The sequence below is a fragment of the Schistocerca americana genome, chromosome 7, assembly GCF_021461395.2.
Source record: "Schistocerca americana isolate TAMUIC-IGC-003095 chromosome 7, iqSchAmer2.1, whole genome shotgun sequence".
Lineage (NCBI taxonomy): Eukaryota > Metazoa > Arthropoda > Insecta > Orthoptera > Acrididae > Schistocerca > Schistocerca americana.
This window is the reverse complement of record NC_060125.1, coordinates 123,380,335-123,452,423: the sequence shown is the minus strand read 5'-3', so window position 1 is coordinate 123,452,423 and position 72,089 is coordinate 123,380,335. Positions and strand designations below refer to the sequence as shown.

The 72,089-nt window shown below is 43.0% G+C and overlaps 1 protein-coding gene across 1 annotated transcript; it reads left to right on the top strand.

Annotated features, from left to right (window-relative positions):
* Window positions 1-18,662: 18,662 nt before the first annotated feature.
* LOC124622774 (myrosinase 1-like) lies at window positions 18,663-65,497 on the top strand. Its single transcript, XM_047148566.1, has 11 exons — window positions 18,663-18,798; window positions 24,202-24,335; window positions 37,924-38,058; window positions 40,112-40,234; window positions 40,315-40,498; window positions 43,662-43,756; window positions 44,590-44,737; window positions 53,471-53,586; window positions 61,161-61,295; window positions 61,388-61,494; window positions 65,359-65,497. The coding sequence occupies exons 1-11, from the start codon at window positions 18,663-18,665 to the stop codon at window positions 65,495-65,497; spliced, it is 1,452 nt and encodes a 483-aa protein (XP_047004522.1).
* The last annotated feature ends 6,592 nt before the right edge of the window (window positions 65,498-72,089 follow it).

The following is a 72,089-nucleotide window of genomic DNA, read 5'->3' as shown; positions in this document are numbered from 1 at the left end:
CTGGCCCAATTATCTAATATGTTAGTAATATTAGGAATTGAATATGCATCTCCTACTGTCTTTTCATATCCTGAATCTGAAGTCGCAACAAATCCGATATTTCTTTGTTCCATCTGGTTACTTCTTACTCACAATCATGATACTCGCCGACCATGGACTATCACTATGTTCTATAATCCCATCCGATAATTGCTGATTCACCATTTCCTCTACCAAAGGCCGTAAATGCTTAGGTAGCTGATACTGTTTTCTAAATACTGGTGGACGATTACCTATTGGTATTCTATGCTTTGTGATTCATGTAGCAAGTAATAGTCCTTGTGGATGGAACAAAGCCTTATAGCGTATTAAGACTGATTCCATCAATGCCCTGTCTTTACCCTGAAAGTGTTAACTTTTAACTTTTTCTTGCAATGCAGGTATGTCGACAGGTTGCTGTGTTCTACCTCGTACCCTAGAATCCTCAATATCTTCCTCTTCGAGAACCTCCAACATGGCTATCAGTAATCCCTTTGGAAGACTCACTTCATCTCCCCCAAAATCACCCACACTTATTGCTAAAATAACCTGACCGTTGATATCCATTGTATGTATTGTAAACCTACGTTCAAAACAATGTTGCTCATCCAACATGGTCGTCCGTGGTGGCCGAGCGGTTCTAGGCGCTCCAGTCCGAAACCACGCGGCTGCTACGGTCGCAAGTTCGAATCCTGCCTCGTGCATGGATGTGTGTGACGTCCTTAGGTTAGTTAGGTTTACTTACTTCTAAGTCTACGGGACCGATGACCTCAGATGTTAAGTCCCATAGCGTTTAGAGCCATTTCAACCCTCATCCAACAAGTCATTACTTGCTAGCGGTTCTACTAAATAAACTGCACTCTGTTTAATGTTACTATCTACAGGTATCCAGATTAGGTTTTCTTATCTGCTGGTACTGTGTTACGCAAAACAGCTTTTAATGCACTTGTTTATTCGAAGCCATCTTTGCAACGGGTACGTCTTGACATATGGAAGCATCTGCAACTGTTCAACCCAATGGGAAGAACTTACCATCGAGTTCAATCGCCTGTTGCGAATGATTGATTCTAGCACAATGCCTAACCACAAAATCAGACCTAAGTATCGCAGCAACAACTTGTCCACAGTCGGCAACACTCCTATTTGCTTACGAAACCTTAGATTTTCTATTTTAAACCCAAGCCTTGCTGTCGCGACTGAATCAAATGCATCGCCGCCTGTTGCGCGCAAGCTGTACCTTGGCTCTTGTAGTCTGCTCTTTTCCACGAGGTCCAGACTGACGACCGATACGTGTACCGCAGTATCTACCAAAAATTCATATTGTTTGTATTTCAAACAAGCCACCAACGAACAATCCGTCTCTGTGTGTGCATTGAATGCACTTCTATTTAATGTGAATGCTTCTCGATGGAATGAAGATTCCTGTTGTCGTTTAACGATTTCTTTTTCCCATTATAGTTACCCCGTTTCTTTGACCTACACTCCTGTGTCTTATGACCAATCGGTTGACAGTTAAAACATTGCGGTTTGTGACACTGTGCTTTAAAATGACTATTCCTTCCGCAGCGATAACATTCTTTGTTGGACACAAACATTTTCTGGTCATTCTGAGACTTAGTAGCACTATATGTCTCTTGCAGATAATTGGCTACCTACAGCGCTGCTGCTACTTGTGGATTTTCCATTCTCACTCTGCGAGAAATTTCTGGAGATATCCCCTTATGAATACATCCAGCGCCCAATCCTCAGCGTCCGGTGTGTTAGTCAAGTCACAAGTTTGACCGTTGACCTTGCGTGTGTATCCAAAAACGCTTCAACAGTTTCATTTAACAATTGTCTCAAATTACTTAACTTTTCTCGAAAGAAACGAGCACTATTTTGTTTTCTGTATCGTTGCTTTAAGCCATCTGTCAAATCTGTAAATGTGGTTATTTTACTCGAATCCTCGTGGTACATGATGTACGTCCTACTCGGCAAGCGTAATTTGGGCTTCTGCAGTGATCTTTCTTCAGACTAATTGCACAAGCTGGCGGCTGATAACATCCTGAATAAAAATAATGATATCACCTGATGTGTTCCCATAGAAAAGGGAAATAAGACCAGTGAGTACAAGATCCACAGAAAGGGAAAGTACTGCCAGTATTGATTAAACTTCACTAGAACCCGATTGTGAAGGATCTCCCATTTGACTGCACAATTGCTGAGTCATTTGCTCGTTCTATTCTCTTAATTTATTTAACCTGTTCTGTCAGAGCTGATATCATGTCTGCTGTAGTAGCTGCTGGCGTTTGAGCCATATTTGTGCAGTTTCCTTTTTTATCACAGTAACCCTTGTATACCACACACAATATACACTGCAATGAATATCAAAACTTACTTATTACTTCGTCTCATTGAAACCTAGTGACACTTAACAAAGCTCTCTTTTGCATGACCATACGCATGTGGGATGTATTACGAGAATAAACCTATCACAAGGCGCACTGTGCCTAGACAAATTACGAATTTTACAATCTATCGAAAAAAATGCGTTTTACTAATATTCCCCTTAAACGCTGATACTTGGCTTTGCAAAAAGTAACTCTGAAGTAACTGTATCTTATTCTGGATATGATCACCACCTAACCATGCTTGTGTGAGAAACAAAGATTTCAGTGAGTCGCATCGCAACTGAAACTACTGGTGTTGCTCTGTACGGAATACTTCGTAGAGCCTTTTGATGTAGATTCTGCAAGGGTTAGAAGCACAACCACTTCCTGACACCAATTTTGCAAGAGGCGACTATTGGGAAGGCGTAAGTGTAGTTGGTTCTGTGTGAGGAGGCACTCTCCCAGATAGCTCCTTGCCGGTTTTCTTCAGTAGGATGGTAGTCACCTATGGTCGCCGGTAAACACAGCGGAAAAAGATTCAGAATTAGTTACTTGTTTCCAACTTGACTCGTGATTGGCACCGTCTGTCAATGCCCGCTGAGGAATCGCGTCGTAAGTGACCTTCAACCCCTTCGAGACAGCTGAACCGCACACTTTCTCCCAGCTGACCGCTGCTCTGGAGGTTCGCCTGTGGCAGCGGTCCTGGACCCGGCTGTGCCGTGACGCCGCGGCACTGAGTGACGGTGGCCCTTGTACTGAACTCACACACGCCGACTTGGGAGGTGCTCTCCCCTCCCGCTCACCACCCGCCTTCGTCGTCCTTTGTAACGTGAAGACGGTTGCCGTGTAGTCGTGAAGTTCGACGATATTGGACTCTAGTCCTGGCAGGCTCCATTCAAGCCTCTGGAACGTCAGGAACGTTGGTGTCCTGATCCTGGTGGGAAAGAAAGACATCCAGGTCCTCCCATCTGCGATGGAAGCAGACTGTGCTGTTGAACCCTGCAACTGATGATTATGGCGAGGTATCCATCTCTCACAGTAGTGGCTGTTGCTGTCCGCAGCGTACACGAAATCTACAACAGACCTGTGCCAGACGTCCCTCTGCTGCAAGCAGGGAATCGAGGTGCTTATGGAGCAAAGTAGTCGCTAACGTTTACCCGATGACATTCATCTTGACCGCATATGGGTTGCTGTTACTAAGGTATCACTGGCTTTTCCTTCTACCGTGATTGTTTAATGAGTTTGTTATGGCACCCTCCTCAGATTTAGTTACATGTTGGTACAGTGGATAGACCTTGAAAAACTGAACACAGATCAATCGAGAAAATGGGATGAAGTTGTGTGGAACTATGAAAAAAATAAGCAAAATATACAAACTGAGTAGTCCATGCGCAAGACAGGCAACATCAAGGAGTCTGTGTGTTCCGGAACGCCGTGGTCCCGTGGTTAGCGTGAGCAGCTGCGGAACGAGAGGTCCTTGGTTCAAGTCTTCCCTCGAGTGAAAAGTTTACTTTCTTTATTTTCGCAAAGTTATGATCTGTCCGTTCGTTCATTAACGTCTCTCTTCACTGTAATAAGTTTAGTGTCTGTGTTTTGCGACCGCACCGCAAAACCGTGCGATTAGTAGACGAAAGGACGTGCCTCTCTAATGGGAACCGAAAACATTTGATCGCAAGGTCATAGGTCAACCTACTCCTCCACACGAAAACATGTCTGATACATTCTATACGACACTGGTGATGGCATGTGCATCACATGACAGGAATATGTTGTCCACCACCTAACTTGTCCAAGCAAATCTGAACATGTCTTGGAATTTTGGAGAGCGAAGTCGATTACGTGTGAGTGCCTGAACTTTGTTAAATGTCTCAAAATAAAAAATTAAACTTTTCACTCGAGGGAAGACTTGAACCAAAGCCCTCTCGTTCCGCAGCTATTGACGCTAACCACGGGACCACAGCGCTCCTGAACTCACACCATCCTTGATGTTGCATATATTGCGAATGGACTACTCAGTTTGTATATTTTGCTTATTTTTTTCATAGTTCCACACAACTTCTTCCTGTTTTCTCGATTGATGTGTGTTCAGTTTTTCAAGGTCTATCCACTGTGCTAACTTGTAACTAAATCTGAGGGGGGTGCAATGGGAAGGTTCCCTTGTCAGTAACCGATCACACGTTACTCCATGGCTTAATGGGCCTGCTCCCACCGACGACATTTCGAATGAGTGATGAAATTGGAAGGTAAATGGAAGAAGACAAATCAACAAGGGCTTGGCGTCTTTCATGATCAACTTCAGTGTAATTGTTTAGTGTACCATATGTTCGCAGACCATGAAATAAACTGTATTTGCTAATGGATTAACAGAGAAATGGTAATATCGCTGAGCGTCTTCTCCAGAAGGGGATGCAAAATTAACGATTTTGCATCTATATTTTTGTTCTGGGAACCACTGTGAAGTTCATGGCAGGAGGTAGATCCCAATGTACCATTTATTAGGTCTTTGACGTGTTCCATTTGTATACGGAGCACTGGATGAATGATTACTTAAACGCCGTGTAATTAGTCTAAATTTGTCTTCGCGGCCTGTATGGAAGCGATGTGTAGTGGGTTGCGGCACATCCCTAGATTCACCACTCAGTTATTAAACAGGATCCTTGAGTGTCTGCCAGTACTCCACTTGTTCGATGTACCATATCAACTGATAAGTGCAAATGTCAAGTCCTTCTTTATCGAACACACTTGTCGGATAAGTATCAAGTTGCTCTTTCCTGTGTCGATTGGAAACACCTGCGCTACAGGAAGTAGATCTTGCCTCTGATACATTGGAAGTGCCCATCACTAATGGCATAGTGGATAATCTCGAAGTATTCCAAGTACTGTGACAAGTGTGAGAAACAGACGTTACATTAAGGAGATTTTAGTGTCTGAAGTTTCCCCTGGTGACTCCACACGCTATAGTTCAGAAACAGCGTGGTCTGTTACATGCGGCGAACACCGTGAAAGGTTTACTCGAAGAACAGCGCTAAGGATGCAATGGATCTGTTTGTTTGTTTTACTTATTTATTTATTTATCTATTAGTTTTCATGCGATCATGTGAGCCAAAGCTGCTTTTTATAGGACGAGGCAGTACATAGTTACGAGACTGCCGATTAGAAAATTTATAAGCAAAGAATTAATGAAACTAAAGAAAAACCAGAATATAGGAATAAATAACAAACGACAAAGAAAAGTTCTCAACTACAGCGAAAAATTCCTGTACAGAATAGAAAAACTGTGCCACAAGAAGGAAAGTTTTGAACTCGGGTTTGAATATTTGGGATTAACCACTCAATTTTTTTTCAATTCTTCTGGAAGCGCCTTGAAAATGAAACCTGCTGAAAAGTGTACATCTTTCTCTACAGTGCTTAGGGAAACGTTATCGAGATGCATATCGTTTCTGCGTGTGGTATTGATGTTACAGTTTCTTTTGAGTGTGTCAACATTGTCAACAATAAATCCCATGTTGGAATATATGTACGAGGACCGCAGAGTTAGCAGTGAGAAATACTTAATAATCGACTGCACATAGTTCGTGAACTGACGCCTCAGATCAGTCAGAGTGCCAGTTTCTTGATCAACAATATTCTTCGTGAGTCCACAGCTCTGCCCTAAATATAACACCATACGAGATAACAGAGTGAAAGTAAGCCAGGTAAACAAGCCTTCGTGTTTGAGTGACAGAGAGAAATCATTTTTATAGTGGAGCCTGTGTGAAGTATTAGTTAAGCATTTAGCATTAAGACGTCAGCTCTGAACCCAGTGGCCTATACACTGAACAGATCGCTACCCATCATATCGTGCGAGAAGTAAAAGCAAAGTCACGCAACGGATAACTAATTAAAAATCTGAATTAAACAGGGGTGACCCAATTAAACGGAAAATATGGGTAAGGCAATTCACACAAATATACCGATAAAAGTTTCCATCTAGCTACTATATGAAAGTAAAGGTTTCATAACAGTCCGATTTATTGCTAGATGCGTTAATGTGATCCTGTCCACTGAATAAACAATACGAATAATTTCAAATGGGCACAAGGGTCTAAAAATATGTCGAAAAACCTTGGCGCTGGAGGGTGAATTTGAAATATAGATGATACAAAAACTATGTGTTCGATAATCGCCAATGATTGCTGAATAGATCACTACAGCCTAAAGAAAAGATCCAGAAAAGTACGTACAAGTACCAGTTCTTTTGAGTAAGCGGATACTTAGGAAAACGAAATCTTGACCTCAAACAAATAACTTTGCTGTCCCTTCGTCACGACGTACGCAAATGAGACCCATGATGATCAATGTGAAGGTGCAGAGGATAGCTGCGGCAGTGGCTGAGAATTCTAAGTTCCACCCCAGGAACTGTGGACACATCTCCGTATGCATTACTAAAGTGTTCTCGGACTGCAGTCCCAAGACAAAGTCTTCTTTCTGTGGAGATCATGGCACACATTATAGTATGGAATTGGGTTGCCAAGCCACAACATTAAATTCACATTCACACTTCACCACAAGCATGCACACGAATTTGTGTATTGTGTGTGTGTTTTGAATCGGGGACCTAGAAACGACGGAGAGGCTTCGTCCTGCCGTAATGCTCAGTGGAACCCCACAGAAGGCCACAGTAGTCCACACACCCCACCGCCGCCCCGCACCGAACCCAGGGCTATTGTGCGGTTCGCGGTCCCCAGTGGACCCCCCCCTCCCCTCTCCCACTGGGAACGTCTCATACCGTAATACTGTAACCCCAAATGTCTGCATCGTAGAGTAAGCGTTGTGTACACGTACGTAGAGACAGTGTTTGCGCTGAAGTCGCCGATATAGTATAACTGAGGTGGAATAAGGGGAACCAGACCGCATTTGCCAAAGCAGATGGAAAACAGCCTTGAAAACCATCCACAGGCTGGCCGGCGCACAAGACCTCGACACTAATCCACCGAGCGGATACGTGCCGGGAACCGGCACGCCTTACAGCGCGTTAGACCGAGCGGCTAGCCGGGCGGGCATCCACATAAGTACTCTTATTTGCTTTCGTGACGGTAAAATTTCATTAAGTTTATCTATACTTAAGGGCGCACCGGCTCACAAAGTTCCACTCAGACCTACTATTTACTTTTAGAACAGTCAAGAGAAAAGGCATTGCGTTAAGAATCTCATACACACATGGATGGCTCAAATTTCTCATACTCAAAATCACTTGAACATTTACTTATTAGACATACACACTTCCTATATTATAATCGCAAATCATTCACACTTTATATATTCTCCCTAGCGTCATTATTCACGATAAATCACTGTGTATAAAACAGATATAAATACAATGGCATAGTATCCTTTCAACATACGAGAGGTGTTCAATAAGTAATGCAGCAAGTTTTTTTTTTCTCGGCTAATTTGGGTTGAAATCAAATAGAATTTGTTGCGGGACATGGTGGAATATTCACGCTTCAGCCCCTATAGTTCCGTGAAATTCCGATAGGTGGCGCCGCTATATGCAGCCTTCAAAATTGCTTCTGTAACGGAGGTGTGTTCCAAGCAGAGAGCTGTTATTGAGTTTATCTTTGCGGGAAACGAGAGCATCACAGATATTCATTGGCTCTTGCAGAATGTATACGAAGGTGTGGCAGTGAACAAAAGCACAATGACTCGTCGGGTGAGGAGTCTGTCTCCATGGCAACGAGGTCACGAAAACCTGTCCGATCTCCCGTGTGCCAGCCGGCCGTACGCTGCTGAGAAATTAAAGAAACGTCGTCAGTGTGATAGTCGACACAAAGATGCAAACGGACTTCTCCTCCTCCATGACAACGTAAGGCCCTACAGGAGTCTACGCACGCGAGAGGAGGTCATAAATCTTCTTTTGACTGTTCTTTGTCGTTCACCCTACAGCCCGGATCTCGTACCTTCTGACTTCCATCAGTTTGGTCCAATGAAGGATGCTCTCTGCGGGAAGCCGCACGTGGATGATGGGTGGGGGTGGGGGGTTACTGATGCAGCAAGTTGTTGGCTCCGACATCGACCAGTAGACTGGTAGCAATGCGGGAATACAAGCCATTCCAGCAAGGTGGCGTAAGGCCGTCGCATTAAAAGGAGACCGGGGAATAGTATGATGTACTGGAATCCGGAATAAAACCAACTTGATTGGTGTGCCATCTTAACTGCAGAAAATGTAACACTGACGTGCTCAACTTAGAGTACAATTATTTTCACATGCAACAAACACACTTAAATGTTACCAGGTAACAGAACCGTGTAACTTGCAACACCGCTGACGATGCTCCTCTGGATTCTTTCATGAAGTAGGCAGTTCACATGAACGTGTTTTCGCATGTCTCAGAATGGGCCTATAGGGTAGCTGCTGCTAATACATTTACCCACTCACTTACACACACACACGCACACACACACACACACACACACACACACACACACATACACAAATTAAATTAAATATGCCCCTAAAAAGAAAAGCGTCAAAGAAAAACACAAAAGTACACTGTACTGTTTGCGAGCAAACACACACTTTTCAACACACGGATGGTCTTGACTGAAAGTTTGCAATCAGAAATGTCACGATTACATATGGGTTAATGTTCGGAGAGCTTTTACAGTACATTTTGTAAAACCGCGTCACCAATTTGCAGCTTGTATTAAGATATCGTTTGGTTGATTTGCCCTCATTTGTATTTTGGTCAAAGGGCTAGATAATACGTATATCAAAAAAAGTTTTGCACCACTCCGGTTCCCAGAACTCCTGAAGATAGATGCTGACTGTGGATGTTGTATCACAGACACAATCCCTTTGTTCAGAGATTCACTAAACCCGCCGAAAGATGTAAACAACCATGCATGAGCAGCGTCTATCAGACGTAGGGGGTCCGATAGCCGATCAGTTCCAGTCATTCTAGCATGCAGGATATACACGGCTCCTGTTGTCTGTAATTTAACCATGCCAAGAAGGTCAATGCGGCGGTTCCATCGCGTCCGCATTGTTACTTTGTGCCAGGAAGGGAAGTGTCCAGGCGTCTCAGAGAGAACGAAACCTATGTTGTTAGGACATGGAGGAGATACATAGAGACAGGAACTGTCGATGACATGCCTCGCTCAGGTCGCCCAAGGGCTACTACTGCAGTGGATGACCGTTACCTACGGATAATGGCCACCATGTCGAATAATGCTTTCCGTACAGACACAGGACGTCGTGTTACGACTCAAACTGTGCACAATTGGCTGCATGATGCGCAACTTCACTCCCGACGTCCATGGCGAGGCCCATTTTTGCAACCACGACACCACGCAGCACGGTACAGATGGGCCCAACAGCATGCAGAATGGACCGCGCAGGATCGGCATCAAGTTCTCTTCACCGATGAGTTGCATATGCCTTCAACCAGACAATCGTCGGAGACGTGTTTGGAGGCAACCAGGTCAGGCTGAACGCCTTATACACACTATCCAGCTAGTGCAGCAAGGAGGAGGTTCCCTGCTGTTTTGAGGTGGCATTATGTCGGGCTGACGTACACCGCTGGTGGTAATGGAAGGCGCCGTAACCGCTGTACGACGCGTGAATGCCGTCCTCCGACCGATAGTGAAACAATATCGGCAGCATATTGGCGAGGCATTCGTCTTCATGGCCGACAAATTCTTGCCCCCATCGTGCACATCTTGTGAATGACTTCCTTCAGGGTAACGTCATCGCTCGACTAGAGTGGCCAGCACGTTCTCCAGACATGAACGCTATCGAACATGCCTGGGATGCACTGAAAAGGGCTGTTTATGGACGACATGACCCACCAACCACTCTGAGGGATCTACACCGAATCGCTGTTGAGGAGTGGGACAATCTGGACCAACAGTGCCTTGATGAACCTGTGGATAGTATGCCACGACGAATACAGACATGCATCAATGCAAGAGGACGTGCTTCTTGGTATTAGAGGTTCCGGTGTGTGCAGTAATCTGGACCACCACCTCTGAAGGTCTCGCTGTATGGTGGTACAACATGATATGTGTGGTTTTCATGAGGAATAGAAAGTGCGGAAATGATGTTTATGTTGATCTCTATTCCAATTTTCTATACAGGTTCCGGAACTCTCGGAACCGAGGTTATGCAAAACTTTTTTTGATGTGTGTATTACCGTTCGTGCCCATAGCCTGCTTGAAATAAAGGACTGGCTTATTCTTATCTACACTTCTCCCAATGTCTGCCTTTCTGTTCTTCATGACCGCAGGACCTGATGGATGATCAGTGATCTAGTTGCATTAGTAAGACAACGTGATGTGTCCTTCTGGTTGGTTTCAGTGAGTTGCCTAGCAATGTTCATACTCACAAGCAGATGGAGTAAAACTGGTTATGTGTACTGTATGGATGCAATCGCACTTGCATCACTCTCAAATTGCACTATGTGTACACCAAGGCAAAAGTTCGAGGTGAGCGTTGCACTTGATATTTATTATTATGATATGTCTTGTGTGGACAGCACAATGAAAAAGTCTGTTATAGATGAGTGCAGTCCACACGCAAGTTATTCCAATCGTCGCAGGGGCTGTCTGGTTTTACAACTGTGATAAGAGTTGACATCCGAAGCATTGCCTCTTGACTTTGCCATCAGACATCAGTTTTGGATGTTCTAAGGAGGATTACTGGACAGTGATCAGTTGTGTCATGTGGATGACTGCTCATCACCATCAGCGGGTACAAATCCCTATTGTACGCAGCCAAATCCTGGTTCTGTGCCACCAACCATAAACATGCGGTGTGGCGCACAGTGCCGAGTGTGGCTGTCCTAGACAGGGGACTCATCGTGGGCCTCCAAGTAGAACTTGGCCCAGTCCCTTCTCATGCTCGCACCGAGGCATGTGGGCCACGATCGCTGCTTTCCTGCTGCTGGCAATGTGGTCAGCTATGCTGTCATTTCATTCGCGCTCCAAAGCCCACCTCAATCTGTCCTCAAACAGAGTTACGTAGTTGCATGTTAGAAGTACAAGAAATGGTCGTTACAAAGTACTCATGCCACTCAACGTGGGTTACTGATCAGGAAAAATGGTTATCCATTATGAATTAAAACTGAGAGGTGTTTCCATCATTTAACTTACTGTACAAAAGTTAGTTCCACTATCATTTAAAAATGAACAATCTCGGTTTGTGTGGCATCCATGAGCAGAGTGGTGCGTACTAATGTCTAACTTCATAGTCTAATATTGGAAGTGATTGATTTACATGGATGTATATGTGTACAAATTGGTAGTCATGCTATTGATGTTTAACACATGCAAACACGGGAACCTTTTCTATTACACAAGTGACGCAAAATTTAAGGTACTTATTGCCACACTGCAAGACTAACTACTCTGCATGCAGCATGTGTGTGTACACACTCTTCTTTAATGACAGAACCTCCGTTTTGTCGTTACATTCATCCGTTTTGTTCCTGGATCATTCAACGTATGATGGTTTCTGTAAATGATGTGTAGTTGCTCTGAAACACACAACACGTACCTGAACAACAAATGGTCGATAAAGGGAAAGAATGGAAAATACCCCACAGCGATCCTCAAACTCAATAACTATATCTATCATAAATCTATCTTTGTATCTGTGAACTGATAGCCGTACCGTAGGTGCAACCACAACGGAGGGGTATCTGTTGAGAGGCCAGACAAACGTGTGGTTCCTGAAGAGGGGCAGCAGCCTTTTCAGTAGTTGCAAGGGCAACAGTCTGGATGATTGACTGATCTGGCCTTGTAACAATAACCAAAACGGCCTTGCTGTACTGGTACTGCGAACGGCTGAAAGCAAGGGGAAACTACAGCCGTAATTTTTCCCGAGGGCATGAAGCTTTACTGTATGATTACATGATGATGGCGTCCTCTTGGGTAAAATATTCCGGAGGTAAAATAGTCCCCCATTCGGATCTCCGGGCGGGGACTACTCAAGAGGATGTCGTTATCAGCAGAAAGAAAACTGGCGTTCTACGGATCGGAGCGTGGAATGTCAGATCCCTTAATCGGGCAGGTAGGTTAGAAAATTTAAAAAGGGAAATGGATAGGTTAAAGTTAGATATAGTGGGAATTAGTGAAGTTCGGTGGCAGGAGGAACAAGACTTCTGGTCAGGTGACTACAGGGTTATAAACACAAAATCAAATAGGGGTAATGCAGGAGTAGGTTTAATAATGAATAGGAAAATAGGAATGCGGGTAAGCTACTACAAACAGCATAGTGAACGCATTATTGTGGCCAAGATAGATACGAAGCCCACACCTACTACAGTAGTACAAATTTACATGCCAACTAGCTCTGCAGATGACGAAGAAATTGAAGAAATGTATGATGAAATAAAAGAAATTATTCAGATTGTGAAGGGAGACGAAAATTTAATAGTCATGGGTGACTGGAATTCGAGTGTAGGAAAAGGGAGAGAAGGAAACATAGTAGGTGAATATGGATTGCGGGACAGAAATGAAAGAGGAAGCCGCCTGGTAGAATTTTGCACAGAGCACAACATAATCATAGCTAACACTTGGTTTAAGAATCATGAAAGAAGGTTGTATACATGGAAGAACCCTGGAGATACTAAAAGGTATCAGATAGATTATATAATGGTAAGACAGAGATTTAGGAACCAGGTTTTAAATTGTAAGACATTTCCAGGGGCAGATGTGGACTCTGACCACAATCTATTGGTTATGACCTGTAGATTAAAACTGAAGAAACTGCAAAAAGGTGGGAATTTAAGGAGATGGGACCTGGATAAACTAAAAGAACCAGAGGTTGTACAGAGATTCAGGGTGAGCATAAGGGAGCAATTGACAGGAATGGGGGAAATAAATACAGTAGAAGAAGAATGGGTAGCTTTGAGGGATGAAGTAATGAAGGCAGCAGAGGATCAAGTAGGTAAAAAGACGAGGGCTAGTAGAAATCCTTGGGTAACAGAAGAAATATTGAATTTAATTGATGAAAGGAGAAAATATAAAAATGCAGTAAGTGAAACAGGCAAAAAGGAATACAAACGTCTCAAAAATGAGATCGACAGGAAGTGCAAAATGGCTAAGCAGGGATGGCTAGAGGACAAATGTAAGGATGTAGAGGCCTATCTCACTAGGGGTAAGATAGATACCGCCTACAGGAAAATTAAAGAGACCTTTGGAGATAAGAGAACGACTTGTATGAATATCAAGAGCTCAGATGGAAACCCAGTTCTAAGCAAAGAAGGGAAAGCAGAAAGGTGGAAGGAGTATATAGAGGGTCTATACAAGGGCGATGTACTTGAGGACAATATTATGGAAATGGAAGAGGATGTAGATGAAGATGAAATGGGAGATATGATACTGCGTGAAGAGTTTGACAGAGCACTGAAAGACCTGAGTCGAAACAAGGCCCCCGGAGTAGACAATATTCCATTGGAACTACTGACGGCCGTGGGAGAGCCAGTCCTGACAAAACTCTACCATCTGGTGAGCAAGATGTATGAAACAGGCGAAATACCCTCAGACTTCAAGAAGAATATAATAATTCCAATCCCAAAGAAAGCAGGTGTTGACAGATGTGAAAATTACCGAACTATCAGCTTAATAAGTCACAGCTGCAAAATACTAACACGAATTCTTTATAGACGAATGGAAAAACTAGTAGAAGCCAACCTCGGGGAAGATCAGTTTGGATTCCGTAGAAACACTGGAACACGTGAGGCAATACTGACCTTACGACTTATCTTAGAAGAAAGATTAAGAAAAGGCAAACCTACGTTTCTAGCATTTGTAGACTTAGAGAAAACTTTTGACAATGTTTACTGGAATACTCTCTTTCAAATTCTAAAGGTGGCAGGGGTAAAATACAGGGAGCGAAAGGCTATTTACAATTTGTACAGAAACCAGATGGCAGTTATAAGAGTTGAGGGACATGAAAGGGAAGCAGTGGTTGGGAAGGGAGTAAGACAGGGTTGTAGCCTCTCCCCGATGTTGTTCAATCTGTATATTGAGCAAGCAGTAAAGGAAACAAAAGAAAAATTCGGAGTAGGTATTAAAATTCATGGAGAAGAAATAAAAACTTTGAGGTTCGCCGATGACATTGTAATTCTGTCAGAGACAGCAAAGGACTTGGAAGAGCAGTTGAATGGAATGGACAGTGTCTTGAAAGGAGGATATAAGATGAACATCAACAAAAGCAAAACAAGGATAATGGAATGTAGTCGAATTAAGTCGGGTGATGCTGAGGGAATTAGATTAGGAAATGAGGCACTTAAAAGGAGTTTTGCTATTTGGGGAGCAAAATAACTGATGATGGTCGAAGTAGAGAGGATATAAAATGTAGGCTGGCAATGGCAAGGAAAGCGTTTCTGAAGAAGAGAAATTTGTTAACATCCAGTATTGATTTAAGTGTCAGGAAGTCATTTCTGAAAGTATTTGTATGGAGTGTAGCCATGTATGGAAGTGAAACATGGACGATAAAGAGTTTGGACAAGAAGAGAATAGAAGCTTTCGAAATGTGGTGCTACAGAAGAATGCTGAAGATTAGATGGGTAGATCACATAACTAATGAGGAAGTATTGAATAGGATTGGGGAGAAGAGAAGTTTGTGGCACAACTTGACCAGAAGAAGGGATCGGTTGGTAGGACATGTTCTGAGGCATCAAGGGATCACCAATTTAGTATTGGAGGGCAGCGTGGAGGGTAAAAATCGTAGAGGGAGACCAAGAGATGAATACACTAAGCAGATTCAGAAGGATGTAGGTTGCAGTAGGTACTGGGAGATGAAAAAGCTTGCACAGGATAGAGTAGCATGGAGAGCTGCATCAAACCAGTCTCAGGACTGAAGACCACAACAACAACAACATCTGTGAACTCGCAACTTTACCTTTCTATCTCTTAAAATTACATTATTCTTTACTTATTCGTTTCTTCTGTGGACCGTAGATGTCTTTCCCATCACATTTATAATCACAAATATGGATTTCCTCCAGATGATAGTTGTACTTTCTGTGAACATTATAATAAGGACTCGAAAAATTCTGCACCTTCACTTCATGTGACTCATGTATCTGTTAGTGAAGTGGCGCGTCGGTGCTCTAACTCTCCCCCTTAATGGTCCAGTGTATCCCACAACTGTCTCCCTTCCCTACTGGCACAGTACTCCATCATGACCTGCAAATCAAGGCTCGCTGTGTCCATGCTATCGGCAAACATGGCACAATGGATCTCATTGCTGGCTCCTAAAGAAAATTCCACTAGGCAGACAATCCTGATTGGGAACATTCATCCAGTATCTCGTTCGATGCTTTTATCCTTGTCATCTTCCATTCTGCTACTATGATCCAACTCTCACTGGAGGTCATCCACACGTTAATTTACCAGTGTCTGAGCGACTACAATAAAAGGACTAATGTGGCAAATTGGGCGCTCTCAGTTTTATCAGCATTTAAATATCTCAACATATTTTAATTTGTTTGAGTGTACCTTTCGCTAAGTGTGATGTACCAAAATTCCTCTCCTGTTCAAACACGAGTCAGATTACTCTTCCTTCTCTTCAGGTGTACCTCTGCCCATGGATGTGAGACTTACTGTAAGATCTCAGACTACCTTTGTTCTATAACCATTTGAAGTGGGAAATGTGTTGCCATCCCTTCAGTTTGCAGCTCCTGATGGGTTCGATCACTACAACATTGTCATGAATAATTCTCCTAACTCGGCACAGTCCAAAGTAGGCACAGAAAAATATGTGACTCATGATCTTACTTTTTCGTGATATTTCCTTCATCTTTAACAGAACCTTTCCACCTTCACCAAGCTTAAGCTGTCTTCTCACGCCTTTCTGATTAACTATAAATACACTTTTAACTGGCGCAGACATCCACGTTGATATTACTGCCACGAACTAATTTGTAGCATATGTTCCCCTATTTCCAGCATTTACCGCCCATTAAGGCCTCATAACTCGAATAGCATTCTCACCATCACTGTTCAGTGCTCTTTCTTCTTTCCTCTCCGTCTCAACCACCAGAACAGCTGCATTCGCTGTATCTGTAGCACATATGTTTTCCTGGTGTTTTATCATACATTCTTCGTTCACACTTTGCTACTCAGCTCGAATAAACATCACCTTAAGGTATATCTAGCACCGGTTGATCCATCCTTTTGAATGAAGAAGTGTGTAAAACGTGCTAGCGGCCTTTTCTTAAATAATAAACCATACGTACTCTATCTCATCATCTTCGGAGTCGCTAGCCCAAACACCTTCCCATTTGTCGTCATCATCTTCACAACATCCTTCAGTACCTGATCCTCTTCTTCTACCGCTAATTCTGTCCTCGCCTCTGTCGTCAGAACATCTGATGAATCTGCTTCATTACCCTCGTTTTCCTCTTACAAGGAACCTCTTGACTGCCAGGTCGCAAAAGGCCAGTGATGCGTATGCCACATAATGTCTTCCATGCAAGCAAAATATTGGCTGCTAATAGCAACAGGGGTGGGACTGGAGATATACAATGACAAGACCGGCATGAGCCGATGGAGAGTAGTTGAATTGTGTAGACAACGAGTAACTCACAACAGTGCTACAGTGTTAATACAAAGCAGAACAATGGCAACGATAAGCAAACAAAAATTGCATTACATCAACAACAACAGTTGCCGAACTTGACATTTCTTCAGAACGGAAAGGAATTTCGCAGGGTGAGAAAGAAGTGGCAGATGGAATATTAGCATTTCTACGAGACGAGTTAGTAGAATATATGGTTTGTATACGCTCGATTCTGTGGCAATATCCATTAGGAACACAATAATGGTGATATGTGCTTAAGGAGTGAAAGTGATAGTGAAACATGTCGAGCCGTGTAGTTTATCATCCTTGTCGGATAGGGAGCCACAAATCTGGTGCGATACTATCTGACAACTTCCTTCGTAATTCATAGCAGTCGATAAATAAAACTCCGAGGAGTTGTATACCTCCTAACGGCAAGGTCACAGCCTATCCCATTAGACAAATGCGCTGGGTATTCCCGCCTCCACCATCGTTGCATTGATCAATTGACGGGACAGGACTACGTACTTCCACGATTTCTGCACCTTCTCTGCGCTGATCTCTTCTTCCTCCTTGGCTGCCTCAGTCATCTAGTTGATATGGAGACACCCAAGATCATTGAGGAGTCTTTCTACGCCACCTATCACCGTTCTTGCAGGGTGGATGCCTCGCACACCAGTTTCAGTTGTGGACAGTATACTGCTTCACCTCGAAGTGGATTTGCACAGACATGCTAAGAAAAAAATTAAAAATTAAATTTTTAGGTGCAGTCTTCAGGTCTTTAGAGGGCAAAATCTGTTTAAGACAAAGAGACGGATTATGCCAAAGGCTGTTCAGTTGTATGTTAGGAAAGGTAATCATGGAATGGAGGAAAAGAACAGAAGAAGGAATTAAAAACACCGCAATCTGGACGAAAGGATGTAATCTGAGAACTGATTGTTTGGGTTTTGTAAAAGATTTTGCCATCTTAGCTGAACTTGGAGATGGTGAGCAATGCAGATAAATATCGTACAAGAGAGAGCTTTAAAAGCAGACACATATATATTTTGAAAAAACAGTATATGGCAGCTGGGAAGACGGCATCTAAACACACGGAAACTAGTACAGAAGAATGAAGAAAGGTTCAAAAATGGTTCAAATGGCTCTGAGCACTATGGGACTCAACATCTGAGGTCATCAGTCCCCTAGAACTTATAACTACTTAAACCTAACTAACCTAAGGACATCACACACATCCATGCCCGACATAGGATTCGAACCTGCGACCGTTGTAGTCACGCGGTTCCGGACTGAAGTGCCTTGAATCGCACGGCCACCGCGGCCGGCTAATGAAGAAAGGCTGCAAAATTTAAATATCTAGGAAAAATAATGGAGCTGAATGCGCTGGATGAACTTTAAGCTGCATCGTGACATTCATATTACTGATAAAATCTTTGCCAGTGGCGAGTATATCTGATACGAATATCTGTTGTCGAAGTTTTCAGCAATCAGTACTGTTGATACGTCAACGTACTTTCCCATCTCCGTAAATGATAACTCAAACTTAAGATGCTACTTTTTTATGCCTACCGGAAATGGCTATTACACAAGTGATTCGGTTTGGTCGAGTTATAATCAGTGAATCACTTAATCTGTTCAGTGCTGAGTAATGTTACGAAGTAGTTTACAACCTGTACGTATATATATCAGCTGGGTTGTCTGCCTGACATTACTGACTATACGAGATGCTGAAGCTGACCCTGTTGGCTGGCGTGATCGCTGTTGCCGGGGCCCAGACGGCAGTCAACCGGTTCCCGGATGGTTTCCTTTTCGGGGCGGCCACTGCTGCCTTCCAGATCGAAGGAGCGTGGAATGAGGATGGTGAGTATAAACTAACATCTGTGTAAGAGTCTTCTTAATCGTCATGTGGTTTAAATATGAAAGATGGTGGCAAATTAAAACTGTGTGCTGGACCGAGACTCGAAGTCGGGACCCTTGAATTCTGCGGGCAGGTGCTCTATCGAATATTTTTTCTTTTTGTCTGCCGATTTCTTTTTCCGTAGACCCACTTCAGGTGTTGGCCCCTAACGCCCTTACTACCCATAAAATCTATCTAACACACAAACAAAAACAATACCTAGTGCCACTGCCGCTTTCACCCTAAAAACTAAGTAGGGGAGATGTATGCCACCCCATCAGGCTCCGTCTGCAAACTAAAAAGAGATACGCCTCCGATAGTTTTGTAAAAAAGAAAGAGGAATGAAAGAAATGGTACCACGATTTATTTTATTTTATTATGTTAACTATTTTAAAATCTTCTTTCACGGCTGTCCAGATCGTCTTCTCGTTCATCGAGGGTGAAACACCCTACAATTACCGTTGATCTCTCACATCAGCCCATCCTGTGCTATATCTTTAATCTCACACGCTGTAGCCGGTATCGGTGGCCGAGCGGTTCTACGCGCTTCAGTCCGGAACCGCGCGACTGCTACGGTCGCAGGTTCGAATCCTACCTCGGGCATGGATGTGTGTGATGTCCTTAAGTTTAAGTAGTCCTAAGTTCTAGGGGACTGATGACCTCAGATGTTAAGTCCCATAGTGCTCAGGGCCATTTGAACCAGATGAACACCCTGTGCATCCCAATGCTTTGAGGGGCGCATAAACAACGGACCCAAGTAATTAGCAGAGAGCGAACCATTCGACCCTTTGCGCCATAAAACCATGTAGTTGCTCTTTAAATAGAACCATAAATCTAATACAACCATTAAAATTGCTACACCACGAAGATGACGTGCTGCAGACGGGAAATTTAGATGACAGGAAGAAGATGCTGTGATATGCAAATGATTAGCTTTTCAGAGCATTCACACAAGGTTGGCGCCGGTGGCGACATCTACAATGTACTGACATGAGGTAAGTTTCCAACCGATTTCTCATACACAAACAGCAGTTGACCGGCGTTGCCTGGTGAAACGTTGTTGTGATGCCTCGTGTAAGGAGGAGAAATGCGTACCATCACGTTTCCGACTTTGATAAAGGGCGGATTGCGATTGCGGTTTATCGTATCGCGACGTTGCTGCTCGCGTTGGTCGAGATCCAATGACTGTTAACAGAATATGGAATCGGTGGGTTCAGAAGGGTAATACGGAACGTCGTGCTGGATTACCCTTCACGCTGCATCACAGACAGGAGCGCGCGCAATGGTGTACTCAATGACGAACCAGGGTGCACGAACGGCAAAACTTCATTTTTTCGGATGAATGCAGGTTCTGTTTACTGCATCATGATGGTCGCATCCGTGTTTGGCGACAGCACGGTGAACGCACATTGGAAGCGCGTATTCGTCATCGCCATATTGGCGTATCACCCGGCGTGATGATATGGGGTGCCATTGGTTACACGTCTCGGTCACCTCTCGTGCGCTTTGACGGCAGTTCGAACAGTGGACGTTACATTTCAGATGTGTTACGACCCGTGGCTCTACGCTTCATTCGATCACTGCGAAAACCTACATTTCAGCAGGATAATGCACGACCGCATGTTGCAGGTCCTGTGAGCCTTTATGGATGCAGAAAATGTTCGACTGCTGCCCTGGCCAGTACATTCTCCAGATCTCTCACCAATTGAAAACGTCTGGTCAATGGTGGCCGAGCAACTGGCTCGTCACAATACGCCAGTCACTACTTTTGATGAACTGTGGTACCGTGTTGAAGCTGCATGGGCAGCTGTACCTGTACACGCCATCCAAGCTCTGTTTGACTCCATGCCCAGGCGTATCAAGGCCGTTATTACGGCCAGAAGTGGTTGTTCTGGATACTGATTTATCTATGTACCCAAATGGCGTGAAAATGTAATCACATGTCAGTTCTAGTATAATATATTTGACCAATGAATACCCGTTTAGCATCTGCATTTCTTCTCGGTGTAGCAGTTTTAATGGCCAGTAGTGTAATTTTGCAACGGCCTCACTAGAAATGTATGACAGCGCCATACCTTTAACGCACACCGTGGCGTCATGTGGAGCAGCAGGGTGGTATGTGACGTCAGCATGGATCAGTTCTGTGGACTGCACGGACTGAGTCGTCCGTCGGAGCAACAATGGCAGCATGCGACGTCTGAGGAGCCTACAGTCCGCAGCCGTATCACGAACGAAGCGGTGCATGTCAAGTGTCGACAGCTGAGCGTCGGGGCAGAGAGGGTCCTCGGAAGATGCGTAGTGTGGGGAAGTTTCCAGTCGTTATCACATACCACAGCCCCCACCGTGGTTGGAAGGAAAGGCGCGTGTATGTTACTCCACACTCGCTTCCAGCCAACCGCCAGATGTCGGCGTTTAGTCAGCAAACAGTGCTCGCCGCCGATGAGCTACCCAAGACGACTCACGACTCTCCTCACAGCTTTACTTCCGCCAGTACTTCGTCTCCTACTTTCCAAACTTCTCAGATTTCCTGTGAAACTTGCAACACCTTCACTCATGGAAGAAAGGATTTTGCGGAGACATGGCTTAGCGATAGTCTGAAGGATGTTTCCGGAATGAAATTTTCACTCTGCAGCGGAGAGTGCGTGAACTTCCTGCCACGCTCCACCAACATACTGACACGCATATGAGTTTATCACTTCAGACAGCTGCCAATATGTCTCACGCCGTTTACGCTCTCGCACATTGGTGTAGTGGACTGTATGTAAGGTATGGAAGATGACAGAAAGGCCCACGCTGGACAAGTCACGTATGTATAACATAATGAGAGAACATGATTTTTTTTCACTTTTAATGTTCCAGTCTGAGCAAGATTTATGTGATGTACGTACACTGATGAGCAAAAACTTTATGACCACCTTCTTAATTGCTTGTTTGTCCGTCTTTGGACCGAACTACATGACTGATTATGCGTATCACGGATCCGACGGTTCGTTGGTAGGTTTGTGCAGGTGTGTGGCATTATATGTCTAAGTAAAAGTCATGTAATTGGCGTAAATAACGGGGCCGCTAATTTGCTTATGCGTGACGGGGTACGATAGCGACCAGTTGGGTTTACACCAGAGGAATTTGGTCGCCGGGACATCAACGTGACTTCACTATAATGCTCCCCAAACCATTGTAGCATGGTTCTGGCTCCGAGATATGGACAATTATACTGCTAAATGATGACACTGCCTTAGGGGAAACATCAAGCATGAAGGGATGAGGGCGCTTTGCAGCTGCTAGCGTTACTTCGATTACTGCCACAGGCTGCATGCAAGTACAGGAGAATGTCTCCCTTAGCATAATACTGCTGCTACCAACCTGCGTCCGTGGTGCGCTGCACTTTTCGAGCCGTCGTTCACCTCGATGACGGCGTTTGTGGAGACGATCTTCGACCTAGTGTAGCAAAAATGTGATTCACCCAAAGAACCGACACGTTTCCACTGATCGACGGTCGAATTCTGATCGTCCCGTGCTCACTGTAATCGTAATTGACGATGTCGTGTTGACATGTGAATACGCAGGGGTGGTCCGCTGCGGAACTCCATGTTCAACGATGTACGATGAACGATATGCTCCAGAACACTTGTACGTGCACCAGCATTGCGCTCTTTCTGCAGAGCTACCACGGATCACCATCTACTGTACTTTAGAAAGAACACAAGTCCCCTAACTCCGCGTTCTGTGGAGGGTCGTCCAACCACTAGTGTTGTTCACTGTCCTTCTACCTCTTTCCACGACTAAAGCACGTCAACATTAGACCAGCTTCGCCGTTTTCGAGATGCTCGTTCACAGGCTCTGTGTCACAATAATCTGATCTCTCAAATGTTTTTATTCCAGTCTCTGACCACAATATCAATTCTTTTGACGATGGCCGGTTTCAGTCAGTAATGACCGTCCTCAGATCTTTTCTACACCATGTCTGAGGATGGTCATTACTGACTGAAACAGGTCATCGTCAAAAGAAATGATATTGTGATCAAAGACTGGAATAAAAAAAAAACATTTGACAGTATTGGATCACTGTTCAATTATGCGACTATGCCGCAGGTGGTGGAACATGATCTCTGTCAAACTCGCTTATCTAAATGGATTACCCCATTTTCATTCCCACAACTTCGCTAGGGTTCCCTCCCGTCCGTGTCTGCTCCGCTTACAGAATTTTGCTATCGCGCCACATGCTCACAACGCCACCAGGCGGTAACCAGCATCGCTGGACTGTGGTCATGTTTTGGCCTACCAGTGTATGTGATTGCGCACTGCAGTATTGTAACTGTAACAGGGTGATTTTGTATGATTTCTGTACTGGAAATGCAATTCCTAACAGTGGGAGGTACTACGAAAGCCCGCACAGGCTTTGAATTCTGCAGCCAACAGGAACTGTCAACTGAAAATGATAGCGTTAAAGGCTTACACGAAGACTGTGCTGATGTGTTCAGCATCGTTACGCATCTCTAGAAGTAGAGTTGTGTTCTGCATAAAATCCAGTGTTTTATTCCTGATACCTAAAGCATGAGAGTGGCGGCTGACATCGGAGGTGGGAAATTAAGCGCCGTGGACAGTTGCAAATTACTGTTAGTTGTGCTAAAATATAATATGCTGTATATAAGAAGACTAATAGACCGTCTTCCTCGACTGCGAGCTCGTTTGCCACCTCGTTCCCCCTCTGAGACACACACTGGCTGCAATATTCGATTTCCATTCGACTGGGTACGAGCCGGTAATTCTCCTTTCAGAAATTTGTTTCCTCCTTTTCTTATCACTCAGTTCTTGCTCTCTTTCTTACTGCTGTCTTCTGCAGAAGACGTCTGGACTCCCTACGCTCTCAAGCAACTGTTCCTCATTTTCTTCTGCTCTGTGTCCATCTACTTTCTCACAGTCAGGTGACAGGCGATGTAGCGAAATGGCGGTGCCAAAACAGTTTCCTCTGCGTGAGGCGACATTTGAGCCACGTGCTAATATCCTAATGTTGCCTAGGCATCGTTCGTGGGGCGTCCGTTGGCCTGTGAAGGTCTTTGGTGACGGGTTCATACTCTGAGGTATCTTGGTGGCCGTCTGATGATAAATTCCTGTACTAATGAATCGTGTGAGAGGCGTGGGATATCAATGGTTGTCTGCTCGCAGATCATTGCAGTATGGACTCAGGTTCCTACAGCGGAGTGGAAGAGAACAGTAGCATCATTACCAAGAGCCTCCATTAGAAACTCTCTTTGTAAAACTGCTTTCCACTTAACTGTACCTTAGAAATGACATATATTATAGCAATTGTTCTTTCGCTCACAAGTCTGCTACAGTTCGTGGAATTATAGTTCGTTTGTACGCAGGCAAGGGTGAGAGCATCTGGGACCGCATGCTCCACGAACACCCGGAGTACGGCACGAATGGCGACAACGGCGACGTGGCCTGCGATTCGTACCACAAGTACCAGGAGGACGTGCAGATGCTGAAGGCGATCAACGTGAGTACTCGCTGTTACGTAAATGTGGTATTCAGTGAATCTACATTTCAGTGTCGCGGTAAGCCGTGGCACAATTTGTTGATCTTCTCCCCACATACCAGAACGTACTTCCCTCATACAGTATTTAAGCGATTTAGACTTAGCAACAACGTGTCTATCCTACTTGGTGAATGATTCCTGCTGCCATGGTAGAATACATACAAGATAATGAGTTTAAACCGATGTATCTCCTTTAGGCGTAATTATGCCCTTTGTTTATTTACCTAGAGTAAAAGTAACTTACTGATACCGCGTAAAGATTGCGTGTAGTACTTTAAATGCAATCTGCTCAACAAGTATCACAAAAATGCAGATATTGCGACGGTAAACTAATCTTATCTACCATTTACGATAAATACTTAAACAGGTGATATTGTGATATTAACTCTTCCTGAAAGTTTAAAGTTCACGAAATCTGATCATTTATTCTATCTTTTGTTACTCACGAATTAAGATAACAAAGATACCTAATCGTTTAACGGGGATACTGTGAACAAGACAACGGTTCAAAAATGGTTTAAATGGCTGTGAGCACTATGGGACTTAACTTCTGAGGTCATCAGTCCCCTAGAACTCAGAACTACTTAAACCTAACTAACCTAAGGACATCACACACTTCCATGCCTGAGGCAGGATTCGAACCTGCGACTGTAGCGGTCGCGCGGTTACAGACTGTAGTGCCTAGAACCGCTCGGCTACTAGGGCGGGCAAGACAACGGTCAACTTCAGAGTATCGTTGATAGCTTTCAGAATTCCTGTTTGCATTTTCTATTTATTTTATATATTTTTTTCTTCCATTAAATTATTTTCTATCTTGTTAATAACTTTTACCTACAGTCTGTGTATTAAAACCTATATAAAAAAAGAAACAAATTTTGAATCTTTCGTATGTAAGTACGTGAAGTGTCTTATCTTTCCCTTTGCTTACTTTGTTTGATCTCTGATCCTGGAGAAATAAAAAAGAAAGTTATTTTCTTTTGAAATTAAAGCTTTATCATTCATTAAAGTATGTTCATCGTGTTCACTAATATCAACTGGCTCCTGAATCTTTAAGACAGAATTTTATTCTTTAAGGGCTGTCTGGCAGTTTCACGTTATTGTCACTTAAGATCAATTACATGTGTTGAAATCAAGTAGTGATGTCCTAATTTAGCTTTGCCTACAAAAAAGTTAGTTAGTGCCACCACCACTTGATCTCTAAAAATTTAACAATCAAGAAAATCTCTACCATTCAGACGCTGAAGAATTTGTTACATACTCGATTCTGCTGATCTTGTTGGGCGAAGAGCAAATTAACTCGCTTGAAAAATGAATTTCCCAGTTATGCGGATGTAGTCGCCGCTGCATCAACAAAATTTCCTCTTGAGCATGTACATGCACTTGAGGTAATATATAAACAGATCCTTCACCGTCCGCGAGATCACAAACACTCTCGCTTGAAATGGTTCTGTATAGGACACCCACCCGTATTTCGCACCGGAGCTAATTGGTGCTTACCCCATTCTAATACTATACATGTTATCGATAAATGTTGTGTTTACGACCTTTTGGGGCCTTATCGATCTAACATCCTTTATTATGCAGTATCCTTAAATTGACAAATGAATCGAATTCATTTACCGAATGATAAAGGAACAATATATGCATATTACTCTTTAGAACGGCATGAACTGACTATAGACAGAAAGTTTTAAATTTACTTGACAACCTTTCCGTAGCAACCTAAAGACAACTTCTCCAGTGACTTACCCATTCTCGGTCTGGCAACTTAACTACGGCAGGATCAATATATTACTGTCATCAGAGCCATATTACAGCTCAGGAACGATGAAAATTAGACAAACGCTACTAGTACTCTTAAACAATGTTGTCGCTGCATTCGTTGGCCATGAGTGAAGTGTGCAGCGGCTGACCACACGCTTGCAGTACACCCTTCGCGACCACGGAGCTGCAACATAGGTAGCTACTCTTGGCCCCAACAGTTTGCGTCATCTTTCTCCTTCTTTTTATCTACAATGTATTTGACACAAAATTTGTACATCAAGAAATTTTCAATTTTATACATCAGTTTTATATTCATGGAGCTCATTTCCCACGGTTTATAAACTAAGAATGGCCGTTAAATGTAGTTATTCCATTAGTTTTAAGCTATGTAAATGACTTTTCTCTTGCTAGATATGCAATTTCGAGACCACCACATTAGCAATACTGTAACCATACTTTTAAGCAGATCCAAATGAGGATGGAGCTTTATAACTAGACTTTTTGTGCCGCCTCTAATATAGTAAATGTTGTTGGACTAATCACTTTCTATACGTGCTCTAACATATGGGCATTTGACATTGGTATTTACAATAAAACCTGATATCCTGTATCTATCTCAGTTATGTCCAGAATTTGCCACACATCACACATTGCATTTAAAGAAATCTGTAGCCCTGTCTGCACTTCTTCAATAATTTTTTTTTCCACTAGCAGATCACATTCTTCTCGTGTAGCAACTATTTTCAGCGAATACTCGGATTTGTATTTTGGACTTCCATTTCCGCTTTCTTTTGCGTACAAGTAAGATATTAGCTAGACAGAAAGGCGTCATTTCTACAATAGGAAATTGTTTAAGTCCTTTTAGTATATTTCTCCTTTTCCTTGAGACCTGTGGAATAAGATGGTACCCAATCCTAGTTTGGCAATAAATATGTTTGACAGTATAGTGTGTAACAACGTTCTAGAATGAGAATAATACATCTTTGACTATAATAGGAAAGCTTATATTGTTGTTGTTGGAGCTTGTGTTAACAATTTTCACACAGTTCACAGGTAAATAATTAAAACTGTAGGCAATCAGAACAAAGTTAATTTTTCTCGGTCTTGATTGGAAGATTTACTTGTACACTAGTCAACGCTTATGTATTCTTCTTACCTCAGCAGGAAAATTGCAGAACACTGTTAATCACAGCAACTATTCTGTAAGCTGTCCAACTGTTTGCACCACACAGAAACGATAGTCACAGAATGCAGGGGAGCATAATGGAAATACTCTTTCTTGGCATTTAATACAAACAGACAGTCTTCCACAGAAGCAAGCACACCATCCATTCTATAATTACAAATCGTGGCCTGCAATCTGGTAACAGCATATTCTTTAGCTTAGGAAAATGTAAAAGTTTCTCATGCACACATATAAAGGACACTTCATAAAATAAATAGATGGTTTCTGATATAATTGTTCAGTTCTTGGCTATTGATTTGACGTATTAATATGATATTTATCTTTATTCTATAACTGGAACTCACCCACATTAAACTGTCTATTCAAAATGTCTAATTGTTGCTCACAATCTCACTGCTGTTTCCTTGGTAGTCGTCTTGCACACAGAGGTCATGGTTTGATGTAAGGTAATTACACATCTCCATTTTGTTAAAAATCCCAGAAAAATCTTGCGTTATATCCAGACCCACAAGGAAATAGTCATCTTACCATAATTGCTTCAGAACTGACCACTTAGATATCTCTTAAACGTACCACATATCTCGCTCTTTAACGTTATAGACCGTCCGTTCCCTAATGGTTCTTGGCAGTCCACTTGTACACAGCTGCAGGCCTCTGACAGCAACATGATACATGTGAAGCCCACATCTCCTGTAAAAGGAGACACAAGACATGTGCAAGTTTGAACACAATAACAAGTATCCACTTGCCTGAGAACTACACATCTGACCACCATCCCCTGACGTCACATACAAGAGACTGGGAGGAAGAAGTCTCTTTTGGACTTAACTTGGAGTTATCTGAAATGAGTGTACGCTTGTACGAAAGTGAAATGTGGACGATGAGCCTTTCAGACAAGAAGAAAATGGAAGGTTTTGAAATGTGGTGCTGTAGAAGAGTGTTGGAAATAAGATGGGCAGACCGAATAACTAATGGGTGAATCCAAAAGAGGAAGAATACTTTGCGGCACAACTTGACTATAAGAGCGGACAGGCTGATGAGACACATTCTGCGGGGTCAGAGAATCACCAAGTTGGTAGTGGAAAGAAGTGTGGGAAGTACAAATTACAGAGGAGACGAAAGCTGAATACAGTAGACAGATTCAGAAGAATATACGTCGCAGTAGCTGTCCAGAGATGACCGGGCTCACTCAGAACGAAAAGGAGAAATGGTTCAAATGGCTTTGAGCACTCTGGTACTTAACATCTGAGGTCATCAGTCCCCTAGAACTTAGAACTACTTAAATCTAACTAACCTAAGGCCATCACACACATCCATGCCCGAAGCAGGATTCGAACCTGCGACCGTAGTGGTCGCGTGGTTCCAGACTGAAGCGCCTAGAACCGCTCGGCCACAAAGCGAATAGGAGAGCTGCATGAAAGCTTCCTACGTTTTACTTCTCCGGAGTTACAAGAAATTTTTCTGTATGTCACGTCAATTTTTGCTGCAGTTATATCTTATTCAATAAGGTTTCTATACTGTTTCCTCATCCATCCTGATACATTCTACTTTTACTTGCCATTAACTTCGTTCCCTGGCCAGCTATAGTGTTACTTTCTTACCTCATTCATAAGATTCTTGTAATGTTTTTGTTATGTTGTTAAGATTGGGTATTTCTGCGTGATACATAACTCTTTGGAGTTTTGTGTACAAACGATGTTCTGTCGTGCCTTAATTATTTTGCTTTACTACATTTTAATTCTTGTAACTACTTTCATGTCGTTATATAGATCATTGGTCGTTACCTCATATAAATTGCACTACATTTCACACTGTCCTAATTTTGCAGCTTTCTGTTTCGTCGTATACCACCTCTCCTTTATCTTATAGAGATTCAACCTACTGCTTATCGAAGCTGCACTACGTTTTGAGTCTACTTCAGCCCCTTGGCGTGCTCTGCAGTGCAGAAACTCTCTTTTTCTAACGAAGACATACTCAACTTGATATCTTCAGTTCCCTCCTACATATCCAATGTTCTAGTCGATCTATGTTTGCTTTCCAACCACATTGGACTATACTAGTTTTTCATCCCTCTTCACAGTTTCAACAATTTCTCTGCTCGTACAGAATATTTTATTAAAGTGTTCGTCATTCTTACAGCGGATAGTTCTGGTAAAAAATAAAAAAATCTTATTAACATATGACCAGAAGAAACATTTTTGAGCTGTGGAACATTTTATCGACTGACAGGCATATGTCTGTTGGCACTAGAGGAGGTGTTCCATGGATTCACTACTTATCGTTACCAGTCCGGCACCCTTGGTTCTCAAAGAATGACAGATTTGTACGAATATCTGGTTGCCTTCGGATTCGGTTACAAGCGTGCCACAGACTTTCCAGTAAGGTGTGCAAGTTGTCAGTGGATCTAGAACATGACGGTGACTTTAATCGTCCTCAGCGTTATAGCTGTAAGGGATTAAGATTAGGTGAAAGGGGAGGGGACCTAATCGAGCTATAGACATATCACTACACTTTTGCGTCAGGCACTGTCACACGAGGCGCAGACAGAGCAGTGGTGCACCGTAGTACAGTAAGAGGCTTTATTGCGTGTGTTACGTCTGACAACAGTATTAGTGCTAGAAGCAGAAGTACAGAGGCACACACAAAGAAGTAGAAATGTGTAATGAACGTCAACAAGGAGGCACCCTACACCACTGTGCTTGGGCCGTTCTACGCACAAGTTAAATGGCCCAATATTTGGGCCCAACCATTTGGCCAATATTAACACGCTGAGAATGTGAGGCACTCTTTTCAAATTCCTTGTATATTACTTCTATTTTCTCATCCTCGGCTTGTTTCATGCACATAAAGGCCTGTGCAGTCGTGGCTGGTGCGCTTAGTGTCAGAGCACAAAAGAATCTTTCAGTAATAACGTATCACTTTTGAATTTAAGTGTTTTAAGGCGTCCTTTGCCATGGTGGTTATATTAGAAAGGCCACACAGATATTAATATCTTTTCTGAACCAAAGAAAGCACACGAGATACAGAAAACAGTATATACCAGTACCTAGGATCATGCCGTATTGCTCAGGGAAACGGTTTTGTTAAAAAGATCCGAAGTACCCTTTACCAAAACTGTTTCACTGGGGAAGATCGTGTTGTGGTTCCTCCCTTAAACAGTCGCATGAACTTGAAAATGACAGATATCGGGAATAGTGACCAGGGGATAGAAAGGTAACCGACACCGCTCAACAGAGACAAGGACACTGGACCTAGTGAGACAACCGTACGACATAAGGGTACGCAAAATAAGTCGCTCCTCTTCTAGCGTCTGTAGGTCGCTGGAGGAGCTAAGCGTTCCTAGTAATCGGAAGAAGAGCAGCTCATTCCAGTTTCGAAGAAGGATCGTCGAGTAGACGCACAAAACCACAGGCCTATATCTCTGACGTCGGTCTGTTGCAGAGTTTTGAAACGTGTTTTATGCTCGCGTTTTATGTAATTTCTCGTGACCAAAAGTCTGCCCCGCAGGAATCAACATGAGTACCGGAAACAACGGTCGCGTAAAAACCACCCCCTCTGTTGAACCAGGCGCGCGAGATAGTAAACAACAGGAAATATCGGTGCATCTCGGCAGCGCGGCATAATGAATGAAATACGAGCGTGCGGAATGTCAGACCAGCCATGTGACTGAAGAGTTTCCAGCAAACAGAACACTGTAGGTCATTCTCAACGAAGAGGAATAATCAGACGTAAGAGTAACTTCGGACGTACAGCAACGGACTGTTATAGGACCATTTCTTTTCACAATGTATATGAATGAATTAGTGTACAATGTCGAATGTTCCGTGAGGCTTTTCGCGAACGATGCTGTTGTATACAGGGAAGTCACAATGCTTAGAAAACCCTTGTTCCACCAACACACGAATGTTTCTCATCCGTGTGCGATGTGTACCAGATAGGGTCGATAGAGGAAACTGAGAACATCCGAAGAAGAACGGCGCGTTTCGTTACAGGTTGATTTAGTAAGCGCGGAAGAGTCACTGAGATTCTTAGCTTGTTCTATAGGCGGATGGTGCAGCAGAGGCTTTCTGCATCACAGTATGGTTTACTTTTAGCGTTCCGACAGTGCACGTTCCTGGAAGAGTCAGCCAAGATATTGGTTCCTCCTACGTACGTCTCTCGAAGTCATCGTGAAGGTAAAATTATAAAGACTCCAAATTACACGGAGGCATGCCAGCAATAGTTCTTCCCGCGAACCAATCGTGACTGGAACAGGAAAGGGGGAACTGACTGTAGTGCATAAAGTACCCTACGCCACTCACCGTAAGGTGGCGTGCAAGGTGTAGTTTTTCAATGTAATGTTCTATCACCCATATTTACTCCGACATTCATTCTTTAGGTGGCGTCATTTGACTTTTATGCCTCACAAAATGTTACGATTCTGATCCCCTGCATTGCTTATCCCAGTATTCACGCCTATCCTAACATTTCTTTCAGAAAATTGGACCTCTTTCTGTTTATGAGCTCGTACTGTATACTCATTCAAAATCAGCGTCCCATTAATCTGTCTCACAGACTGGAAGATTTGCAAATCATTAACTGCAAACTGTTAACTTTAATGGCGCGATCTGCATGCAATCCACATAAAATGCATGGTTACTCTGCTATAGCACACAGGGGCGTGGACCCAAAAATAAAGCTTGCAGTTCTGCAGCATTTACTGTAGCTCAACCATCATCACCTGTCGCATGTTCCTACTCAGAGTGACGTCTGCATGTAAATGTGATACATAAATTGCACATTCATTTGAAGATGACAATGAATAAGTTCTGCACTCTATAAGACACATTACTTAAAATACATTACTCGCCATTCAAATTGCTACACCACGAAGATGACGTGCTACAGACGCGAAATTTAACCGACAGGAAGTAGATGCTGTGATATGCAAATGATCAGCTATTCAGAGCATTCACACAGGGTTAGCGCCGGTGGCGATACCTACAACGTGCTGATATGAGGAAAGTTTCCAACCTATTTCTCAAACACAAACAGCAGTTGACCGGCGTTGCCCGGTGAAACGTTGTTGTGATGGCTCCTGCAAGGAGGAGAAAGGCGTACCATCACGTTTCCAACTTTGATAAAGGTCGGATTGTAGCCTATCGCGATTGCGGTTTATCGTATCGCGACATTGCTGCTAGCGTTGGTCGAGATCCAATGACTGCTAGCAGACTAGGTTCAGGAGGGTAATACGGAACGCCGTGCTGGATCCCAACGGCCTCGTATCACTATCAGTCGAGGTGACAGGCAACTTATCCGCATGGCTGTAATGGATCGTGCAGCCACGTCTCGACCCCAGAGTCAACAGATGGGGACGTTTGGAAGACAACAACCATCTGCACGAACAGTTCGACGACGTTTGCAGCAGCATGGACTGTCAGTTCAGTGACTATGGCTGCGGTTACCCTTGACGCTGCATTACAGATAGGTCCGCCTGCAATGATGTACTCAACGACGAACCTGGGTGCACGAATGGCAAAACGTCAATTTTTTCGGATGAATCCAGGTTCTGTTTACAGCGTCGTGATGGTCGTATCCGTGTTTGGGGACATCGCGGTGAACGCACATTGGAAGCGTGTATTCGTCATCGCCATACTAGCATATCACCCGGCATGATGGTATGGGGTGCCAATGGTTACAGGTATCGGTCACCTCTTGTTCGCATTGATGGCACTTTGAACAGTGGACGTTACATTTCAGAAGTGTTACGACCAGTGGCTGTACCCTTCATTCGATCACTGCGAAACCTGACATTTCGGCAGGATAATGCACGACCGCATGTTGCAGGTGCTGTACGGGCCATTCTGGATGCAGAAAATGTTCGACTGGTGCCCTGGCCAGCACATTCTCCAGATATCTCACCAATTGAAAACGTCTGGTCAATGATGGCCGAGCAACTGGCTCGTCACAACACGCCAGTCACTACTCTTGATGAAGTGTGGTGTTGTGTTGAAGCTGCATCGGCAGCTGTACCTGTACACGCCATCCAAGCTCTATTTGACTCAATGCCCAGGCGTATCAAGGCCTTTACTACGGCCAGAGGTGGTTGTTCTGGGTACTGATTTCTCAGGATCAATGCACCCAAATTGCGTGAAAATGTAATCACATGTCAGTTCTAGTATAATATATTTGTCCAATGGATACCCGTTTGTCAGCTGCATTTCTTCTTGGTTTAGCAGTTTTAATGGCCAGTAGTGCATCATACGAAACACCAGTTGCAATCCTGTTGCCTTAAACCCTTTATTGCCATGTCATGTAATATACATTGTAAAGCTATAACGTGAACTACGTTCTCAGCTATCGACCTAGATGCTACCTCGTCGCTACGTATGAAAAATATACGCTACCAGGAAGAAGTCATGTCGCTGCTACCAAAATAGCTCTCCTCTCTCTTTAGAGTACAAACTTGAGATTCGTTTACAGTAGTATGCCATTCCTCTTTTGTCTCTTCCCTCCTCCTCACTTCCGAGTATGTTGTGCAACCCCACACCATTCATAACGTGGTGCATGTGTGACATCCTTGGGCGTCCTCGACTGTTCTTCCCCTCTATAGCTCCTGCTACATAGTTCCACTGATATTATTGTGTTTCAAAATGTGCCCTACCAGGTTGTCTCTTCTTCTTTTGAGGTGTCTCCAGAGAGATCTGGTTTCTTGTACTCTTGTCAGCACCTCTCCACGGGTAACTCGGTCTTTCCAGCTGATCTTTATCAGCCTTCTACAGCACCAGATCTCCAGAGCTTCTGGCTTTCTTCTCTCCTTTGTACATCAATAATATTTTATGAGTCGCCATTGAATGTACCTAACCACATGAACCATGGACCTTGACGTTGGTGGGAAGACTTGCGTGCCTCAGCGATACAGATGGCCGTACCGCAGGTGCAACCACAACGGAGGGGTATCTGTTGAGAGGCCAGGCAAACGTGTGGTTCCTGAAGAGGGGCAACAGCCTTTTCAGTAGTTGAAGGGGCAACAGTCTGGATGATTGACTGATCTGGCCTTGTAACACTAACCAAAACGGCCTTGCTGTGCTGGTACTGCGAACGGCTGAAAGCAAGGGGAAACTACAGCCGTAATTTTACCCGAGGGCATGCAGCTTTACTGTATGGTTAAATGATGATGGCGTCTTCTTGGGTAAAATATTCCGGAGGTAAAATAGTCCCCCATTCGGATCTCCGGTCGGGGACTACTCAAGAGCACGTCATTATCAGGAGAAAGAAAACTGGCGTTCTACGGATCGGAGCGTGGAATGTCAGATCCCTTAATCGGGCAGGTAGGTTAGAAAATTTAAAAAGGGAAATGGATAGGTTAACGTTAGATATAGTGGGAATTAGTGAAGTTCGGTGGCAGGAGGAACGAGACTTGTGGTCATGTGAATACAGGATTATAAATACAAAATCAAATAGGGGTAATGCAGGAGTAGGTTTAATAATGATTAAAGCAATGGGAATGCGGGTAAGCTACTACAAACAGCACAGCGAACGCATTATTGCGGCCAAGATAGACACGAAGCCCATCCTACTACGGTAGTTCTAGTTTATATGCCAACTGGCTCTGCAGATGATGAAGAAATTGATGAAACGTATGATGAGATAAAAGAAATTATTCAGGTAGTGAAGGGACACGAAAATTTAATAGTCATGGGTGACTGGAATTCGAGAGTAGGAAAAGGGAGAGAAGGAAACATAGTGGGTGAATATGGATTGGGGGAGAGATATGAAAGAGGAAACCGTCTGGTAGAATTTTGCACAGAGCATAACTTAATCATAGCTAATACTTGCTCCAAGAATCATAAAAGAAGGTTGTGTACATGGAAGAATCCTGGAGATACTAGAAGGTATCAGATAGATTATATAATGGTACGACAGAGATTTAGGGACCAGGTTTTAAATTGTAAGACATTTCCAGGGGCAGATGTGGACTCTGACCACAATCTATTGGTTATGAACTGTAGATTAAAACTGAAGAAACTGCAAAAAGTTGGGAATTTAAGGAGATGGGACGTGGATAAACTGAAAGAACCAGAGGTTGTACAGAGTTTCAGGGAGAGCATAAGGGAACAATTGACAGGAATGGGGGAAAGAAATACAGTAGAAGAAGAATGGGTAGCTCTGAGGGATGAAGTAATGAAGGCAGCAGAGGATCAAGTAGGTAAAAAGGGATGGGCTAGTAGAAATCGTTGGTTAACAGAAGAAATATTGAATTTAATTGATGAAAGGAGAAAATATAAAAATGCAGTAAATGAAGCAGGCAAAAAGGAATACAAACGTCTCATAAATGAGATCGATAGGAAGTGCAAAATGGCTAAGCAGGGATGGATAAATGTAAGGATGTGGAGGCTTATCTCACTAGGGGTAAGATAGATACTGCCTACAGGAAAATTAAAGAGAGCTTTGGAGAAAAGAGAACCACTTGTATGAATATCAAGAGCTTTGATGGAAACCCAGTTCTAAGCAAAGAAGGAAAAGGAGAAAGGTGGAAGGAGTATTTAGAGGGTCTATACAAGGGCGATGTACTTGAGGACAATATTATGGGAATGGAAGCGGGTGTAGATGAAGGTGAAATGGGAGATACGATACAGCGTGAAGAGTTTGACAGAGCACTGAAAGACCTGAGTCGAAACAAGGCCCCGGGAGTAGACAACATTCCACTAGAACTACTGACGGTCTTGGGAGAGCCAGTCCTGACAAAACTCTACCATCTGGTGAGCAATATGTATGAGACAGGCGAAATACCCTCAGACTTCAAGAAGAATACAATAATTCCAATCCCAAAGAAACCAGTTGTTGACAGATGTGAAAATTACCGAACTATCAGTTTAACAAGTCACAGCTGCAAAATACTAACGCGAATTCTTTACAGACGAATGGAAAAACTGGTAGAAACCGACCTTGGGTAACATCAGTTTGGATTCCGCAGAAATGTTGGAACATGTGAGGCAATACTGACCCTACGACTTATCTTAGAAAATAGATTAAGGAAAGGCAAACCTACGTTTCTAGCATTTGTAGACTTAGAGAAAGCTTTCGACAATGTTGACTGGAATACTCTCTTTCATATTCTAAAGATGGCAGGGGTAAAATACAGGGAGCGAAAGGCTATTTACAATTTGTACAGAAACCAGATGGCAGTTATAAGAGTCGAGGGGCATGATAGGGAAGCAGCGGTTGGGAAGGGCGTGAGACAGGGTTATAGCCTGTCCCCGATGTTATTCAATCTGTATATTGAGCAAGCAGTAAAGGAAACAAAAGAAATATTCGGAGTAGGTATTAAAATTCATGGAGAAGAAATAAAAACTTTGAGGTTCGCCGATGACATTGTAATTCTGTCAGAGACAGCAAAGGACTTGGAAGAGCAGTTGAACGGAATGGACAGTGTCTTGAAAGGGATTAGGAAATGAGACACTTAAAGTGGTAAAGGAGTTTTGCTATTTGGGGAGCAAAATAACTGATGATGGTCGAAGTAGAGAGGGTATAAAATGTAGACCGACAATGGCAAGGAAAGCGTTTCTGAAGAAGAGAAATTTGTTAACATCGAGATAGATTTAAGTGTCAGGAAGTCGTTTCTGAAAGTATTTGTATGGAGTGTAGCCATGTATGGAAGTGAAACATGGATGATAAATAGTTTGGACAAGAAGAGAATAGAAGCTTGTGAAATGTGGTGCTACAGAAGAATGCTGAAGATTAGACGGGTAGATCACATAACTAATGAGGAGGTATTGAACAGAATTGGGGAGAAGAGGAGTTTGTGGTACAACTTGAGAAGAAGAAAGGACCGGTTGGTAGGACATGTTCTGAGGCATCAAGGGATCACAAATTTAGCATTGGAGGGCAGCGTGGAGGGTAAAAATCGTAGAGGGAGACCAAGAGATGAATACACTAAGCAGATTCAGAAGGGTGTAGGTTGCAGTAAGTACTGGGAGATGAAGAAGCTTGCACAGGATAGAGTAGCATGGAGAGCTGCATCAAACCAGTCTCAGGACTGAAGACAACAACAACAACATTGAATGTATGCATAACGTAATCCACGGTAAGCCGTTTAAATTCGCGTACTCTCAGGTAGACGTGCTAGCTGTTCTCTGACAGAGGGTTTATAGCACCCTTTACAGCAAGACGTTTGCTGGAAATAGGGTCGTCGAACGTTTTCGGTTTGTTGATGTAATAATTTTCTCTGACAGAATGTCCGAATAAAAAAAAATGTAAAAATGCTATTTCTTTCGGGACACTGTTCCTGTTTCGTTATAACATACCTAACCGTGATTTTTGTTATCATTGTCACATGCCTGCTCCATTCTCCATTCTCGTGAAGTGTTTCGTCCCTTTGCTCAAAGATCAAAATGTATTCTCAACTGTACTCGACTCTCACACGTAGTGTACTACACGCTCTTGTTTATTTATCTATGTCATTTGAAATTTATAGCATAACTTTTGAAAGAGACCTAGAGTATGATTAATATATTCGTACATTCTTCCCGTACTCTTAGAATGAATTGGTCAACAAGGACAGCGGAGCTGTTTTCATAAACTTACTTACGTATTTTATTCTGTTTTGTTTACGGACAGGCGGACGTGTACCGTTTCTCCATTGCCTGGACACGCATCCTGCCCACTGGAGACCTCGACGTCATCAACCAACCGGGCATCGACTACTACAACAATCTCATCAACGAGCTGCTCGCGAACGGAATCCAGCCTCTGGTAAGAGAGAAGCATACATGCAGGTGTGACCAAAGAGTCGTTATGCAATTATAGGTTTCCATATGTAGTCGAACGTTGTTATAAAGTGGTTTCTTTGTCTGTCTACACTGGTTCATTTGTCTTGTGCTAGTAATGCAATGGTACATTAGCGCAAATAATACTGGATCTAGTTTACTGGCCATAAGTATGTAAAAATTAGGGGAGAGGTGGAACTTTCGGGCACATTGTTGTCTTAGATTCAAGTGGTTCAAATGGCTCTAATAACTACGGGACTTAACATCTGAGGTCATCAGTCCCCTAGACTTAGAACCAAGTAAACCTAACTAACCTAAGACATCACACACATCCATGTCCGAGGCAGGATTCGAACCTGCGACCGTAGCAGCCGTGTGGTTCCGGACTGAAGCGCCTAGAACCGTTCGGCCACCGCGGCCGGTTTGTTAAGTCATAAGCTCAAAACTTGTCTATATAGGACACAACGTGTTCTTTCGCAATCTCGGTTACGTGCTATGCCCCATTCATGGTTCGAGTAGTGTGAATCACGTGCCCAGATTTTATTAGACGCCAGTAGAAGATGACCGCTAGGCAACATGAAATTAGGTACTCAGTGTTGTTTAGACCACGACCATGCTTGGGGTTACTCTAAAACAGTGTAACGTTCCAAGTGTACGTTACATGCGGGAATTGCTGGTATAAGAACTGATCCACAAGTAATGTAAGACTTTGGTTTCGTCACTTCAAATCACCTTTCGAAGAGTGAATTGAGGACGAGTTGTCAGTGCCATGATTTGAAGGCAGGAGTGACAGCTTCACGATTACAAGTAGTCTGCGTAAACCAGTTACGTTGGCCAGTGATGCGTTGTGTCTACGGATGGTGTTAAGCCCTTCAGCATCACTAAGGAATGAAGATAGTGCATTGTACCGCCGAAACTGCTAGCCAACAATAAATGACGTCATAAAGACGGCTGTATGTTTTGAAGAAATCAGGTTCAGCATCAAGTTGCAGTCGTTGTAAGTATCGATCGTAGCAGGATTACCACGTGCAGAGACTATAATCAAGAGAAGTCTATAAAATCATATCATATTCTGCAGAAATATGCTCAAGTCAACAAGTAAGGTTAAGATAATGAGGTGAGCCAGCATTTAGACCCATTTCTGATTGTCTGGTCTAGTCCAGATGACTATTTTCTCTGTGAGCGTCCTGACTCAAGCTGCAATCTACACACTGGTAGGCCATACCACCTTTGCTGCGAAATCGTAATTGCTAGTACACAAAGAGAGAAAAATAGCTATAACGTGAACAACAACCTGTCTCGAAACGACCGGCCGGTGTGGCCGCGCTTCAGTCTGGAACCGCGAGACCGCTACGGTCGCAGGTTCCAATCCTGCCTCGGGCATGGAAGTTAGGTTCAAGTAGTTCGAAGTTCTAGGGGACTGATGACCACAGATGTTAAGTCCCATAGTGCTCAGAGCCAATTAAACCATTTTTTTTGTCTCGAAACATCGCAATTTCGTTGAGTTCCATGGAATGCATTTTGTCCTCCTATAATAGACATATACAAGGTGATTTTGACAAAAAAAGATAAATTGGAAGAAATGATCCTTGATACGATATAGAGCAAAATAGAATATGAACACTTCTGACGGGAAATTCGCACGAAGAGAAGTACACCCAATTGAAGCTAGAGATAAAAATATTTGACTGTGTAGGTTACAAAGACTGAAAACGTACACGACAATACATCACGGAAGTGGAAATGTTCTGTTTGTACTAGTGTTTTGGATCCACTCTCAAATACGCATTATTTCCAACTTCATGAGAGTGTCTCTCCCTTGAAACGCACTTTTGGCCATGTGTCCATATGACTTCTTGTCCTCTCAGCCATAGTTTCCTGCAGTTTGTCTCCAATTAGCAAAGCCACCCGGAACACTGAGGTAAACCTGATTTTGGAATGGACAGGTAACCACTAGATTTAAGACTGAAAAATGTAATCGATGGACAGCAAGTTATGGGATCTGGAATTTAAGTTCACGAAGCAAACTCGTTGTGCAGGTGACAATGTACCACTGGGACCTGCCGCAAGCGCTGCAGTACATCGGTGGATGGCCAAACCCAATTCTCGCTGACTACTTCGTGGAGTATGCCAGAGTGCTGTTTGAAAACTTTGGAGACAGAGTGAGTATCGATGGCTCCAGTGTTTCTCATATCGGTTCCTGCTCACTGTGATTACGCCTCTGACGGCTGTCGTCTCGCAGGTGAAGATGTGGACCACGTTCAACGAGCCGGAAGTGTTCACCATCGGCTACGCTTCCGCGGAATTTCAGGCTCCGTCACAGAACGCTCCGGGCATCGGCGACTACCTGGCTGCACACACCGTCATCAGAGCACATGGACTCGTCTACCGCCTCTATCAAGAACAGTTCAAGGCCAAGCAGAATGGTATGTTTCTCACTGTTGTTAGATCCTGCACGTATCACGCTTTCTCGAATTAATTCAGTCCGTCAACCTGATGATTACTTTTCGTGGATCATTCACGACTGTTTCCGCATCCTACCAATAGCTCATCTTCAGTGACTGTTTTCATATCGCTGGATTCGAGGAAGGCGGCCTACACCATCACCGAATGGTTCAATAGATTTGACTCCCGTAGTTTCTCTCTGGAAAATTATAAAACTGTTTATAAGGACAAATCTACTATAGTAGATGATGTAAAGGGCCGTATTCCTACTGACTGCGCAGGAACTTCCGCTGAAGTGCTACCGTGCTTACTTCAGGCTTCCAATGACAGACTGGAGCCTTGTAATGAGGCTGGTGGTGGCGTACTGAACACCACACTCGAAGGGCAAACTTCTTTCTTCTTCAGAATCCAAAGTATTTGTTTATTCAGTTTTTTTCGTAAGTTAGTGCTGACACATGGAACAGTATTTACAATTTTCAAACTACAGTTGCTCGTGGACTGCTACCAGAGGAATCCATAACACGAGCACTGACATTCTGTTAATGTCGATGAGCAAGTTCCATTTGAAAATATATACCGTACTGGGTGAACAAGAACTCCACCAAAAAATTTTGGAAGTTGTTAGGAAATATTTTCCAAATATTTTGGTACAAGTTATCTGTGTTCTCCTTACAGGCTAACAACATTTCATTTGCTATCTTAACCGTTGTATCGGTATTATGGTGAAAATTTGCAAGGCAATGCAAATGTCGACGGTATTTCACTCACGGTACTTGCTGTTCACAACAGTAAGGTCTACTTTAATCCTGGTCCTCAGGCTTGCATTCAGTACTCCTCTGTCCAATCTGGGATTTGTTTCTCTGGTAGTGGTAGTTGTACATTAACAGCGGTACATAGCGGCCTGGGCGGGTTTACTGAGGAAGAATAGGCCAATGTGCTTATCTTCTATGGGTTCACTGAATGCAGTGGAAAAGCAGCTATGTCCAGCTGTCCCCACAGTGACAGCAAGCATATCAGAGTAGTTTTGCGTAAATTTTCGCATCCTTTCATGCTACTATGTTTTGCTGATTGTGTATTGTAGGATTTTTCAGTGTTGTGAAAGTATTTTCACGGAAACAAACATAATACTGCTCAGAAAGCTGAATAAATCATAATTATAATATTCTGAACAAGCCATCAGAAACCACAGGTGCGATTTATGTGTGGATGTATGTCCAGCAGAGGGGGTGCATTAGATGGACAGAGGGCGGGGAGGGGGAGTAGGAGATGGAAAGAGAGACAGGGGAGGAAATGTGTTGTATGGATAGTATCGGTTATCGGTATGCTTTGCACGGGCTACACATGCAGATGAGCAAGGCAGAGCAGAGACAGCGGGATTGGGGGAGGGGGGGGGTGGAGGAGAAGAGAAGGAGGAGGAGAAGGAGGAGCTAGAAAGTGAGAGAGGGGGAGAATGAGTAGGACAGAGGAGGTGGATAGAGGAGATGAATAGTAAAACAGGGAGGGGGAGAAGATGAACAGAGAGAGAGTGGATGAGAAGATGGACAGGCAGTGAATGAGAGGATAAGATGAACAGAGAAGGCAAGAGGAGATGTGTGTGAGGAGACTGTAAAGAGGGGACAAACAGACAGGGTGAAGGGGAGGAGAGGGAGATGCAGGAGGCAGGTGGAAGGTGTAGTGGGGTAGTGAACAGGGGATAAGAAAGACAGAGAGAAGGATGTAATAGAGTGAGGGGAGAGGGGGAGTTGGACACAATGAGGAAGGAGGAAGATAGGCTTGGAGTGAGGAGCTGAGGAGATGGAGGGGGAGGACATGGAAAGATAGAGAAAATGAAGAGGAGGATATGGACAGATAGAGCTGGGGAAATGAGGTGGACAGAGATGGGGAGAAAGAGGTGGACACAGTAAGAGGGGAGGAGGAGACATGTGAAATTATGTATCAGATGTGTATGTGGCGAGGGCAGAAGGTATACAGGATGTCTCTACCAAGGGTCGTCTTGCAAATTTTCTCAATTTCGTTTTTGCATTGTGTAGTTGGAGTCAGTCCAAACAATTGCTGCTCGTCTCGTCTTTAATACGATGCCCTTTGTCGACGGAAAGCGTCAGTTTGTTTCCCATTACAAAAAAAATTATTTTTAAACCGCAATTTTACGTGCCCGCTAGATCGGGCGCTCCCAAATTAGTCTAGTCGGATACTCGTTTTATCGACATGTATTAAGAAGGCCAGTAAAACTCTAACTGAAAACAGCAATCCAGGAGCGACTCAGTAGAGCTACGTGGTTGGCGGTGGCTGTAAGCGGGTGCCAGGGTTGTGCTGTCGCTGATGGAGAACTGGCTACAACAGCCAGTTGGAGACATGTCTGTCAAATGCCGTTCCTTCAGTTTGGCCAAAGAGGAAAATATCAGTGTCATACTTAAGAAAAATTAGCACTCCGCAATAAGCTTACTCCTTACGTTTAACTGTATTTGTATATAAACTACGAAAGGCTGCAAATTTTGCAATATTAATTTTTTTCATTCAGCAACCATCAAATAACTAGAGAATGTAATATTTTGATACTTTAACCGTTTTTTTGGAGAACCATATACGAAACCATTTTACTGTAAGTACGCTCAAATTCAATGTATAGTGAATTTTGGACTAATGAAAACAATGAAGAAAATCCCTTCACATTGCAGTCATAGTATTGCTATATTAACTTGACCTTCTAAAATACTCAGAATATCAAACTTATTACTTTCATTTGTCATTATCACTTTCTTGTTTGACGAAAGCTGGTTGCTGCGGCTGCAAACCTCTCTTGTATCATCTCCATAGAGTTCCACGTTGAACAGTTGTTCCACTTAGAAGTAATTTGTGTTGCTGTCTTACAGTGCATGCGTTTGACAGGTTATTGATAGCTTGTAGTAGCTGCTATTTAGTAAACCTACAACTGCCACTAGTTTATTTTGGCAACTTAATCCACATTTTTTGTAATTAATGGTACGATACTTGCAAACTTTCTTCACTACACTACGATGAGCTTCATCAATATGATAATGGAATAATGCACTTTACATTCGTGCACTTCTAAATAATGTATAACTTCCTTCATGCTAAGTACAAGTACTGTATTTCATTATTTTACTAAGTGGAAATCTGTTTCAGGCACCGTAGGAATTACGTTAAGTATAACGGGAAGAAAACCAGTCTCAAACTCCAGTGAAGACTTGGAAGCAGCTGAGAGGAAGTATCAGTTTGATGTAAGTATGGTAGTGTGATCGCTCCTGGGAAAAAAAACTTGAACCCTCATATCTAAATATAAATGCATGATTTCTGAAAAACTGAAACTTTTTGTGAGGGCTGCATTTCTCGTGAATAACATCTTTTCCAATCCGAACCAAGAAGAGTGGAAACGGAGCAGAGTAATCCCAGATGAATAATACTTTAAAGAAAATTTATAGCGACTACAAGCTATTGTTCAGCAACAATAAGTGAACCTTTACAATGACGTTCATGTGGGCGCCTCAGATTCTGCAGACTATTTCATATGTCGGGTACTGGGCTACTTCAATAGCTTACAAATATATCAAAAATAGTACAATTCCGAGAGGTGCCGGTATCCTTTTGCGCAGTAATGGAGTAATTTTGTAGAAGGATTTTGAACAGGCTAGTCATCATATTTCTTAATATTAAATTTTAAGTTAATTTATGATTCTTTTTAAAAAAAAAACTCCAGTCGACAGTGGTAGGATCCAACCCAACGTGACAAAAACACACAAACTCAGAATAAAGTCTGTACTGGACTCTTGAGAACATTGAAGATGTCAGCCAAGGAGAGGAGTAACACGTATACAGCTCCTAGCATTAGTATATCTTTTCATTTTTCATATAGAACTTTTTGCTATGACTGAAATAGTATCTATGACGTGTAATAAGTTTATAAAACTTCTATATACATTTAAAAACTGTATAGCTACTGTGAGATTATAAGTTCATCAGTCATGTAGTCTATCTACGTTTTATTATGTGCATCAATGATACGTTTGAGGAAAGTGCGCTGGTAGTGACAACCGTTTGTCTTGATATTGACCAGGTTGGTCACTACGCACACCCTATCTTCAGCCAGGAGGGGGATAACCCGTCGGTGGTGCGTCAGAGGGTAGACGCTAACAGCGCAGCAGAGGGGCGTCCCCGCTCACGGTTGCCAACTTTCACTCAGGAAGAGATTGAGTACCTCAGAGGTAAATATGCACCCATTAGCAGCGTCATTTCCTTTAAAGCGGAATGTAGAACAACTCATGCTGTGATTTCTTCCACAGAACATAAAATTTAATGAGATTACTTTTTGCGTGTAGTTGCTCTAAGTTTGCACCTTCTTCTATATCTACATATATACTCCGCTAGCCACCAAGCGGTGTGTGGTGGAGGGTACTATTCACGCCAAAGTCATATTTCCTCCCCTCTGTTCCACTCACGGATCGCTCGAGGGAAAAACAACTGTCCGAACTCCTGAGTACGAGCGCTATTTTCCCTTATCTTTGAATGGTGATCATTGCGCGGTTTGAAAGTTAGAGGTAATAATATATGCTCTACATCCTTGGCGAAGATCGGGGTTTTGGAATTTAGTGAGCAGCCTCTTCCGTTTAACGCGTCGTCTATCTGCAAGTGTGTCCCACTTCAAACTTCCTGTTGTGTTGGCAGAAGAGCCAACACCGTGTTGCTAGAGGAGGCCGAAATGCACGCGTTTTAGCTCACGCCAGCTGGCGTGAGGAGGGAAGGACTATACTGACGTGAGGTCTGGAACAAGACAAGGAATTAGAATTCAGAAAGCGGACGTAATTACTTTGATACTTAACTTTAATCCATTAATGATGAACGTCGCGCTTGACGGCACATGATTCACAATATTATCTGTTAAGAATAGTAACTGAATATGGCGCCTTGCTGGGTCGTAGCAAATGACGTAGCTGATGGCTATGCTAAACTGTCGTCTCGGCAAATGAGAGCATATGTAGACAGTGAACCATCGCTAGCAAAGTTGGCTGTACAACTGGGGCGAGTGCTAGGGAGTCTCTAGACTAGACCTGCCGTGTGGCGGCGCTCGGTCTGCAATCACTGATAGTGACGACACTCAGGTCCGACGTATACTAACGGACCGCGGCCGATTTAAAGGCTACCACCATGGAAGTGTGGTGTCTGGCGGTGACACCACACTTTCTGTGAGATTTGCAGCGCTCTCGCGATGTCTAAATGTACCAGTCACGAATCTTGCCGCTCTTCTTTGGACCTTCTCAATCTCTTAAATCAGACCCAACTGGTAAGGTTCCCATACAGGCGAACAATAAGACTGGACGAACCAACGTATTGTATGCAATTTCCTTCGTTGAAGGACTGCATCGCTTCAGGATTCTACCAATAAACCGCAATCTAGAGTTTGCCTTACCCGTTACTTGTGTAATCTGATCGTTCCATTTGAGATCATTTCGAACAGTCACACCCAGATTCTTGACGGACGTTACCGCTTCCAAAGACTGGGCATTTATTTTGTACTCGTACATTAATGGGGATTTTCGCTTTGTTATACGCATTAGGTCACACTTAATAATATTGAGAGATAACTGCTAGTCATTACACTACGCATTTATTTTCTGCAGATCCTCATTGATTTGTTTATTCTTCTTCTTCAACCTCTTCTTCTTTTTCTTCTTCTTCTTTTTCTTCTTCTCCATCTGTCTCTTTGGAATCAATAGCTATGCTTTCTCAGTATGAGTTGTTCTCAACGACAGTGTTCCACATTAATTGACTGTAGTATGACCTAAAGTATCAAAAAATAAAAGCACGTCACTGGACTGAATGTAAAACATACACTGATGAACTCGTCTAACAGCGTTTGGACCGCCTTTGCAACGTACCTCACAGCAGCAGTCCTGTGCGGTTCAAATGGCTCTGAGCACTATGGGACTTAACTTCTTAGGTAATCAGTCCCCTAGACTTAGAACTACTTAAACTTAACTAACCTAAGGACATCACACACATCCATGCCCGAGGCAGGATTCGAACCTGCGACCGTAGCAGTCTCGCGGTTGCGGACTGCAGCGCCTAGAACCGCAAGGCCACCGCGGCCGGCGTCCTGTGCGGCATGGATTGTAAAAGTTCTCCAAAGTTTTCTGGAGGTATGTGGAAGCAGAGGTGGCATGATACCTGCTGGCTCGTAGGTACAGAGCTGGCGCCCAATAGCGCCCCAGAAGTGTTCCACGAGGTTCAGACTAGGTGAATTTGTTGGTCAAGACTACCAGTTCACTATCATGCTCCTCAAAACCAGATGAGCATGATTCTGGCTGCTTGTCTGTAACATTTATCCTGCTGCAAGAGGCTGGCGCCCCCTGTGGAGACATCAGGCACGAAGCGATGAAGGTGATCCACAATAATGATCATGTAGTTCACATCTGTCATGGTCCCTTCGATTACTGCTACGAGTACCACGGAAGATCAGGTGAATATCCCCTGTAGCACTAAAGGCTATTTCCCCATATTAAAAATATGGTTCGGATTGTTGTTATTTTGTAATTAAAGGCCAAAAGTCATTAAATTCCAAGATTTGGTCACATGATCGAAAACGCACTGTTATTGCTGAAGCTCTGGTGACGTCACACGCCAGGAGTAACACGAAGCTCTATTTGTGTTACGAGAGTGTTAGCCGTAGTTACTGGTACACATGTACATGAAATGTCTTCGCAGCTGCGAATATGAACAACCGTCGGCTGCATAATGGGATGACTTCAATGAAAATTTGAGCCGATATTTCCCACTTATCGCCAAGCGGTCGACCAACCCTCGGGCTACCTGAGCACGACTCACGGTGAGACCCAAACTTCGGTATGTCGTCAACCACACATCTACAACCTGTACTCGTACGTCCATTATGTGTACTCCTGTACAGGGGCGACATTTTACTGGAAAGTCACTTGCTCAGTGTCGGCAGGTAATTACGATACTTGACTGTTTCCCGGAAATCGTCTTAACTGGTTAATTATGTCATCGTATGTTCAGAACACGTTTATGTGATGCCGCTGACGTCACTGTCTAGTACTTCCGCTGCTTATTCACCTGTGTTACTCCGAATTATGATGCAATGTCCCTTGGAACATGCATCGTATGGAAGTTTCTAGTGTTTTTTTTTTCGTACGTTTTTGCAAACGGTGTAGTTATTTAGTGATGGAAAATGCGTTTCCAACTTCTAAGTAAAAGTGGAAAGGAATTTTGTGAAGACTGACTGCGGAATCCTTTGGAAAGTTGATGCGTTTATGCCCTCTTCGTTCTTCTAAACAACCCAGATAATCAAGTTCCGGAAATAAGAAACATGAAAACTGCATTGCATGGTGACTGGTAAGGAAGTACTGTGACACAGCAATAAGTTGCAGAATTATGTTAAAAGTGAGGGAATCTGGAACTGTGTTATTTGTTCCGACCACGCTAAAGGTTTTCCAAGGCTGCTTGTGAAAGCCTGCTCAATAAGACACGTTGGAAACATTTTCATTCAGAGGATAGTTCTGGCAGTTAAAATTTGTAGTTGTTGCCAGAACGACTACTGTTTTCCAGGTACCTCTTTTCTCAGTTTTCAAATTTTCAGAAAGCGTCCTAACACTCGTGGGGATCCGCAGAGCACCGTCGGCTTACATACTGCCATGTTCTGTTCCTCCGTGTCATTAATTTAAATCACCGGAAAATTAGCTCTACGAAATATGCAGTTTACGCAGTAGAACCTTGAAGTATCCATTATTTTACTGCATATGTAATTGATGCTGAAACACTGCGATCTAAAGCTGCTTAAGCAGGACCGACTTTCACTTTTTTATTACATTTCCTCGTCGGTTCCAAGCAGTGTTCAATTTTTCTCTTTGACAGAATCACACAACTTTACAACAGGTTCAATGAAACCTGTTGTAAGTGACAAATTACTGTCTTCAACGACTTGTTTGGGAAGTATAACGCGGTCGGAAGATGTTAAATGGTGTTCCAGAGTCATCTGAACGAGAGATACCTCACGCACGAAATACGGTTTCTTAACTCCAACTTTGTGATGTATCTCAAACTGACCAGGTGTAAAATGTAGTAAATGGCAATTTTACTGAAATGTCATATAGAATTTAAAGCTCCTACATAACTGTATTACGAATAAAGTAAACTTAAAAAGACGTCAGTGAAGAGAAGAGGAGGGGAAAAGAAAAACAAACTTTCTCCGAAGGAGAATCGGTCTTGAAAATATTGCATTAGACTTTCAGCATGCTATTTATTAAGCTACAGGCTATAATGTGTTCATACAGATGATGATGATGTTGATGATTTTTGCTTTGTGGGGCGCCCAACTGCGCGGTCATCAGCGCCCGTGTTCATACAGAGTGTCTACTTACATCAAAATGATGCTTACAGAAATAAACTCACGTATTGAGCATTTGATCTTTATGAGCGAGTTGCTACCAAATTTTACTTATCTTCTCATTTTTTCAGGAGCTTTATACTGTAGATGTATTTGTTCAATGGGGTACTACCAACTCACAATTCCAAAACAAGGCATCACTGCGAATAAGCAGCGGAAATACTAGAGAGTGACGTCACAGGCATCGCATAAGCGTGTTCTGAACGTACGATGACATAAATAACTAACCAGTTAAGACGATTTCCGGGAAACTGTCAAACACCCTATTGTGCCCACAGCGGCCAGTGTCCGTGGTATTTAACACTTTCGCTGCTAGTTTCGATGCTATTCTCAATCATTCCTTTGTAAATGCAAGTAGAGATTCAGGACTTGAGAATGCGCTTCCGACCCTGAAATTAGTCGGAAAACTTTTTGTATATGTATTTCGTTATTATCGAACAATATGAGGCCACGTACTTCGTCCTTTGACATGCCTTCATTAGGAACGTTATTTGTAGTAGAAGAAAATGGATTCACAACGACATTCAAAGTACCGCGTCAGATTTGCCACAGGGCTGAATCTCCTCTCCCCCTAAGAAATGGAAAAATGAAACTGTTAAAATATACGTCATGGGAGAGCAAAAACTGGAGGCAGATCGAAGGTATGATTCTGAAGCGTGAGTAAAGTAAGGTGTAGTACTGAACCTTCAAAGAATGATTCAAGAACACAATGAGCTCATCCGTTTTGGTACATTCTTCGTGAATTGAAGGTTGCTTTCAAAACTCCTCGACTTTTCATTTAAATCCACACTCTTGAGATAATCAAAATTTAAAAATAGAAGTAATGTCAGTGAACGTCAAAAAAAGAAATGAAATACTTACAGCATCCTATTTCGAGTTTAAAAAGTGGTGTTTATTCTATTTTCACATCCAAAAAGTTGAACTATTGCCCACGATTTTTGATTAAACAATATTCAGCCTACACTGCAGTTTTCCACTGCATTCGAATGAACTTTCAGGGGAAAACCAATAAAGATGAAGATGATATATGAGCATAAATATATATGTGAAATATGTATGTCTATATGCTGCGAAGCTACAGGCAGAAAGCTGGTTTATTCACGCTCCTTTATTTGCCACTGGTGCCCAGTGACCATGACAGGTTCCACCTTGACTGCTTGTCTGATGTAGAAGAATGATTTGAGAATGGGTCTAAGACCTGGAAACTAGTAGTAAAGAGAGAAATATAAATATAGAAAATAAATACAACAAACTCTAGGAATGGAACTGTTACTTCCAGAAACATGAAACTGCATTTGTCTCCACGAATTCTGTAACTGAGAGTGTTGTGTCTTGGAACACCTTCCACACTTCGTCTCTAGCTAATCTTGTAGTAGAAGCCAAATATCCTTTCCCACTCCATTTTGAAATAATAGCATACAATTTATGTAAGCTATAGCTTTTTTCTGAAATTGCAAAACTTACCTCCTGGAGTAAAGTTTCGTCTAAATGTGAATAACGGATTCAATGTACAACTTGATCGTATGCCTAAGTACAAACATTCTATTTAAATTTAAAAGCGTTGCAACCGAGAAAATCTTCCCAGTACTGTCTTGCATTATTAATCTGTTACGCACCAATAATCACTTGGAGAAATCAAATTGAGGAAAATTATTATCAGCATTTTGAAACGGAAGCTATTGGCAGCCAGCACAGACTTCCACTTTCAAGGCAGGAAAAATTGTTAAGACATTAGAAAGACTCATTTCATTTGCAGAAATGTTCCATGATAGTGCACCTTCTGATTCGAGGTACAAGATGGTGCACGGTCGACGACATGCAGTGTAACAGCCGACGCGTTATCCAACTACTTTCAGAAATGTACAGAATTTTAATCGCCATGAAACTCTGTAAACAAAGAATTAACAGTATCTTCCGAACAGCACTAATACATCATACAACACTTAAACTACCTATGCAAAGGTTGCACGAAACACAACCTCATGTCTCACAACAGCAGAAACAGTAGAGAGTGTCGGAAGCTTCTTCTGGCTGTTTCAAATGCGCATTTCTTTAACTGGTTTAAAATCAATCAGTGGATTGAAACATGGACGAGAAAACATCACGAGTTGCTTGGTACACTATCCTCCACGTACAACTGTTTCCCCCAACTTCATTTTCAGTGCTGCCTATCTTTGCAATGCGATGTTAACGTAATTATTGTATTTTACAACATTAATAACTGACAATAAAACTGCAGGCTTCATGACAGTGTGAACCATTTCATATTTTTATATGTGGAACAGTTCAAAATCAGGATGTCCAAATCACTGCAAGTGTTATTAAATTACGGCATGCCCCTCGTTCGTTTTCTTCAGCGTTTACTCAGCCCGTTTACTCAGCCTATGGGAAGATGCACTAATGACGGATGTTTGGAATTTCCTGCAACTGGAAACTGTTTTCGGATTACATCTTTCGCCAGACGCCCTTCGTGGCGCCACAAACGTCAGTCACCCTAAGACAGGGACGATGTGTGTACCACTACTTTGGAAAATGTACTGATATTGTGAAGTGTGCTTTCATATTACAGCTCTTCCGGTGTCGTGTTTTGGAGGTGCAGTTAATCTTCAGAAAAGTGTGGAAAGCCGCCTGAAATCGACCGTTAGGTTTTTGGGTGTACTGGAGCAACAGCCTTTCATCAAGCGCGTGGAATACCCCTGTCCCACAAGTCAACCTCCTGCGCATTAAGTTCGACAAGGCTCTCGAATTACTCAGCTCCATTTCACAGAGTGCTGTGTGTAGCTGTATTGAGTTTTAATTACACTGCGTTCATCAATGGAGCATAGGAGGAAAATATATACATGGCTCTGTACGAGCAGTTGTTAATATCATTTTATCTTTACTGTCATTAGGGAAGTTAAACGTTGGGTGTAGAAGATTCTGTTGTTAAATTCTACCCATATTCAAACTGCCCAGTAACTATTCACGAGACACTTTCATACATATGAATACGTTCAGCGCGACGTGTAGGTCCAAACTGGCGTGGGTCCATGACGGCGGCACACCTTCATAGCATAACACCGGCCTCCTAACGCGGACTCTGACCGCATGGAGCTGCTAGCGTGTAGCCCGGAGCGCGCGGTCAAAGTGATGTTTCAGCTTATTACCTGGCGGAATTTTGGCGTGAGAGGTATTTCCAAACGATAATTCGGAAGAGGGTAGAGTTGTGCACCTTCGCAGCAGCTGAATGGTTGCTGGTTCTCAGGATTCAAGGTATTTAGAGGATACTTCTAGCAAGCGTCGAACGGAATTACTTTTCAAAATGGTGGATTACGTTAGAGGATTTAGTGTAGGGTCTCTGTAAGCAGCACTTGAAATTCATTTTAAGACTTTGAGAAGTGATTTGTCTCATGTTGTTTTACACAGAATCAAGTCCAAAATGTGACTGCCATCCACAGTTTTACTTATAATTTAAGACTGTTAACAATTTATTTCGCCTACCAATTGAATTACGTGAGAGCTCAGCCACAAAAACAACCGCGAAACGAGGTGAAAAGTTTTGCGGTAATTTTATGAGGTAACAGCTGTATTCCTTGTAGATTTGGTAAACTTTCAGCATAGTTTCAGGACATCTTCAAACAATTATCTTACCTCGTTTTAAGAGGGCTGAAAGTGCCGTTTCAAAAGTGCTTGCATGATTTGCAGAATTAAGTTAGTGTTGTGTACATACTTCCACATAGTCAGCGCGTACACAATTTTCCCACTAGAGCGCGCCCCGCTAAGCACAACAGCGCAGGCGCAGTGCTCATCCGTCTCTGCACTACGAGATGGCGCTGCCGTAGAGACGGACCAAATTCTGCTTCCGCCGATCCGCGTATTAATGTGTAACGCAGCCAATGAGATTGCCGCTAACGTAGAACCTTTTCTCCTCATGGATCACACTCGCGCAGTGATACATGAACGTGCGAGGTATTATAACGGGTGTACAGACCTCCGATTAGTCAGTCGGCATTAGTCTGTACCAGTCTGCATTAGTCTGTACCAGTCTGTAGTCAAGTTTCAGTCTGCGCCTAATAAGATTACCAAATTCCTGTACATAGCCATGAAGATAAATGTGTAGACACTTTTGTCAAGTATCAGAGATATATGTGAGAATAAGATTAACGTACCAATACCAAAGGAACTTCAGATTGTCAATTGTAAATAGGGTCCAGAACCAAGTTAAGAAATTTTTATGGTTGTTATTATTTTAATAAATGTGTGGGAAAATTAATCAAGTTCTGTTTAAAGTTGGTCACCGTCAGTCTGCTACTGTAAGCGTGCAAGTGGCATTTCTATCGTCTGACCTAACGGCAGAAGATAAACACGCCACGATAAGACCACGAGACATATTGCTGACACTCGCCTACTTCGTTAGAGCGACAAGTCAAATAATCTGATGGTCTGTGTACCGAAGGTCTTACAGTACGCAGACCACAGTTAGTGATTTTATTATTTGTAGATATGTTTAAAAGTCCGGAAAATGTGTTCATATATCAGAAATGAAACTCTGTTGCAGGTGCATCTGACTTTTTTGGAGTGAATCATTATTTAACGAGCTATGTGAAACCAAGCGACTTTTGGAGTTCTCCATCCAAATGGCACGACGCTGGTGTCGTCAGTGTCAATATTGGGGTAAGTAAGCTGTAGAAATCCGGCACAGCGTTTCCAGCCGTGGTTTGGGCGATTTGTAATTTTAAGTGGTGTTCGGTGCTGGCTCAGTTGAAATATGTTACGTACTGAAATTTCGTCTTAACACCTGTCGTCGATATGTTACGACGTCACATCTACGGAACAGTACAGACGCTGAACAGACAACACATTATGACCACGTTCTCAATAGTGCGTGGGACCACCTTCGGAACACAAAACAACAGTGGTTCTGGGTCGCCTGCTTTCAACTGGTCCTTGGACGTCTACGTACAAATCACGGAAATATCGTGAACTACGGTTTGTGGGCGCAAAGCTGGCGTCAGAAAACGTCGCAGGCGTCCTCCATTTCGATCAGGCGAATTAGACGGCCAAGTTATCGACGTGTGTTGACTGTCTTGCTCCTCGAAGCACTGAAACACTGTTCTGGCCTCATGATATGAACAGTTATCTTACTGGAAGATGCCGTCGCCGTTGGGGGAAGACATCAAACGTGAAGGGATGCAGATTGTCCGCAGTAATGTTCAGGTAGTTTGCAGCAGTGACAATGGAGGAGGAGGAGGAGACTAGTGTTTAACGTCCCGTCGACAACGAGGTCATTAGAGACGGAGCGCAAGCTCGGGTGAGGGAAGGATGGGGAATGAAATCGGCCCTGCCCTTTCAAAGGAACCATCCCGGCATTTGCCTGAAGCGATTTAGGGAAAACACGGAAAACCTAAATCAGGTTGGCCGGAGACGGGATTGAACCGTCGTCCTCCCGAATGCGAGTCCAGTGTGCTAACCACTGCGCCGCCTCGCTCGGTCAGTGACAATGCTTTCGCTTACTACGACATATCGATTTGAAGCCCTGGCTGGTGCTCTCCATATCATAATACACACATCAAGAAAAATTATACATCACCCTGGTTCCCAGAACTCCTGGAGATAGACGTTGACTGTGGATGTTGTATCACAGACACAGTCCCTTTGACTGTTCAGAATTGTCACTAAACCCGCCCAAAGATGGAAACATCCTTGAATGAGCAGCGCCTATTAGACGGAGGGGGTCCGATAGTCGGTCGGTTCTAGTCATTCCACCAGGAAGGAGGTACGCGGCTCGTGTTGTCTGTAGTTCAACCATGCCTAGACGGTCAATACATGGAGGAGATACAGAGAGACAGGAACTGTTGTTGACATGCCTCGTGGAAGGCACCGTAACGGCTGTACGATACGTGAATGCCATCCTCCGACCGATAGTGCAACCATATCAGCAGCATATTAGCGAGGCATTCGTGTTCATGGACGACAATTCGCGCCCCCATCGTGCACATCTTGTGAATGACTTCCTTCAGGATAACAACATCGCTCGACTAGAGTGGCCAGCACGTTCTCCAGACATGAACCCTATCAAAAATGCCTGGGATGCATTGAAAAGGCCTGTTTATGGACGACTTGACCCACCAACCACTCTGAGGGATCTACGTCGGATCGACGTTGAGGAGTGGGTCAATCTGGACCAACAGTGCCTTGATGAACTTGTGGATAGTATGCCACGACGAATACAGACATGCATCAATGCAAGAGGACGTGCTACTGGGTATTAGAGGTGCCGGTGTGTACAGCAATCTGGACCACCACCTCTGAAGATCTCGCTGTATGGTGGTACAATATGCAATGTGTGGTTTTCATGAGCAAAAAATATGGCGGAAATGATGGTTATGTTGATTTCTATTCCAATTTTCTGTACAGGTTTCGGAACTCTCGGAACCGAGGTGATGCAAAACTTTTTTTTGATGTGTGTACTACCGAAATCGGCCTAAGTTAGTAGGGCGCTGTGTCTTTAGAATAGCCGTTCTCCTGCATGACAGTCAATCCAAATACGAGCGTCAATCTGTAGCCTATGAGTCATCATTTCCATCGATCCACGCTTCACTCCCGACGATACGGTGAACAAAATTTCAGAAAAATGGCTGTTCAAAAAGAAGTAATTAAAGCGCTCCAACCAAATAACATTACGCCAGAGGAAAACGATGAAAACCAGTGCATGAAGCTCACAGTTTTTATCTATTTTATTGAAAGAAAATAACCTATCAGACCGGTAAGATTTTACAGAAATGTAACATCAGATGTCAGGTCAAGCCATCAGATTGGGAAAGGATAAACGTTCTTCCTTGTCGGTATGTGGGGCATGCAAAATTACTTGTAAGTGTGATGGGTCAGCATTGGAATTAAAAAGAGAAGTGTAAATATGCCTTTGAAGTAAAACAAAAGTTTTTGTCTACTAGGGAAAGGAGAAAGATCAGCTGTAGCAGAACACGCTCTTCAGGCTGGAAACCATGATGGTAAATTTTCCGAGACAAAATTTTATCTACATTGACGAACTATAATCGACAGTTATACAAGGTGTTCATAAACTCCCGTTACAAACTTCTAGGACTTGTAGAAGAAACTGAGTACGTAATAAGAGGGTCACTCCAAAAGAAATGCACACTACTTTTTTTTAAATCCATTATTCTACATGTTTGAAAGTTTTGCAGTGTGTAGATACATCCTTTAGGAACAATATTTTCATTTTTCCACATAATTTCCATCCCTCTCAACTGCCTTACGCCATCTTGGAACCAGCGCCTGTATATCCACACGGTAAAATTCTGGACCAATTTGTTGGAGCGACTGTTTGGCAGCGTGCACAAGGAAGTCATCATCTTCAAACCTTGTTGCATGAAGAGAGTCTTTCTGTTTCCCAAAGAGATGATAGTCACATGGAGCCAGGTCAGGACTATAAGGCGGGTGTTTCAGTGTTGTCCATCCCAGTTTTGTGATCGCTTCCATGGTTTTTTGACTGATATGTGGCCGTGCATTGTTGTGCAACAGCAAAACATCCTACTTTTGCCGATTTGGTCGAAAATGACTCAGTCGAGCTTGAAGTTTCTACAGTGTCATCACATATGCATCAGAATTTATGGTGGTTCCACTTGGCATGATGTCCACAAGCAAGAGTCCTTCGGAATCGAAAAACATCACAAGCAGGAATGATGTATCTACACACTGTAAAACTTTCACACATGCGGAATGAAAACAGTATTTTTACAAAAGTAGTGTGCATTTCTTTTGGAGTGACCCTCGTATTTAGAATAGGAACCCATGTCGGACACGTTATCCAACTACGCTACGGAGCGTCAAATTTATAAGCACCGGCGCCTGTAAACGTATGTATATAAAGGGTGATTCCGTGATGATGTTAAGACTTATAAGGATGATGTAGACGGATGAACGTATCAATTTGAGTTATGGGTCCCTGTACCGAAAACGAATGAGTCGACAACTATAAGCGAAAATCGTACTGATATCTCTGACAGTGGAATATATGTACCGGTGTTGTTGTTACTAAGACTGTAGGGTAGGGAACTTCCAGAGGTGGTAGTATGGTCCAAAACAAGAGAGAATGTCCGTTAAACAAGGGCTCTAAGATGCACAGCTGAGAAGCCATGAGCACTTGTTCATCTTCGCTAGAGCGTAACACATCTCCTCTATAGAACAAATGCTCACAGCTCTCAACGAATGCATTTCAGAGCCCATGTTTACTGCACATTTTTTCTTGTTTTGATCCATACTGCCCCCTCTGGAAGTTGCCTATCCTACAGTCTTGGCAACAACAACACCGGTACATATATTCCACTGTCAGAGGTATCAGTACGGTTTCCGCTTATAGTTGTCGACTCATTCGTTTTCGCTGTAGGGACTCATAACTCAAAGTGATACATATATACTTCTCCCTGATACTGCAAAGCTTGTAACATCATCACGGAAATACCCCTTGTACACTTACATACGTTTCAAGCGCCGCGCCTGACGCTCTGTAGCGTCGCTGGATGACGTTTCCGGTCAATGGTTCCTATGAGAAATACTATGTACGCACTTCCCTTCAAAAGTCCTAGAAGTCTGTAAGGGGAATTTCCGCACACCACGTGTACAGAAGCCCTCTAAAAACAGGGCGCAACGGATATAAGTGCAGATATTTTTATATGCTTTAATATGTACTCACATTATTTTGCTGGTTATTTTTTCTCTGCACCGGACAGTCTTCCCACAAACACGTCACAAACTCTACGACCCGATCTTTTCTGCACCGTCGAAATCGCATCACTAAATGGACTACAGCCGTCAGTACATACTAAAGACTAACAACTGTGCATCCACGCGTCCAACATCTCTTCTGCTGCCCAGGGGAAAATATGCGTTAATGGTCTTCTTGCCACATATACTTGGAGGTACTAACCAGCCTAAAACATAGCTATACTTATTAGTCTGCAAATAAAATAAATACCGATGTAATGTTTTTCAATACCGAGTGCTCAGTGAGCAATAAAAAGTCTGCACTTACATCCATTACACCCTGTATAGAAACACGGCGACAACTCAGATTTCACAGAAAAGAAGAAGCCACGAAACTTAGTGATGTATGGACAGCGGATCTCCAGTATCTATTGATAAGTTTTATCTTTGTCAGTCCAAAGTTCCATAATTAAGTTTTATGTTCGACTAGGATTATCTTTGCCTATCATGTGTAAATCCTTACCACAGCTCCTTCGCGTGATATTCGTATAGCTCTCCATTGGCCGACTGGCCAGTCGTCAAGACTCAGGAGAACCAGGAGTACCTCTGATGATGTTCAACGTAGCTCTGTACAAATAGTGTGGAGCGAAAAAGTTTCATGGACGACGATCATACAACCCATAAGACTGCACCAACAACAAAGACAACCGCTCATGAAAGCCTCCATTGTACGGTGTTGATAAATCCAACAAGTTTCACACCGAGCAGTTCACTAGTAGAGGCTGATGCACGTGGTGAAATAGAGCGGCTGTTATTAATATATGAAAAGGTCTAGAGTGTGAGTCAAGTGGCCGGGGATGGTGATGAAGATGGGGGTGCTTGTAGTGAGGCTATGAGCATTACGTACACGAGCACCTGTCTGATATCACACCTGTGGAAAAATTTGAAGCATCCAGTGGCCTTTCCGATAAAGCCAGACGCAGAATGTGAAGGCCGTGTAAAGTTGTAGATCTGGAGGGGGACAGATATCACCCTCATTGGATAACGGAGAAGCAACGAGACACTCCTTCATATAAATTCCGAATGGTTCCCTGATGAACATTCCAGCATTCTTATTAGAATCACGTACCAAAATCATCAAGTAGGTGTATGCACACTGAAGCCCCAAAGAAACTGGTATAGGCTTGCTTATTCAAATACAGAGATATCTACACAGGCAGAATACGGCGCTGCGTTCGGCAGCGCCTATATAAGACGATAAGTCTCTGGCGCAATTGTTAGATCGGTTACTGCTGCTGCAATGGTAGAATATCAACATTTAAGTGAGTTTGAGCGTGGTGTTATAAACGGCGCTCGAGGTAGCGATGAAGTGGGGATTTTCCCATACGATCATTTCGCGAGTGTACCGTGAATATCAGGAATCCGGGAAAACGTCAAATCTCCGACATCGCTGCGACCGGAAAAAGATCCAGCAAGAATGGGACCAACGACGACTGAAGAGAATCGTTCAACGTGACAGGAGTACAACCCTTCCTCAAACTGCTGCAGATTTCAATGCTGAGCCATCAACCATTCAACGAAACATAATTCATATTGGCTTTCGCAGCCTCTTGCTCCCTTGATGACTGCACGACACAAAGCTTTTCGCCTCGTCTGGGCCCATCAACACAGACATTGCATTGTTAATTACTGGAATCATGTCGCCTGGTCTGACGAGTCTCGTTACAAATTTGACCGAGCGGATGAACGTGTGCGGGTATAGAGGCAACCTCATTAATCCTTGGGCCTTGAATGTCAGAAGGGGACTGTTCAAGCTGGTGGAGGCTATGTAACGGTGTGGGGCGTGTGCAGTTGGAGTGATATGGGACCTCTGATACGTCTAGATACGACTTTGACAGGTGAAACGTACGTAACCATCCTGTCTGATGACCTCCATCCATTCATGTCCATTGTGAATTCCGAGGGACTTGGGCAATTTAAGCAGGGCAATGCAACACCCAAACGTTCAGAATTGCTACAGAGTGGCTCCAGCAACACTCTTCTGAGTTTAAACATTGTTGTGTCCCTAGACATGGACATTACTGAGCATATCTGGAATGCCTCACAATGTGCTGTTCAGAAGAGATCTCCACCCCCTCATACTCTTACGGATTTATGGACATCCGTGCAATTTCCTCCAGCACTACTTCAGACATTGGTCGAGTTCATCCCACGTCGTGTCACGGCACTTCTACGCGTTCCCGGTGGCCCTACACGATATTAGGCAGGTGTACCAGTTTCATTGGCTCCTCAGTGTATAATGCGCTAGTCGCTCGACAACTCATTAGAATATTCGTCAGCAAAGTCCATGTTCGACCAATGGCTATGGCTATCTTTACAATGGCTTTCGTATGCTATACGTTAATGGCATGTCCAGGTTCATCGCTACAGCCACGATCGCATTCGGTTCAAATCCCCGACCTGTCATCCAGATTTAGGATCTCCTTGATTTCCCTAAATTGTTTCAGTCAAATATTGGTAGGGTTCCTTTGAAAAGGGCATGGCAGATTTGCTTCCCCATCGTTTCGTGATGTTCTCCATCTTTTATGACCGCACTGTCGACAGGACGTTAAAATCTAATCTTTCTTTCTTCTTTCCTATCTTGTGCTAGTATTTCTTTCAACAATAGTTTCCAAAACTAGAGGAAAGCCTGCCAGTGGTTAGTAGAATTTCTATAATTACAGAGTGCACATGTAGCTTGTTCTGCCCTCAAGTTTCATCGTTAACCCTCGTCACCGTATTGTCACACCGAATTACTCTGCATCTGCAAATAGGCAACCCAGTTACCAGATTCGCAAAGCGGGCCTTTGTGCCTTCCCGGACGCATCGTCTTAACGACTTGCACACACGGTTTGACGCTTGCCATATCACAAACGAAACGAATATTGAGCACCTTTAGCGTGAGCTGCAATCCTGGAGAAATGGTCTGTCCTCTAATGTGTGTCTCTTCTCGGAATGTAGTTTTTGTATAGTCTTCGTCTGAAATCCTGGAGGTATTTATGAACACTGGTGTACATCCTACCCTCTCCCCTCCCCCAACCCCGCCCTCAAACCCCTTGGAAAACGAAACGGTGGGAAATACTCGTTTCATATTGTTGCTTCTGACTAAGGCATTAATTAAAATAACGATACATTAATGTTTTGGAAAAAAAAATTGTAATCATAGAGATAAGACGATGATGGATGCCTGATAGTTGTGACATTATAAAATGAAGTGGAAAAACAGTGATGGGGATGTCTTTCATTTAGCCGTGCTTGGGCAGATTATCTGGTTGATTACTTTTAACGTTCCCCTGTGGATACCTGTTTCATTAAAAGGACGTATGATGTCACGGGAATGAGGAAGAGAAATTTCACACTGCGCATTCTGTGATGTTTTCTACATTCGAGTAACTGGTTTGCAAACATGGTTTCTTGTGATGTCCAATTGTTGAAAAACATTTTTCATATAATGTTAAATGTGCCTTCATTTTCTCGTGTTCCAGTACTATCCTTCGGGATTCCGCGACTTACTGAACTGGCTCGTTAAAGAATACCCTGGTTATCCAATCTTTGTGACAGAAAACGGCTGGTCAAATACTGGTGGTCTTAATGACACCGACAGAATCGAGTACTTTACGGTGAGTTACGATTTTTACCTTCGGAAACAGTAAACATTAGTAGTTTACTTCCTTAAAATGAACTCCTTAATGGTTTTAAATATTCATTACAGTCGTACCTGACGGCTCTTCTACAAGCTATCCACGTTGACGGTGTTCCTGTGATTGGCTACACCTGCTGGAGTCTCATGGACGACCTCGAGTGGACGGACGGATTTACGTAAGTCCTTGTGCACGTTCAAGTTTCTTTTCGTTTCCTCTTGATCAAGGCTGAAAAATCGATAAAGCCATTAACTGATCATGGAAATGTGTTCTGAAGTTTTAAGTATTGATGACACAAACATACAAGTTATTAAAACCGTCGCCGAATTTATTATGCCATTTATTAAAGAGAACTTCAGTTTAGTTTTCGTTAGCCATAACACTTCGTTTTGACTGGAAGCAAAACCTGATTCAACGTAAGCAGACTAATAATAACCGGAAATTATTATCCTAATTATTAAAAGTTTTATATCATATTACTCATGAACGCCTACTGGAATATCTGAAGATTTATCACATCTATGATAAATGTCAATCAGGCTTCTAGAAAGCTATTAGGATAGCAGATAAATTGATCAAAGTGGCTCATGAGTTCAAACATCCCACAGATTGACGGGAGAGAGTAATTTCTCTCCTTGATTTGAGTGAGGTATCTGGCACCGATGATTTTATTATCCTAATTTTGAAAACGACAGAAACGAGTTTCTCAAACACTGACTTCGGAGGTACAACCAGAAGCACAGAAAGAAACATCAAAAAATCGATTGTGGATTGTCAATGTACGAATGTGCTCTGAGGGGTCTCTTTGGGTGCATTCCTTGCCTCGTTTATTTTCCCTCTTCATACAAGTGCTACATAGTCTTTGTTATTACCACTTGCCTCCTGTCCTCGTTGGACAATCCGCTCTCAGGAGTACCCTTGTGAATCAATGATCTTACCTGTTTTAATATGACTCTCCTCCTGCCGATATCCAGTATTATCGAACTGCCAATAATAAATCACCTAATAAGTCACGTTCGACTTATCACGCATGAATGGTATACTGTGTTCACCATCAATACTCCTACAACACATGGTTCTTAAATTAAACCATCTCCGTGTAACAGTGAATCCTTACCACAAATATGTAACTTCCAGTCACTGTAGTCCACCTTATGAATAATTAGCGTGGATACTATTGGAAAAGTCACAAGCATTTTTTTCTTCATTCAAACTTCTTAGTCACTGGACTCTCCCTCACTTGTTGTCGCGTATCAAATACCTACCAACATTCCGTATTTCCAGCATAAGAACTGGTACTTCCAGCATCTGTCTTGAGCGTAGGCATAGCTCCAAATCTTTCTCCATCTCCCTCTCTCATTACCAAAAGGATATAATATCTCCACAACAAAAATGGAAATAACACTGATATGTAGATTTATTACACCACCTATAATTAACTAGGACAGAGGTGCTCTCCCAGTGAAGTACTGAAGAGAGACTTGTTCCTCGCTCTTTGAGTACACGTACGAGCGCACACGCTCTTGTTACGTGTCCCCGCTCGAAGAGCGACAACGGAACGGCCCCTCTCCACGCCAGACGTGAAGGGGTATATCTTTCAGTCTCTTCCATTACTCCTTCAGCTCAAGGCGTCAGAAACATCGTCTGCCAATCAGCATTGCTCTTCTAAAACGCGAGAATGACGTTTAGTTTAAGGCTACCAATCCAGAAATCTGTAGTATTGGCGTTTGGCGTTTGCTGTCTCCCTGTGAAAATCTCTGAAACTGCATGCTATATTTGTAAAGAATACATAGGTTGGGCGCTCCCACACAATGTAGCGGAATTTGCTTTTAAGCCAAACACGGGGTCGTTCCCCCTTTCACTCGGGCAAACGCTGTCCGCTCCACGGGCGGCTGCCGGCCTACGTAGATAGCTCCCTGTGAGCTTCGAATAGTTCAACCATGGTGCGCTTACTTGTTATTTGCATATTGTTTACATGAATTCATACAACATTGACTTTATCTTATCGAGTTTGGGTTCGGACGAAGCGTCTTGATGTGCGGAATATGATTGTGAGGGCGGAATATGTAAGCAATGAAGGTCAGGAGACCATGACTTCTTACAAATGTAGTCACTGATCTTTTCTCTGGGATTGGTGCCATCGCATGTGCAATAAATTACAATTAGCTGAGTGCAGTACAAGCCACAGACAAAATGTGACCCAGCAGTAAAAAAAAAGACGACCGCCAGTGGTCGAGAACGTGAGCGACATGTCGAAAGTGCAAAGTTGTTGGACATACACATACGCCAGTGGTAGAATTGCCAGAACCAGGAGACTGTTTCTCCCACGTATGTACACGAAGATTTTGTGGGCCTGCTTGCAGTATCCAAAGAGTATCCGTGTACATTTACGTCTGTTGTTGACAGATACACTCTTTGAGTGGAAGCGACGCCAGGCAGTGGTATCTCAGCGGAAACAGCAACAGGAACATTTTTAATGACTGGACTAACGGTTGCGACTGTCTAGCTCATGTCACTACGAATGAAGGGCGAAAATTTGAGTGGAGGCTATTTCTCGAACGCCACCATATGACTAGCCACCTTCTTGCAAGCAACACGGCGGTAAAGCGCGGACGTGTCACTTTAAAAGCCGCGCTTAGGCATGCACCGAGGGAACAGCTGGACCGCCGCTGTTCCACACGCCTTACTGGACCTCCGCACAGCTTTCAGATCAGACATCGATACCGGAAATGGTTTATGGGGGACACTGCACTTCCCGTCGGAGTTTTTTCGGTATAACAGCTGTCAGTTGAACCATGGCTACCGTTTTTATGGAAACAAGTCAAGGTGCAAATCTCTAAGCTATGCTCTTCGCGAGCACCCAGCCACGGAAATCAGAAAGTTTTCATCCACAACGACCTTAAAACTTGCTCACATGTGATGCTAAGGATAGATGTAGTACGCCCACCGTTACGACCGCCATAATTTAGACCTTCCTTAAATGCGATGAACATATTCTGCAAATAATGTGCAACGACAAACTACTAACGGTATCGCTGGAAGCCAACACCAGACGGGAAACCTGGGACTCCACATCAACGATTTCAAACCAACCCTCCAGTTGGGCTGGTCAGTCAACCCGTGTCACGCATAAATACCCGCACAGTGTTGGCAGGAGGGGGGGGGGGGGGGGGAGGGGGTGCGTAGGGCTACATGGGAAGGAAACATCGACTTTGGATAATAATTTAAAGTGCCGACGTTACATTTTCTCTTTGTGCTTTTTGACAGTTCTTTGTTTACTTACGTTACATGCGTATTACTGAGTTATTGCCGCATGTTTTACACAGGAATCTTATAAGATGTTGTAGTTCTTATACTAGTGCATATACAGGTACGTGATGCGCAGTACATCAGTTCTTATGTCATACTTCTTTACGAACTTTTTCAAACTATTTGGGTTGTGTGAGTTTTTCGTTAAATGGTTACGCTCATACTTACTACCGTTTGGAACAGAATTTCATTTTTTCTTTCCAGTGAAACCTCTTAAAACGTGGTGTGGAGTCCAATTGTATCTGTTTTTATACCACAGACGCGCTAATAACACTCAAATGAGGGTTCCTCATCATCCGGCTACCACCAAGTTATTCTGTTTTTCTTTCTTTCTTTTTTTTCGTTGTGTTGATTGCTTGGTGGTTCTTGACCGACTGCGTCTCCGTTGTGTGCACACGCGCTCACATTTTACCATACGTCCTTTCCCTCTGGCGCGTCTGCGCCTCTCTAACACAGAGCGACTTTCTCCCTGCTATCCTCGATCTATTGGTACATCATTTTCAGTATACAGGAAACCTAAGCATGGATCCGTAATTTTCTATTCGTAATAGAAGCCAATCCACGTAACTTCCAGCACTTATTAAAAAATCGCATTTACACTGTCATTTAGAAATTTCAGTAAACACAAAAGCATCGAGAAAATTATCTTATGTAAAAGTAATCTCTCACTATAAGTAGTGCTAGAATCAGTACACTTGTCTGTCAAAGCCTTACCAGTTTTAAACGTTTGCAGCAAGAAACTAGGGCTGTACGAGGTGGATTTCGACAGCCCGAACAGAACCAGGACGCCAAAGGCCTCTGCAGCTTTCATGTCGGCGATCTTCGAGACTAAGGAGCTGCCTCAGGAATACTTCCGCTACAGTCTCCCCTGAACTACAACTTATCTTGGTCTGCTCTTTATATGACCTTATGTACTGCAAAATAAAGAACTTTGGCTAACTCTTAATCATTGACGTTCTTTCCTTGTGTGGTAGCGAATGCAATCCGCAGAATCACAGCAGTTCGTTATTGAGACCTTCATCTGGCAGTGGCATTTCCGTTTTGAGACTATCTGAATTCTGATTCCATGTTGCTCATCCGCACATAGTTCTTAAAATTTTACTACATGAAATGCTTTAAGATAACGAAATTAGAGTCCATGGGAAACGGAAAGCAGTGGATTACGTCTGTAAAGAAATTAAAATCGATAGTACTAAATTTTCCGTACGTTTACATTACAAAAATTCGTTAGTAAGCATGAAAACCAGGTAACACATGTGGTAGTAACTGCAAGAAGCTAAACTCCCACATTACTCGTATATACCGTTCTATGTAATGACCTGATACAGGGACAGATGAAGCCTGACGTATTAAAATTCCACTAAGGAATAAAACGTAAAATATATTAAACACGAATGGTACGCCACAGATTTTACCAACAAAGTACGCTGAGAGCGTAAGATAAACTTTTACATTACATTCGTTGTACAAAAATGTTCAAATGAGTAAATTTCTAAGAGACCAAACTGCTGAGGTCATCGGTCCCTAGACTTACACACTGCTTAAACTATCTGATGCTAAGAGCAACACACACACCCATGCCCGAGGGAGGACTCGAACCTCCGACGGCAGGAGCCGCGCAGTCTGTGACGTGGCGCCTCTAACCGCGTTCGTTGTACACTGATTGCACGTGCATTTCAATATAATTCCATTTGCACAGTTTGTAAAATCCACGTAAACATAAGAAACTACACTAAATTGCAAGATTTCAGTAAACTTAGCACTTCGGGGTAATATTCGGAACAACGCTGATGTTCAACAAACGGACAGTGCAGATAAAGACAAGTGAAACACGAGGACTGAACAAAGCTTAACGACTAAGCGAGAAACACATGTAAACTCGTCACTCGGTATCTAGAAATCAGCTGCAGCTTTAATGGAAATTCCTTCCAAACAGATTTTACAGCCGACAAAACATTAAATAACAAGTAAATAATATGGAAGAAGGGAAGAAAAAAAGGAAGCTATTTAGAACATTGAAACTACATCAGTAATTAAGCAATCAGGTCCTCATGGAAGGTAAGACCGCTTTGAACGTCACAGTCTACAAATCTCACCAGGTATGTTCTGCAGGCACCAGCAGTTCAAAGTAGCTTTCAAGGAACTGTGAAGTTAGAATACTTCACACACAAAGCACGATAACAGCGATAGCAGTGTCATGTGCTAGGAAGTAAGTCGTAGGAGCAACTGGGTACTAAACACAGAAACATTTGTATCTACCACTGACCCACACTCGCACCGAACTACTCGGCCTGAAATAAGTAAAATGGTTCAAATGGCTCTGAGCACTATGGGACTCAACTGCTGAGGTCATTAGTCCCCTAGAACTGAGAACTAGCTAAACCTAACTAACCTAAGGACATCACAAACATCCATGCCCGAAGCAGGATTCGAACCTGCGACCGTAGCGGTCTTGCGGTTCCAGACTGCAGCGCCTTTAACCGCACGGCCACTTCGGCCGGCTTGAAATAAGTAGCAGAGGATCTGAAATGGCGGGAGTTAAAGTATAACGGCTGCAGAAGAATCGCAAGGTCAGAACAGGTAGAAGGCGGCAGCAAATCCTTTTGGAGCAGAAGCCATTATGTGACATAATATCAGTGATGAGCAAGAGAAAGTGTATGGGTTTACCCTAAAATTCCCGGTATAACGTATCTTGTACCAAGAATCACTGTCGCCGGATAAATTAACCCAAGCGAGCTGTTCGGAATGAACAGGAATAGCTCAAAAAACTTTTAATGCTTGTCCATATCTGATTCCATTAAACGCCATTTTCCTCATTCTTACTGGTTAATGTGTGTTGATCGCCTTCACAGGTGAATGTAAGTCAGTTAAGTCAACCACACCAGAAATACTGCAGTTTAAGTACTATGTTATGGTAATAAACATCACTGCCCCCACCCCGGAGCCATTGACCTTAACGAATTGGGAAGCCTTTCGTGCCTCAACGAAGCAGATAGCCGTACAGTAAGTGCAACCACAACAGATGGGTGTCTGTGGGGAGGTCAGACTAACCCATCGCTCCTGAAGATTAGCAGCCTTTCAATAGTTGCAGGGGACATACTCAAGATGGTTGACAGATCTGGCCTTGAACCTATGCCATCTGGCCTTGCTGTGTTGGCACTGCGAAAGCAAGCGAAACTACAGCATTTCTTCTTTTACTGAAGGCATGTAGCTCTACCGTATGACTTAATGATGATGTCTTCCTTTAGCGTTAAATATTTCGGAGGGAAAATAACGCCTCATTTGCATCTCTGGACTGGGAATACTCAGGAGAATGTCATCGCGTTAAAACAGGTCGGAGCGTGTAATGTTAGAACCCCCAACTCAATAGGTGCGTTAGAAAATTTAGAACGGGAGGTGGGTAGGTTAGACCTAGTGGGAACTAGTGAAGTGCTGTGCCATGGAGAAGAAGACTTCTGGTCAGGTCAGTACAGGGTTGTCACAAGAAAATTGGTTGTAATGCAGGAGTACTCATAATAGTGAATAACAGAATAAGAACGCGGGAAAGCTACCATGTATAGCATAGTGAACGCATTATCGTAGCCAAGATTGATAAGAAGCCAAGAAGGAATACGGGTTAATGAGAGAACTAGATCCGTAGATGCAAAAGAGACTGAAAGAACGTATGATTAGATGAAGAAAATTATTAAATAGTTAAGGGTGACGAAAATTTAATTGTAATGGGGGACTGGAAATCGGTAGTGGGGAAGGAAAGAGAAGGAAACATAGGGGGAGAAGACTGTGGAAAAGGAATGACAGGGGATCCTGCCAGCTGGAAATTTGCACAGAGTATAAATTAATCATTACTTACACTTGGTTTAAGAGTCGTGAAAGAAGGCTGTACGCGTGGAAGAGACCAGAGGACACCGGAAGGTTTCTGACTTATTGTACACTAGTTACCAATAAAATTGCTACACCAGGAAGATGACGTGCTACAGACGCGAAATTTAACAGACAGGGAGAAGGTGCTGTGATATGCAAATGATTAGCTTTTCAGAGCATTCACACAAGGTTGGCGCCGGTGGCGACACTTACAACGTGCTGACATGAGGAAAGATTCCAACCGATTTCTATACACAAACAGCAGTTGACCGGTGTTTCCTGGTGAAACGTTGTTGTGATGCCTCGTGTAAGGAAGAAAAATGCGTACCATCACGTTTCCGACTTTGATAAAGGTCGGATTGTAGCCTATCGCGATTGCAGTTTATCGTATCGTGACATTGCTGCTCACGTTGGTCGAGATCCAATGACTGTTAGCAGAATATGGAATCGGTGGGTTCAGGAGGGTAATACGGAACGCCGTGCTGGATCCCAGCGGCCTCGTATCACTAGCAGTCGAGATGACAGGCATCTTATCCGCATGGCTGTAACGGATCGTGAAGCCACGTCTCGATCCCTGAGTCAACAGATGGGGACGTTTGCAAGACAACAACCATCTGCACGAACAGTTCGACGACGTTTGCAACGGTATGGACTATCAGCTCGGATACCATGGCTGCGGTTACCCTTGACGCTGCATCGCAGACAGGAGCGCCTGCGATGGTGTACTCAACGACAAACCTGGGTGCACGAATGGCAAAACGTCATTTTTTCGGATGAATTCAGGTTTTGTTTATAGCATCATTATGGTCGCATCCGTGTTTGGCGACATCGCGGTGAACGCACATTGGAAGAGTGTATTCGTCTTCGCCATACTGGCGTATCACCCGGCGTGATGGTATGGGGTGCCACTTGTTACACGTCTCGGTCACCTCTTGTTCGCAATGACGGCACTTTAACAGTGGACGTTACATTTAACATATGTTACGACCCTTGGCTCTACCCTTTATTCGATCCCTGCGAAACCCTACATTTCAGCAGGATAATGCACGACCGCATGTTGCAGATCCTGTACGGGCCTTTCTGGATACAGAAAATGTTCGACTGCTGTCCTGGCCAGCACATTCTCCAGATCTCTCACCAATTGAAAACGTCTGGTCAATGATGGCCGAGCCACTGGCTCGTCACAATACGCCAGTCACTACTCTTGATGAACTGTGGTATCGTGTTGAAGTTGCGTGGGCAGCTGTACCTGTACACACCATCCAAGCTCTGTTTGACTCAATGCCCAGGCGTACCAAGGCCGTTATTACGGCCAGAAGTGGTTGTTCTGGGTACTGATTTCTCAGGATCTATGCACCCAAATTGCGTGAAAATGTAATCACATGTCAGTTCTAGTGTAATATATTTGTCCAATGAATACCCATTTATCATCTGCATTTCTTCTTGGTGTAGCAATTTTAATGACCAGTAGTGTATAATGTTAAAATAGATTTTGAAACCAGGTTTTAAACTCGGCGTTCCAGGCGCATGTGTGAACTCTTTCACTGATTACGAACGGCAGATTAAAAGCAAAGAAGTTGCAGAAAGGTATAGTGATATGGAGTTAGGACTAAGATAAACTGAAGATATTATATTGTTGAGAGTTTTGCGGGACGCATCAGACAACATTGGACTGAAACGGGGTAAAGGAGTACAAAATGGCTCTGACCACTATGGGACTCAACTGCTGTGGTCATAAGTCTAAAGGAGTACACTGCAAACGAAACAGTAGCTTTAAGAGGAATTAGGAAGGCAACATGACACCACACGGGTAAATAAGCAATGTGTACTAGAAATTGTAACGTTATGTGTGTGTCCATCGACCGAATTTAACTGGATAAGTTCTCCAGAGAATGAAAGACTGAGTGAAATTGGAAAAGTCGTGTGATATGACGTGACCTGTTCTGGCGCAGAGCGCCAAAGATTACTATTGCGATCCGATATACTCAAAGGCGGTCAAAGTTATTTCTTAAGCTCGACCGCGGTGAAACAAAATATGAGATACAATGTGAAAACAAAATGTGTACTAAATCATATACCAATTTCGTTTTGTCTCTCTGTATGTGTAGACGCGCGTTATTACAGTTCATTGTAATTTACAATTAAACATGTGTAATGTGAATAGTTTCGATGTGAAATGTCTCAATACATCAAGAAGTACGACATATAAAAAAAGCAGTGGATATTTGCCTGTTTCTGAGGAGTTGTAATTATTAGCAGAAAGGCTGGTTTATGTGGCATTGTCAGCCACGATAATTTGTGAAAAAATGTTTAAAGTAAGTTTCTCTATAGCTTTTTTTTTCTTTCGAATAACCCATTTGGAGGGTACGATGAATCAACTTTGGCTATTCTTCATTGTATTAGATTTCTTCAGTTTCCAAATTTTCTTCATCCTTTTAGAGTGTTGTTCCCTTTCTTCTTGAGTCCACTTTCGTCTAGTTATTTCCTTTCTCTCGTGAAATTCTGCCTTTTGAACTTCCTTTCTGAAATGTGTTCTGTTTTCTATTGTGTCTATTGTAACTCCAGCATTTTCAATGTCCTTTTCAGTCTCTATGAACCATGCTGGCTTGGATTTGTAGCTATTGAGTAATGTGAATATCCGCTTGGTTAGTCTGTTGTTATCCATTCTGAATATATGTCCAAAAAACTGTAGTCTCCTCTTCCTCATTACATCAGTCAGTTTCTCCGTTTTCAGATATAGCTCTCTGTTTGGTCTTAACCTGTATTCAGCATTATCGTTTCTTTTAGCTCCCAGTATTTTCCTTAAAATTCTTCTTTCGACCTTCTCTAGCTTCTCAAGATCTCCATTTCTTGTTAGTTTAAGTGTTTCTGCCGCATAGAGAGCTTCAGGTCTGGCCACTGTTTGGTAGTGTCTTAATTTCGTGTTCCAGGACAAGGATTTTTTATTATAAACGTTTTTGGTCATATGAAACACTCTTTCCATTTTGTGCACTCTAGTTTCTATAGCTATCTTTTCTTTGGCATTGTATGTAATCCACTCTCCTAGGTATTTAAAGGAATCTGTTTTGTGTATTGTGTTGTTGTCAACTGCAATATTTTGAGGAGCATCACAGATGTTTGTCATAAACTTTGTTTTTTCATAGGATATTTGTAGTCCTACTTTGGCTGCTTGTTTTTGTAGTTCTCTTATTTGTTCTTGGGCATTGTCTAGTGAATCTGTAATCAATGCCATGTCATCTGCGAAGGCTAAACAGTCGACAGTGATCTTGTTTGGATTTCTTCCTAGTTGAATTCCTTTAGTATTGATGGCCTTCCTCCATTCTCGAACTACCTTCTCCAAGACACAATTGAAAAGCAGAGGTGACAGACCATCTTCCTGTCGAACACCTCGCACAAAACATCAGGTACCATAGTTAACAGCAAAATACTCTCTCCATTTCCACTCATTCAAAATATTTATAATAATATAAAATACCTGTGTAATACAGGAAATATTGAATTTAATTGATGAATGGAGGAAATGCAAAAATGCTGCAAATGGAACAGGTAAAGGGGGAATACAGATGTCTAAAAATTAAGTTGGTAAATAGTCAAAATGTCTAA

Excerpts from the sequence above, each read along its gene's own strand:
- LOC124622774 (XM_047148566.1), top strand. The coding sequence starts at position 18,663 with ATGCTGAAGCTGACCCTGTTGGCTGGCGTGATCGCTGTTGCCGGGGCC. Across the intron at positions 38,059-40,111 it reads CGAACGGAATCCAGCCTCTG|GTGACAATGTACCACTGGGA; the intron begins GTAAGAGAGAAG and ends CTCGTTGTGCAG. Across the intron at positions 40,499-43,661 it reads GTTCAAGGCCAAGCAGAATG|GCACCGTAGGAATTACGTTA; the intron begins GTATGTTTCTCA and ends AATCTGTTTCAG.